We start from the raw sequence: 72,089 nt of genomic DNA, 5'->3' as shown, positions 1-72,089 counted from the left end.
GGAGCTGGATAGATGAAGAATACTATTTGTCGATAGTTAAATCCATGCCTCAGAAAATTCAAGATGTTGTAAAAGCCAGAGGTGGTGCAGCAAAGTACTAGTGGTGTGCTGTGGTGGTTTTTTTCATGATTCCATAATATTTTCCTCATAATTGACTGATTCTAGATTTTTTTCCTCTGCTTAATCTGCAAAAACAGTTGCAACTGACTACACTTTGCTTTTTTTTTTAAGTTTTTCTTAAAGACAGAAGGTTGGAAAGTTAAATGAAAAGAGTTTTGAGACATGTCTGTGATTAGTCTTTTTTCTACAAAATTAAACAATTGAATGAACGTTTTCCAAGAGTGGTGATTCCATACCTTTTGCCAGGGGTTGTATATACCATTTTTGTGTGTTTTTTTAGTACTGCTTTAACTACTGTTTAAAATGTTCAAACATATAATAAGATCTGTGTTTTTTTACATACACAGATAAGATGTCCCATTAAACCAAAGATGTACTAAATATACTGTATGTACCTGGATTTGTATACATGTATCTCTTCTAAATCACATATTTATTTCTTGCACATATAATTGTTCATTCAGTTAATTTACTGGAACAATGTCCACCTGATAGGAATATCTTATGAATCAAAAGCAGATTGCATTATGAAATAATAAACACAGTAAATATAAATATGTAACTTTAGAAACACTATTGCATGTACATTGTATAATATGCACCTCAACTTAGAGACTAATGCTAATGCCACATACTGTATATATTGAACCCTTGCACATTTCATAAAATCATGCACAAGTTATTTCATGAAAGAAATCTTTTGAAATTGTCATTTTGGGAAAATGCAGGAAATAAAAGTTATTTATTTTTAAAGTTTTCAATAAGATATTTCAAACGCACAGCATATATACAGTTAGAATTACACCCAAAACACATTCTGCTACTCTTCCTGAATATGGTAATACTTCATGTGTGAGACTTTTTCACAGTCTAGTCATACAGAGAGGCACAAAATCGAAGGAGCGCCTTCATAAGTTCCAATGGCATAAATTATTATTTACTATATATACTTTGCTGACTACAGCTCACATTTTTGGAGGCCTTGGAGCACCAGGACAGTGGAAACACCCACACAATTACCACATTTTGGAAATAATACATCCCAAGGTATATTTTAATCACTTCAATACTGGACACTTTTACCCCCTTCCTGCCCAGGCCAATTTTCAGCTTCCAGTGCTGTCACAGTTTCAATGACACATGCAACACTTTACCCAAATATATTTTTATAATAAAGTTTTCACAAATAGAAGTTTGTTTTTGATGAAATTTGACCATCACTGAGTTTTTTCTTTATTTCTTGCTAAATAGACAAAAAAAAGACTGAAAAGTTTAAAAAAAAACACCTTTTCTTGGTTTCTGTTATAAACTTTTGCAAATAGATAATCTTTCTTCATAAATTTAGGCCAAAATGAATGTTGCTACATTTCTTTGGTAAAAATAACCTAAATCAGTGTATATTATTTAGTCTGTAGGAAAGTTAAAGTCTACAACTTATGGTGTATATATTTGAAAAATCGATCAATCCTGATATATGAATGGTCTCATTTCTTGAGGCCCAAAAATAAATAACCCCCCAAGACTCCTTTTTGGAAATTAGGCAGTCCAAAATATTTAAAAAGAGGCATGGCAAGTTTTTTGAAATTTTAATTTTTTGGCAAATTTTTAGAAAATGAAGAAATTAATTTTTTTTTTACATACTTTCACTAGTGCAGTACCATGTTATCATATAACTGGTGTGTCGGTTATCAGGGACACTGACTGGTGACAGTAATATTTTTTTTTTTTTTTTTAAAACATGTATTTTATTACATTGATAATCACTGTTATAAGCAATCATTTGTTGTGACTGAATCTATTCAGTGTATATTGTTGTGATTATCTAAAACCATACATTTAACACACTCTCTTTAGTGTTCACAAACATCATACACTGATAATGTCCCCTTAAATCTGCAATCACCAGGGGCAATTTATGCTTGAAATAAATTCCCCAAAAAATCCTTTTCATATTCAAAATAATAAAGTGATAAAAAGTCACAAAAGTGCTTGTGAAAATAAAAGATCCAAAAGATAAAGAAGATGGCACTATTGGCATCAGTAACCAATGCGCATACGCTTAAACATAATGGCGTCACATACTGTGCCCCACCCACCTGATGCAGCATTTCATTACAAATAACATCCTCAGGGACTTTATTTCAATCATAAATTGCATGTGGTGTATTGTAGGTTTAAAGGGTCATTACCTATGTTTGATATTTGTGAAGGAGAGGAGAAAGGACTGAGGATAGCGCTTTACCTGTATAGTTTTATGTTATTATTAATATCTGTATGTGGCTATTTATGTTGGCAGCTTTCCATTTACATTGTATTTAATGCTGAGTTATGATTTATAACACATTTTCACACAATTTTGGTATGTTTGTGTTTATTAGTGCAGAGTTTTTTTTTTTGGTTTTTAATATTGTTGTGAATAGCTGTGATTGGTCACAACTAATCACGTGGTACAGGTGGGCTGTGATTGGCCCTGTCTTTACCATGTGACAACTGTGACAAATCATAGCAAGCAACACAATAGTACACAGTGAATGTCTATGAATGGATGCCATTTGTTGTGTACAATTGCCATGCTATCTGCTGTGATTGGTCTCAGCGATCACATTATACCGTCAATGGCCGGTACACTGATCTGTCATCCGCTATATCTGGTGGACACAGCAGGTGACAGATTGTGCTGCAGCGTGGTCCATGGGGAGGATGTCATATGGCATCCACCCAGAATGGGAGAGCTCCTGCCCAGCTTATTGCAATATGAGAAGCAGATAAGAGGCATGGTGACTCTTTTGAGGGCTTAATTTTTTATCACAAGTTTTTGATAAAGGCAGAATGAAAATGAAATATATATATTTTTTTAACACAAATTTGTAAATTTTATTGGTCCTGTACAATATGATCACTGGGACCAATCACAGCGGTCACAGTAATAAGTAAAACAGAGTGCAGCGCTAAAAAATATATAAAGTGTAAAAGAAGATAGTTCGTGGTTAATAAATTGATTCATATAATAATCCAGGAAATAATGGAAAGAATGCGCACTCACTGGACGCGCATGGAAAATGCACATATAATGAATATCCACTGGAATCTTTATAGTAGATGAAGAGGGTAAACTTCAATCTGTAGGTCAATCAGCCTGGGAAAATATATGGGAAGTCCGGAGGTCCCCTTAAGGATGGTATGGTGCTCAGCCAGAATCCAAAGCTCTGTTCCTCTGGTGGTAGTAGGTTAAAACTACAGGGATCCTGCAAGTTGATTTAGCTCCCAATAGGAGCCAAAAAGACAGGTGCCCATAGTGTAGTATTTTAAACAAATTTATTAGACCAAATATAGTGGTGAGTACAGGGTAGTAATGGCTGTGTGAAGTATATGATATACAGCAGAGTATGCAGCGATGATACTGACCCTAAGTTAAAATGGCCGCTATCTCGTGGCTCCGGGTGGGAAATGACAACATGCTCTGTCGGTTCCTCCTAAGGCCTTTCGTGCCAAAGTACATCATCAGAGGGGAAAGCCATGTATACCATTACTGAGTGTAGTTGCTGTGATTAGCAACAATTATCACATGCTATAAGGCCAATGACATTGGCCAGAGGAGTGAAGAACTGATGAAACTGCTTCACAACCCTTTACTGTATATACATTGGCTGGGGGGAGGGAGGAAGCAGTTAAAATGCAGTACAGTGAAAGGGCTTAAATGCTGTGTACAGTCAGCTCATTTTTATAGGTTTATTTGGTGAAACAAACACACCATAATGTTTATTTTTTGTTCAAAATTTGGCCTAATGCAAGTGCTTAGATACTGTGTCACTAAAATATTTGGGGGCTTTTTCTGTGACATACATCAACTCTACATGTAATGTATATCTAAGGCACACGTTCATGTCAATGGCGATTGTGCCACACATATGCGTTATTGCCATGACTGTTTGAGTAAAAGCAATAAGTTCAGGGCCATAATTCACAGTTAACTCTCAAATGATAACCTGTAAAGATTTTTAAAGTGTCACTTATGGACAATGAATAATCATAAAAATTTTAATATAATAATAAATTTAATTCAATAATATAATCAAACCAAAACACTGAAATTTGAAATATAGCACCAAGTTCGCACATCACTGAGCAAAGTCGCAAAATCGTTTTCAGTGTCTGATGATGAATTTCCCCACAAATCATTATCCTCCAATTCTGCAAGTAGTTCTAAATTACTATCGCTGTTCTCTAGCTGGTCTAAAACCACTTTTGACATAAAGAAATGCTTTTTGGACACCATGTTCCAGGCAGAAAGAACAGTAAAAATGTAGGCGGGGCACAGGACAAAGCACTAGGGACAAATGTACGTGAAAAGGTTTGATACAGTAATGTTTTACTATGTTATTTTAGTGAATTTAGCGAACTTTTTGTAATTTTCAAATTTCCCGCCGTTCCGTCTCCGTATGTCCCGACATCGCAGGGGACGGAACCCAGAAGACAGATTCCGGCATCCGCCGGAGGACATTACAGGGGACACTGCAGGAGGGACATCGCAGGAGCGCAGGACAAGGTAAGAGAAGAACATATCCTGGAGCAGCACCGCATGGTAAGCCCGAGTGTAGCTCGGGGTTACCGCTTGTGGTACTGAAACTTTACCCCGAGCTACACTCAGGAATACCACCAGGGAGGCTACACCCTTTGCTGCACCAATCAGATGATATAATAAACTGTTTTTATATTGTTTTACCGACAGCTCTGTTCTTTTTTTTTTTTCCATAAAGTTTATTAATAAACTCAGAGCATACAATAAGTACAGGTAATACAAGGCATCAGTCGGAAATACACTAGGAGGTAATGCACATACGGCGAACAAAAAGATACATAGCAATACATAGACAAAGAATCAGAAGTAAGTCATCCCAGGGGAAAGAAAACAGGAAAAATGAGAACATGTGAGCGCAGGAACATTAAAGGCATATCTGGTCTCAAGCCCTTATTCAGCATATTGGAATCACAGCACTGGCAGGGTCAATGATATATAACCTCAGTTACCGAGCAGCAGCAAAGAGCAGGGCCAGTGAGTCAAAGGTATGTGTTGGAAATGAATACAGTAGGTGTGGAGGGGGGGTGCAAGGGCTTGTGGGATATGGCTTTGTACTTTTGATGAAACTGATGTAACCCACTACAGGTTGGTAAAGTGTTCGGGAAATGAGATATGTAAAAGTAAAACATATGAGCAGCTGGATTGCAGATAGGGTGTAGGGCTCCTATGAGTAGAGAAGTGTATCAAAATAGAAAGGGGAGAATGAAAGCTAAACTCTGAGTAAGAAAGCAGGGAAATGGGGATTAAGAATAAGCATGAAAAAGAAGGGAAGAGAGGAGAAGAAGAAAAAAAAAAGGGGGGGAGGAGATGGGGGTTTGGGGAAGGGTCGGATGGGGAGGAGGTGTGGAGGAGTAGGAGGGTAGGTAAGTCACCTTTACTCTAGACTCCCAGGGCATGAGAGATTCGCGCAACCCTGGCAGAGAAGCAAGCTGAAGACAGTTGCAGGCGTATCAGGGTGCCAAGCGTAGCTTGCTCCAAGCAGTACAGGACATCAAGACAAAGGACCTCAATCACAACCTTGAAAAAACAGAGAGCTGATATATCACCAGAAACACTACGGAGTATCAGAGAGATTCAGAATCAATCAGCAAGGCCCATGAAAGAACTATATTCAGGGGTCGTTTGGAAGTGAATCCAACAGGACCACATACGAGAAAATTTAGTAGGGTTATCCAGAGAAGAAGCAATCAGCTCTTCCATTTCAGCAATTCTCTTCAAGCGTATGAACCAATCTCACACTGTAGGGGGGTGAACAGACCCCCAGAGAACCGGTAAGCAGAGTTTGGCCGCGTTAAGCATATGCATAGCCAGAGATTTCAAATATAGACGTTTGGTAATCGGAGTGTGGTGGAGGAGGAGTTGGGCCGGAGAGAACTCAATATCAAGAGTAGACACCAAAGAAGTAATTCGATGTACCTCCTGCCAAAAGGGCTGAATCATAGGGCAGTCCCACCAGATATGAAGACAAGATCCAACAGGAGCCCCACATCTCCAACAAATACAGGGTCTGGATGGATTAAAATGATGGGTTCTAGAAGGTGTATTGTACCAACGTGTCACCAACTTGTATCCGTTTTCTTGTGCCAAAACATTCAAGGAGCACTTATGAGAAAAGGTAAAGATTTGGTCCCAATCAGAGGAAGAAAAGTCAATGTTTACCGTATTTTTCGCTCCATAAGACGCACCTGACCATAAGACGCACCTAGGTTTTAGAGGCAGAGAACAGGAAAAAAAAAATTCTGAACTAATGGACTGCAGACATAGTACAGGAGATGACCAGAGACTGCGGACATAGTACAGGAGATGACCAGAGACTGCGGACATAGTACAGGGGATGACCAGAGACTGCGGACACAGTACAGGGATGACCAGAGACTGCGGACACAGTACAGGAGATGACCAGAGACTGCGGACACAGCACAGGAGATGACCAGAGACTGCGGACATAGTACAGGAGATGACCAGAGACTGCGGACACAGTACAGGGATGACCAGAGACTGCGGACAGTACAGGAGATGACCAGAGACTGCGGACATATTACAGGAGATGACCAGAGACTGCGGACAGCACAGAGATGACCAGAGACTGCGGACAGCACAGGGATGACCAGAGACTGCGGACAGCACAGGGATGACCAGAGACTGCGGACAGCACAGGGATGACCAGAGACTGCGGACAGTACAGGAGATGACCAGAGACTGCGGACAGCACAGGGATGACCAGAGACTGCGGACAGTACAGGGATGACCAGAGACTGTGGATAGTACAGGGGATGACTGCTGACCTTTGGGGGGGGGGAGTGGGTACCTGAATTTGACAGGTACCCGCTCCCACTTCCGTGGAGTTGTTCTTTCATCTTGCCTGTAATGGCGCTCGGCATTACAGCCGGGTGCCCAGTGCGCATGAGCGAGAAGCACTTGCGCTTTGTGATTGGTCCGGCGGCTTCTGGGATCTGTCATGTGTCCCAGGTGCCGCCTTACCATTCACAAAAAGCACCGCTTCTTGCGCATGCGCACTTGGCACCCGGCTTTCATGCCCACACTACAGAAGCCGGGAAGACCGCGCCGCTGGATAGAGGACCAGGTAAGATGAAAGAACAACTCCACGGAAGTGAAGTGGGAGCGGGTACCTGTCAAATTCAGGTACCCGCTCCCCCTCCCTCCCCAAAGGTCAGCAGTCATCACTATAAGGTCCCACTGTAGAGCTGAGCGGCCGGCCCGGTATTCTGACACGGCGGCAGTGGAAATACCGGACCGGCCACTCCATATTCGCTCCATAAGACGCACTGACATTTTCCCCCCTTTTTTGGGGGGAAAAAAGTGCGTCTTATGGAGCGAAAAATACGGTAAGTCTCTTTTCCAAGCTTTGCAGGCGGGAAGTGAATCAGAGGTTCTGTCACCAAGAAGCAGATAGGTAAATGATAATAAATGCCTCCGTGGTTCAGCCTTTGAACAGAGTGACTAAAAGAAGGTGAGAGGGCAGACCCATTTATGGCGATATGCAGGAGAGAGAAGAAAATGTCTGATTTGAAGATAGGCCCAAAAGGGAAAGGTGAGATCACCCATAGTACTTGCCAGGGAAGAACAAGACTTCAGCTGACCTTTGTGAAAAAAATGGTTTGCTAAAACTTGACTGTGTGGCCAATGTGCTGATGGAAAGGACTTATGCATACCGGGAGGGAAGTCCGGATTGAGGCGAAGAGAAGTTAGTGGGTTGGGGGCATCCGAAATCGAGGCCAATTTACAGGCTAAGCGAAATGTTTTAAGGGAAGGACCAATTATTGGATGTAGGAGGAGGTCTTGAGGAATGTGTTTGGTCAGAAGCCACGGGATCGATGCCAAGAGGGAAGTGGAAAAAGAGTGTTCCAGCTGGACCCACGCTTTGGTGGTAAAGTGAATATTCCAATCGATTATCCTAGTAAGATGGCAGACCCGATGGTAGAGTTGCAGGTCAGGTAGTCCAATCCCCCCTTTGGATTTGGGGAGCACAAGTTGGGAGAAGGAAATACGTGGCCGTTTATGATTCCAGAGAAAAAGAGAGCACATTCTTCTGCATGAAACAAAAAAGGCGGGTGGTAAATGGATAGGTAAGGTTTGAAATAGATAGAGGAGGCGCGGGAGGATATTCATTTTTAGTATAGCAGCCCTACCAAACCAGGAGAAGCATGGGCGATGCCACCTAGTTAAGTCTGCTCGGATGGCACCAAGGGTTGGCAGAAAGTTTTTGACATAAAGATCAGACAGGTTACCCGTAAGCTGTATTCCCAAATAGGTAAGGGAGTCCCTTTCCCATTGAAATGGGAACTGTGACTGACAAAAGGAAACCAGGTCTGGAGGAAGAGTAATGTTTAAGGCATAGGATTTGGAATGATTAATTTTGAGGTTCGAGATATATTGAAAAAAGGAAAAATTCTTAAGTAGGTTGGCCAAGGTGAGCCGGGGCTCTGTCAAAAACAAAAAATGTCGTCTGCAGCAAGTTTGTATTCCTTGTTCGCCACGGAAATACCCCTGATATCTGGGCTTAAGCGGAGTTTGCGTAACAATGGTTCTAGTGATATCACAAAAAGAAGCGGGGATAGGGGGCAACCTTGACGCGTACTATTCCCAAGAGGGAATGGATGAGATAGATGCCCATTCACACGGACCTGAGCCATTGGACCAGAATACAGTGCCATAATGATATTGAGCATGGTGTCCCTTAAACCAATCGCCTGTAGGGATGCCTTTAAGTAATCCCAGGACACCCTATCAAAAGCCTTCTCGGCATCTAAGGAAAAAATAAATCCTGGACTGCGAGAATCTCTGGAGCGAAGTGCTCTGTGTGCATGTTCCAGATCAATGGGTGCAGCAGGTGGACAGTCCAGCAGATCATTGAAGATCGCAATTACTGTTTTGGGGATGTCGCTCGGCTCCACAGATTCAGGCAAACCACGCAATCTGATATTATGTCTGCGACCTCTATTATCCAGATCTTCAATCTGTCTATAAAAATCACGGATATGAGATGTGTGCGATACTGACAACTGCTGGATCTCCACTATGGCATCAGCATTAGATCTGCTTGTGAATTCCACCTCCTCTATTCTTGTACTTAACAAATGAAGGTCTTCCCTTCGGTCACTGAGGGCTGTGGTAAAAGTAGGTTTAATGTCAGCTGCAACTGCCTGCAGATCTCTTAAAGATCATGTATGAGTGTCTGAAGAGAGATCATGCTGTGGGACAGATTCCATGCCAGCCCCAGTGTCTGTGCTCTGAGCACATGTTGTTGTAGTGGAGGGAGGAGGGGAGGGAGAGGGGGATGCTGCATGTGGCCTGTCCCTTTGCTGAGAGCTGAACAGCTCCTGAATATGTCTGGATTGCTGGGGTTTATGTGCCTGCGGAGAGCGGGAACGGGAGCCGATGACCTTCCGGTCCACTTTCCCCATCATGTAATGGCTCTGTCTCACCCACTCCTCTGCTAATATTGATGCAAGGTCTCTGGCTGGCAGGAGCTCCTGTATCACACGACTATCTTGGATCTCGGAAGACCACGCCCCCCCAGCTCTGTTCTATAGAAAAGACATACCCATGGATTCTTCTGGATAGATGTCCTCTAAATCTCCTGTATATGATAAATTATCTCCTGCCAATATAACTGAATTTTTGGGCATTCCTACCATATATGAGCCATTGTTCCTATTGCCCCACGTCCTTTCCAACATACAGATGATACTTCTTCTCTCTGTTTATGTGCCACACTCGGTGTACAATACCATCTAGACAAACATTTATAATTCATCTCAACTATATTCGTGTTCATCACCCCGTGCATTAACTTAAACATTTTTCTCCTCTGGTGATCATTCATATTTATACCCAATTCTCTTTCCCAACCCTCCAAGAATGATGGTGACCCAGCTCCCTCCAATTCAACTAGGATCTTATAAATCCTAGATGTTATATGTCCACAACTTGTCTTGGAGCTCAGCAGTCTTTCGAATGGGAGCATGTCCCCGTTATCCTCAGAGGCTGAGGAAGTGTTGAGACAATGTCCCAATTGGTAATATCTCAGTTTATCTAAAACAAAAAACAAATTCCTTTTATTCTTCAATTCTTGAAAAGTGTATAACTGCCTGTTGTCTAATATATCTCTCAAACGTGCATTTCTATCTTGAAACCATTTTCCCGAAACATTTCCCTTCCCGGAGGAAAAAATTCAGTGTCCACCAATGGTATCAGTAATGAATTATACTGTATTTCCAACCCATAACCTTGTGTAAACCATCCCAAACTCTCAATACATCCCATGTCAGTGTACTACTATTTTCATCTAATGCCCGAAATTCTTGTGGAATCCATATGATCCAACTGGGTTTTACTTAATATGACTTCAATTTTAATCCAACTTTTTTCTTGTGAATTATATGTCCAATCCACCACCCTTGATAATAACACCAATAAATAATATTTCCTCATATTTGGCAAGTTTAGTCCTCCGTTCTCTTTCTGATAACATAAGAAACCAAGAATTAAGCATGAAACCTTATTAGCCCAAACAAACCTCGATATCATCTTTTTTATTATCCTAAAAAAGGATCCTGGTAGTTTTATAAGGAGCATATGAAACCTATACAGGATTTTTGGGACTATTACCATCTTAACCAAATTTATCCGCCCAATCCATGAAGCCCACCCTCCTGAGAGTCTTCTTAATTCCTCTTTAATTTAATTTATTAATGGGATATAATTAGCCTGATATAGGTCCTTTACTGAAGGAGTTAAATCTCTGTCCTTCCACGTAAATGGGAACTGTTCTTGCAAGTTTTTTCCTTTCTACCTTCGACACATTTATATTCAAGAGCTCATATTTTGTAAGATTTATTTTTAAATTAGATAATTCTCATTACTGTTTCAACAGTGTCATTAGATTAGGCAACACCACTCTGGGGTTTACTATATAAAACAGCATGTCATCTGCATAAGCAGCTACCTTATGTTCTACTCCTCCTATCTTAATTCCTGTAATAGCAATGTTCTTTCTTACCACCACCAAAAGAGGTTCCAAGGACAACACAAACAATAATGGGGATAATTGGCATCCTTGTCTGGTTCCATTATGCATTCCAAATGTCCCAGACAAGGTCCCGTTAACCTTCACTGCTGCTGAAGGATCATTATAAAACCCTTTTATCCACTTCAACATCTTTTCCCCTATTCCCAGGGCCTCCAATGTCTTAAATATAACCCGCCAATCTACCCTGTCAAAGGCTTTTTCTGCATCTATTAACAAAATTATTGTTGACTGACTACCTCTCTTTGCTTTCTGTAGAAGGAGTAACAGCCTCAAGCCGTTGTCTTCTCCTTCCCTTCTTGGAACAAAACCTATCTGATCTAAATGTACCCATTCCGGCATTAACTCCTTCAACCTCATAGCCAATACTTTTGCAAACAATTTGGTATCTGTATTTAATAATGAAATGAGTCTATAGCTATACATTGTACAAATATACAAATATTTCCATGTAACACTATCAATAGCTTTATGGATATCCAGTAACAAAACTTTGAGAAGAGATTAGCATAACATGGATAACATGTGTGACAAGAAAATTTTGTCTGCAATTTGTATGGAATAAAGCCATACTGGATATGGCGAGTTTAGAGTAGGAATACTAGAGGCCAATCTGTCTGCCAAAAATTGACTTACATTTTTTTAATTGTTAATATCTTACAAAGGTCTAAAATTCTGAGGTGAGGAGAAATCTTTGTTAGGTTTAGGGAGCAGCAACATATTTGCCAATAACATCCCTTTAGAGAAATTGTGACCTAAAAGAATATAATTTTATAGTAGTACTAATCGGGGGTCAACAGAGAGGCAAGCTTTTTATAGCTAATGGATTAATATCCATCTGGCCCAGCACTGAGGCTTTTTTAAATGATTTAATAGTGGCCAGGACTTCAGTGTCAATAAAGCAAGCATTAAGCATTTCATGTTGAGTTGGCAAGAGGGTAGGGATTGGAATATCCGCAAACCATAAAGTGGCTTTAGATGGTATAAGCGTTTGAGGTGAAGAAAGTAAGTAAGAATAAACATTTTCAAAGATCTGAAGAATTTATTTTAGGTGAGTGGTAGAGTCTCTCGTAGAGGTGCTTAGTTTGTATATGTGAGGTAGTTTAATTTCCGAGCAAACATACAGGAGGAGATGTTACAGTGTAATAAAAATCTACCCTCAACCAACGCAGAGGTGTTTCAACCTTCCAGGACAGTGAGTCCAATTCCAACCTTTTTGCTCAATCAATTGAGTTATAGAAGGAAAGAGTGTATTTGCATCGATTTTGTAAGTTGAACTAATTCTTTAGTATGAGAAAGATGTTTCTTTTGGTTCTCCTTATTTCAATTAGCTGCTATGCTAATAAGTCTACCTCACACAACCACCTTATGGGCAGTCCATATAATAGTGAAAAAAGTGTACGGAGTTGAGTTAAAGGAAAAGTAATCTTCTATCAACTGTGTTTGTTCTCCCTCAATAATAAGGACAGTAAAAAGTGATTCCTACATCTCCAAGAGTTGAGTGTACTAGACAGACCTATAAATGTGGTGGCAAACAAGGTTATCTAGTATACAGACTACAGACAGCGGTGAGGTTGTGTTTTTCTTTGTTTTCCTTATAGGCTTCAGGACTGGCCATCACACAGAGGGTGTACCTGTGACATAATGTAAATATAGCACTTTTCAGCAATTGCCAGCAATTCAGAATGGTCCAGCACACAATGGGGTTTATTTACTAAAGCAGGAGAGTGTAAAATCAGGTGCACTTCTACATAAAAACCAATCAGCTTCCAGATTTTATTGCATAAAGTATAGAATACTTTGGTAGAATAAGTAAAGGGTACATAGTACTCCTTGTTACTCATTTATAAACAACAAGGTACATAGTAAATAAAAACACCCACGCTGTTTATTAGAAAAAAATTAAAAAAACAAACAATGCCATCCAATGCAAATCCAAAATCAATCATGTTCCCAGAGATGTAGACAACAGCAATCTTGATGATAATTACCCAACAAAGTTTACTTACTGCCACAGCAATGCTGGCCCATAGCCATTTCCATTACAAATAACTGCTCCCTGGCACTGCTGGAATGTAAACACAATCCCAGGTGATGTCACTGACCAAATATAATGACCATATTTGACCAATGACATCACCTAGGATTTTATTACAAACAAGCCAAATGGGACATGTCATTTAGAGGTGGTAGTGCTACTATCTCTAAATGACAGATCAGTGGGAAGGAATAAGGCATCACAAAGCACATTATAATTGTAAACCCTTACATATATCCAGCAAAGTGACTAGTCTCAGGAGATCCACATAGGTGAAACAGATCCTCCTACACACAATGTACCTGGTTATGTGCAGCCAGATCATTCTAAAAACATACAAATCAAAGATTTTTTTCTTATTTCTAGCAAGGGGCTGGGATCTGACATCTCACACACTGCAGAACATAAAGCACAGAGTTCCCTGATATCTGTAACAATAGGTAATATATTGGCGCTGGAGAGATGGGGTTAAATATTACAGTCCATTAGGTAGTAGGGAGGTATTCAGTTATTTGGATAGCACAGTTATAAGGCAGCACCCAAATGAGTTAAGCTGGACTCTGTAGTGGAAGATAAAAGGAAAGAGAGGGGCATCAGACTAAGTGCAGTATTTGACAATCATGTATTGCACATAATGGTATGTAACTCACAAGAGGTAATTAGTTAGCAGGCATGGAAACATAGGGACGTCACCCAGATGGGGTTCCAGAGGCAGAGAAGAGAGGGTGGATGGACATCTGGGTGCTATTGCTTTGGTGGAAGCCAGATCTCCTGACTCACATCGAGTCCTCTGCAGTGTGTACAGGCAGAGGTCTGACGAAGAAGCAACAGCTTTGAAACACGTTACCGCCCCTTCCTGCGGCATTATGTTCCCGTAGTGACGACACTTCTGCCCGGTGGCCATCTTGCATTCCAGCCTGGTTCCACATGAGACACAGCCTGTACATGCTGCAGAGGACTCGATGTGAGTCAGGAGACCTGGCTTCCACCACAGCCGTGGCCCCCAGATGTCCATCTACCCTCTCTTCTCTGCCTCTGGAACCCCATCTGGATGACGTCCTTCTGTATCCATGCCTGCTAACAACTTACCTCTTGTGAGTTACATACCATTGTGTGCAATAAATGATTGTCAAATACTGCGCTTAGTCTGGCGCACCTCTCTCCTCCTTTTATCTTCCCTGATATCTGACAGCTTAAACCTTCATCTACACATATATCACAGTAAATAGGTGCAGCGCTAAAATTATTAATATATACGGCATATACTGTATGATACAATATCAGCAAGTGCAGGAGAATATCACCTAATGGTGATTATTATTAGTGACTAGATAGTTCAAAGTGATAACAACGTGTGGATCCTGAGGGATCACAATTCCAGATGTGCGGGTGTCCTGATCCAGGAGTGATAGATGATGTGATTCAAAAATGAATGAAATACGCACTCACCAGAAGTGCGTTTAAAATACGCAATATGAAATCCTGCGTCATCAAGCAATAAGTAGGTCATCTGTTTCCAGGTCAGATCACACCATAAATCACCGTCCAGGCTCGTCAGCGTGCAGGATTCCCTGGTCGCGTTAGCATGTATCACCACCTGGGGTCATCATTTTGCTGTATGGGCACTGCGAATGATGGCACTCACACGGAGAGCCCAATGAGAGACCACATAGTGTGATACTGTATAAGGTACCTTTATTCCAGATAGTGGGTACAATCAATGATATAACAATAAAAAGGTACTGACCATGTGTTCAGGATGGCCACCAGCGGTGGTCAGATGTCCAGTTGCTGTAGCCCTCTGACGCATTTTGTGCAAAGCACATAGTCATAGGGAGAAAGGGCTTAAGCCCTTGAACTATCTAGTCACTAATAATAATCACCATTAGGTGATATTCTCCTGCACTTGCTGATATTGTATCATACAGTATATGCCGTATATATTAATAATTTTAGCGCTGCACCTATTTACTGTGATATATATTGTATTGGAGGTTTTCTTATGGTTACCTTTTTGGTGTTTCAGCAGCTTAATCTTTACTTTTTAACGCTAAGGGTAGCGCTCGCTTAGCATCCTTTTATTGTACTCCATCTACACATGCTTATGGGTTCATAAATACACAGAGCTAAGGCTATGACTCACCTGTAGAGATGGAGGGCCATCTTCCCCTCAGGCTGCTGTGTAAAATCTGTCAGAAGTGACTCATGCGGATAGCAGAGAGAAGAGAAATCACAGAGGAACCTCGTTCAGTGCTTTGGATCCAGGCTAGTGTACACTATAGCGGGGTTTGCTTTTTCAATTTTTCATGTCTGAGGGCTACAACCCCTAAAAGTATTTATTAATTATATTTAATATTCCCCTTTAATCTGCATCAAACACACCACTCCATACTGAACCTATGCTCTTTTTTAAAGCTAAATCAAAGAAATATGACATAATTTAATATTTTATATTATTGAGATATGTTCTCAAAGCAGGAATATTGGAAGGGAATACAGAATTCAAGTATTAGCAATAAGTGGCACACTAGTCCCCTTTTTTACTGTATTCTACACTTTACACTCAAACTATTTCATTGTGCTCTTTTCCTATCTGAAAGGTTATCTTCAGAAAAATAATATTATTCCGATCCCATATAATAATAAGGTTCTTAATCTAAATCAGTTATTGAATATAATGGGACAGCAGATATACTCTGACAGCCTGCATGGATTTTTTTCCTTTAACCTGAGAATTTATGGTGGCTTTATGTGAATGATTATAGTAGATTGACATTACAGTCTGTGCAGCTGTTTATACTATATTTGTATTTCATCCAAAATAAATAAATATTACCGGATTGTTATTTTTATCTATCCTGATGAAATAAAGCAGAAGTGTTGAAGGTAACAATCTCATTTGCAATGGCTGTTGAGGAAAAGTCATTTTCAGTTCATGCAGAATATTTAGAATTGAATTGTAATAAAAAAAATAATCACTTTACTGAATGGACCAGCTGTAGACTGTCCATTTTGTTGAATTGGGATCACAAAGGCTGAAAGGTAAAAAAAAAAGCTATTTTATTGGCATTTAACATTTTGTAAATTGCAAGTTTATATTTTGCTATACTATATACAGTATATATATATAGAGAGAGAGAGAGAGAGAGAAAGAGAGAGGGAGAGAGGGAGATAGATTTAGATATATAAGCCATGTGATGTTAAAATCTGAAATTGCTTCTTTTATTACATGCAACGTATTTCTTTGTGTCTGCAATATAAAATAAAGAATCATTTTAGAATTGTCCGAAAAATATTGCAGGCATATTCAAGGAGACTCTTGTGGAAATTTCATGGTCTGGGCTGCTCCAGTGTTCCCTATCCTCATTTTTTTTTTACTTATGTTATTTTATTTTTATTATGTTCTTTTTATTATATTTTCAGATGCATTAATTTTTTTTTGGTAATTTTGGTATTGATGCAGTGGTTGGGCTGCATTCAGTACAGGCAGGACATGCCTGCAATTTCTCTGATTTGCCAGCATAATATTTCTCCTTCCAGGAGCTCAGAAGCCAGTTTTATTTTTTAAGTATTTATTTCATTATAATCAGTGAACTGTAGACCTAGCTACAAGGAAGAATGTATAATAAAAAATAAAGTAGGTGTTGTACTCACAAACGACAATAAAGTCAAGGCACATCATAAAGAACAGCTGGATCAACACTGCGCTGAGTAACAGTCCGCAATAGGGAGTTTAGACATCAGAGTGGCTCTGAGGAAGAGGCAAGTCCTCGAAACGCGGCAGGCTTTTGGATGTCTAAACTCCCTATTGCGGACTGTTACTCAGCGCAGTGTTGATCCAGCTGTTCTTTATGATGTGCCTTGACTTTATTGTCGTTTGTGAGTACAACACCTACTTTATTTTTTATTAAACATTTTTTATGGTAATGCACCAGGCCTGTGCGCCCTCTCTTTGTTCTTTCCCCATTCAGTATATTTGGATTCCCCCGGTCCATTTGAGGGCAGCAAGGTGTGCATGTTCCAGGACATTCTTAATGTGGTTGTAGCCTGCATTTGTGTTTGAAGGAAGAATGTATGTCCACAGGCTGCCCACCCTTCTACAAAGCGTGGGGAATGGAAGGCAGCAACAACTGGGTGGAAAATTCTATGGCCAAGCCAAGGGCAGGCAGCAGAAATTATACATAGAATTCTACAACCATAATCTGCCAGCCCTTCCCAGATCAGGACTGTCTACAGAACAAATGACACACAAACATAAAACTGTTACTACATGGAAGCAGTAGAAGGTAAATCACGCTAATGTGACTGCTTCCTCCACCCCCTCATCCCTCCTGGCATTAGTAACAGCTAATGAGAGATAGATTTTTTTTGTACAAAACAGTGTCTCATTGCACAAGAGTTAGTAAAGTGGCTGACAACGCCAATTTCTTCTCACTCCTATCAGGCATAGTGTAACCAACAGCCAGTTGTCTGAAAGCCCTGCTAACATCCTAATCCTGCCAAAGCCCCCCAAACTGGTTATGAGGAGTCAGAATTACAGTCTAACAATTTACACAGGGCTGGTCCACAGAGCTCTGCAGAAACTAATTATGGCAAAAAGGAAGTCTTAGTTTTCAACACCACCTTGTCCCTATGCAAAACTAGAACGATGTGCAAGATAAGACCACAACCTCAGATGCTTGTATCACAGAGGTGATGATGACATGGAATACCACCTTCTGGTTGAGAGTGAAGTAAGGAATATCTAACTGTATCAATCTGAACCACAAATGGGACTTTGGATATGCCTCTGAGAGCTACACCAACACAGTATTGTATTACAAAAAAAAGCTTTATTACAAATAATTGTCTCTAAAAAGTCCAACATAAGATTTAAAAAACAAAACATATGGGAAGACCTATGTGAGTCATAATGATATGGGCCAAATCACATATTCTTAGATAGGCTGTAGGTTTACAAATTTTGGAGGACCCCCCACTTCATCAGGACAGTTGGATATTTTATAAGATTTATAGATGAAAACGAATTTAATGAAGCAAATAATAAAGAAACAATAAAAAGGACATAAATCACACACCAACAATCCACAAAGAGTGGTATTGGTGAAGGCAACATGCAATGAAAAAAAGGAATACTTTTTAGTATGTTAATAAAAATAGTATATCTAATAACTGTCTAAAAAAAACAGAGAATTACAAGCAGACATCACGGGTGTGTGTTTAAGTATGTGCCCAAAGGCCCGTGGAAAATATTTGAATCTGTAAAGCCTCAAAGTTGATAGTATAATAAATATATAGGGGTGTAAACATTTAATGTATATAGCCAAAATAAAGGCAGTAAAGCTCAGCAGTAAAGGGGTTAATCTTACACCCTTCCAGTTGTTTAACAGTAAAAGGTAAGAATGCTCTGTGTGGTTCAAGTAAAAAAGGAGGTAGCATCTAAATGAAAAATACTCAAGATGATAAACAGTTCCCATATAGGTTCCTAAAATTGGGCCATATAAGAGGAAAAAAGAGGAAGGGGCCAGCTGTCAATATAAAATTTTAAGATCTATTGAAAAAAAAGGTTAGAGTGTCTCCCTCACGATCCGGCCCCACTTATCTCTGGGGCTTAAATATGGTGACTGGGCATTCTGAGGGTGATCCACACGCCAAGGGCGGGTCCAAAAATGGGGTGCATGCTCCCTGGTAGGCCTCTGTTAGTATAGTCTTTCTATACTGTCGCTGTACTCTTATTTCAGAGAGCTGGACTTTCTGTTATATTTTTAGTGTGGTTAGCATGTTATCTATAAAAAAAAATCATATTTCCATAGAAAAATAGAAAAGGAACAGTAGAAAAAAAGACCAAGTGGTCCATTGAGTCTGCCCCATATTTTTCTGATTTATACATATACGTTTTTTTTTTTTTAGCTTTTTTTTTTTACTTTTTTTATCTGAGCATAGATCCATGTTTGTCACAAACATGTTTATGTCGAAGGACTCACTATCTCTGCTAGAAGTCTATTCCAAATCTATTCAACAACAGATTGAGGACATTGATCTCTAAATATACAAGCTGACCTCTTTAGTTATACAAGCAACACATCCCTTCATAAAATCCTGGCTGATCTTTTAACGTCATGGTTAGGTTTTGCCTCCTGCTTTTGGGTCACATCCCCACCAGGTTCTTTTCTTTTCTTGTTGATCTACTCTTTACTTTTTTCCTTATGTTGCCCTCTCAACATATTCTTTGATGACTCTCAATATTTCTGTCTAGCTTTAGGTTGGATGTGTCTGTCTAGACATAGGTTTAAGAGCTCTTTCATGCCAGCAGCTGCACTGAATGCATGGCCACTCATGTGCACTGGGAGGGAACAGTGCTGATTCACTGATCCTAGTGCAATTCAGTGTTTCCTTTTCTCTTTTTTTTGTTAAAGCTTTATTGAAATGTCAAAAGTGAAATATCATTAAGTTCTTTTGGCTGCAGTGCAGTGAGATGAATTGCAACACACCATGTTGTGCTGAAAAAAAGTACTACATTTTTCAGCACACACTACTGTAGCATGATGGTGTGAACTTGCCTCATAGGAACCATGGTTTGTTGCCTTGTCTTGGACTGCACGTGACCCAGAGCATAACAGTGCAGTCCCAATGTACCAAGTGTGGAAGAGCCCTTAAAGCTGACCATGTTGGAGCTCTTTTACTGAAAAAAACATTTATATTTCTGCTCCTCAAGTCTTGAGACTTGAACATCTATATTACATTTCCCTGCTGTTAGGCAATAAATGTAGTTCATCTTTCTGACTCCAGGCTGTTTGGGCAGCAGACTGATACTGCTGACTGCTCTTTTCCCTGTTATTCCTTGTTAGCAGATGTGTAGATAACACTCCTAATTGGTTCCTAGTACTGGTCCTACCTCTCCCAGTCTAAATTCTGTTGTACAATGGAATACAAAAAGCTGATACCTGGTTAAATACTTACATTGGTTGTGTTTAAAAATGCATATCATTATTTATTTTAATAAATACATAACTGCATTCACTGATGTATTTTAAATCATATGTGCCTGAAGTTCAACCTTAAACTGCTATCCCAAGCACATGAGCAGGTGGTAGACCAGCTTTTAATTCACCAGTAAAATGTTCCCAAAGAATTTCAATCATGCATGAGTATCCTTTTATATTATATCTTGCTAATATACAATTTGAATGTTTTCATATGAAACATTTATAGCATACATATTTAAACATGTTTCATAATTTAAGTGAATAGAAGACAGCAGGACAACCTGTGGCTGGTGTGCAGCAACTGCAAAGATATATGCTGGAGCATGACCCTTGGGCAGTACATCTGTCAAACTCATACAGAGCATAGCTATGAGTATTGCGTTTGGTAGAGGAACATTTCAAATTGGGAAAAGAAGAAATCACATTGCATACTTTAGAGATGCATTAATCTATCTTATTAGCAGCAGGCATGGATAGCAACATCTGTTAAAACTCTGCTGTTATAAGTTTGAGAATTTTAGCTCTAAGCAAATAATTACCAAAATCAATACTGTAAAGGGTAAAAAAGATCCTTTGATAGCAAGAATCGCAATATGTTTAAACATGTTTGATGTTGATACAGACACAATCACTACAATATATATAAATTAGGTTATGTTTAACCCTTTATTTATTTAGACCATAAAAAAATAAACTTTCATAAAATAAAAAAGTTTGGGCAATTGTCCGAATGCCAGACTTTTTGTCATATATAGTAGTGGTATTCCTTCTGATACTGTATATGACAGATTCCTTCCTGTCAATGACTGTTAAGGACTCAGCATGTACAGGCACCCACCACATCCTTAGAGACCAGTGACTTCACCCGGTCCTTTTGACTGTGCAAGAATCCCCAGCCATGTAAAAAAGGGGTAGGGAAAGCACTGAAATCACTGACCAAATATGGCCATATTGCCATATTTCGGCAATCAAAATGACTAAATATGGCCATTTACCTCCCACCCACCATATAAGGAAATGACGGGCAGGCGGTGGCTCTCTCATTCTGGGAGGACGTTATATGACGTTCTCCCACTCTAATTGCGCATGTGTGCCCCGGAGGCTTTCACCGTGGTTATTGGTGGTGCGCTGTAAAGAAGAGGACCTGTTATTGCTTACTGCTATCACAGTGGATGCTTACATTTCTTGTAGCAATAAAAATGGTAAAAAAATTTAAAGTGACAATATAAAACATTTTAAGTACGATAGTTTGCGCCTTTCCACAAGCACAATTTTTAATCATGACATGTTAGGTATCTATTTACCCGGCATAACATCATCTTTTATATTTTACAAGAAACATTAGTATAATATTGTGTTTTTGTGTATTAAAATTAATTAAAGTGTATTTTTTTTAAATTGCATTTAAAAAACCGCTGCACAAATACCAAATATAAAAAAAATTGCAAAAACCCACCATTTTAATTTATAGGGCCTCTGCTTAAAAAATATACTGTTTGCGGGTTCTAAGTAATTTCCTAGCAAAAACATACTGATTTTTACATGTAAACAAAAAGTGTCAGAATAGGCCTGGTCTTCAACTTACTTAAAGGATAAGTTCACCTTTTGGTAAAAAATAATACATTTTTTTGCAGGTAAAAAATGTGCATTCATTATATTTTGCTGTAGGAGCCCATAAAGTATTGCACCAGTGATCAGTAGATGGCTGGTGCCATGTAGGTCTCCTGCAGATTTGACAGTATATCTGCTTGCCCTCATGGGATGTACAAGCAAGCAGATATACTGGCAGGAAGATTCAATGAACTACCACGGCGCTGTTCATTGAGAACTACAAGTCAACAGCCCCTAAGGTTGTTGGGACTTGTAGTTTCTCATTCACATAGGAGTGACGGGGCACTGCATGGCCACGTTTTTTTTTTTTCAATTTGACAGCTAGTGGGGGGGGGGGGGGGGTAAGATCCCAAACTAGCTGTCAAAGAGGGAGATTGGTGGGGAGCGGAGGTCGTGCTTTCCAAACATGTTACATGTTATACCCTAACTATCTGTGTAACATGTAATATGTTATGTAAAGTGAAGTTATCCTTTAATGGCATTACCCAGAAGATCCCACATTTTTGTTTACTTTTAGCAGATGGGATCAGGGTATCATTGACCAAGTGTCATATGGCATAAATGAGTACAGTGCCTGAGCCCCACACTCTCCACTCACTCTGTGGGCAGATTCTCTCCCTAGTCAGACATGAATGCTGTGGAACACGACTGGGACCTCAAAGAGTATATCAGTGCCCTTTTCACTAGGGCTGATATACAGCAACTGATAGCTACAGCTGAAGCTTCCTTTAAATAAATGATTGAGAGGATTTGTGAGGACACAGTGACACTGGAAAATGTCATGAAGTGCCATTTGTAAACTGCACAAATATTTGATGAGAGCAGCCCATGGCAAACAGCAAATTAACTTTGATGGCTCTAAGATTTCCCTCTTTCAGATCTGTCATGGAGAACTCTCATGCAGAGATGCACAGTTCACCCCCTGCTGGATGCCCTACTTTTGGTGAATGTATCCAGTCATTGAGAGCTCCCCTTTCGTCTAATGACCACAAGCACTGCACAAGCATTGCAGTCTTGTGTACTAAAGATGGCCTGCCTCATTGCCTTAAGACCTTGGATTTTCCACCAATCTGATTTCAGGGATTGGAGATTACACAGGAATGTCTCACTACCGCAGTGCCAGGAACGTTGGTGATAAGCTTCTTCTAAACCATGAAGGAAGAACTGTACAGGCTGAAGAATTTATTTAAAAAATATATTTTTTTAAAATATATATTTCAGGTTTTTTTAACATATAAAAAAGTAATTTAACATATATTTTTAGATATATTTTCAAATGCATTCCAAAAATGTAGATTTGTATTTTTAAAGACATACAGTATATTTGAAATGTATTTTTAAAAATATTTTTCATATATTTTGTAATAAAAACACATTTCAACATGCAGTATATATATGTATATATATATATATATATATATATATATATACACATATACACACAGTTGTGGTCAAAATAATAGTAGTGTGTTGAAAAAAGTGAATAAAGCTCAAAATTTTTCTAATAGCTTTTATTTCCATACATACAAATACACTGGGAGCACTACACATTCTATTCCAAATCAAAACATGAAGAAAAATATATCAAATTTGTGTTGTTCCTCTAAAAAAATTGAAGAAAAGTGAATATTAGACTGTTCAAAAAAATAGCAGTGTTTGTATTCTTTACAAACTCAAACATTCACTATATAAACTGAACAATGTTTGAAGATTTTGCTTTCCTTTGAATCACTTAATTAATATTTAGTTGTATAAGCACTGTTTCTGAGAGCTGCTGTACATCTGTGTTGCATGGAGTCAACCAACTTCTGGCACCTGTGAACAAGTATTCAAGCCCAGGATGATTAGACTACATTCCACAGTTCTTCTCTATTTCTTGGTTTTGCCTCAGAAACTGCATTTTTTATGTCACCCCACAAGTTTTCTATTGGATTAAGATCCAGGGATTGGGCTGGCCACTCCATAACGTCAATCTTGTTGGTCTGGAACCAAGATATTGCACGTTTACTGGTGTGTTTGGGGTCGTTGTCTTGTTGGAACACCCATTTCAAGGGCATTTCTTCTTCAGCATAAGGCAGCATGACCTCTTCAAGTATTCTGATGTATTCAAACTGATCCATGATCCCTGGTATGCGATAAATAGGCCCAACACCGTAGTATGAGAAACATCCCCATATCATGATGCTTGCGCAACCATGCTTCACTGTCTTCACAGTGTACTGTGTCTTGAATTCAGTGTTTGGGGGTCGTCTGACAAACTGTCTCCAGCCACTAGACCCAAAAAGAACAATCTTACTTTCATCAGTCCACAAAATGTTGTGCCATTTCTCTTTAGGCCAGTCAATGTGCTCTTTGGCAAATTCTAACCTCTTCAGCACGTCTTTTTTTCAACAGTGGGGCTTCTTGCAGATAGCTTGGCTTCACATAGGTGTCTTCTAATTGTAACAGTACTCACAGGTAACTTTAGACCTTCTTTGATCTTCCTGGAGCTGATTGTTGGCTGAGTCCTTGCCATTTTGGCTATTCTTCTATCCATTCGAATGGTAGTTTTTCGCTTTCTTCCACGTCTTTCAGGTTTTGGTTGCCATTTTAAAGCATTTGCGATCATTTTAGCTGAGCAGCCTATCATTTTCTGCACTTCTTTATATGTTTTCCCCTCTCCAAATAACTTTTTAATCAAGGTACGCTGTTCTTCTGAACAATGTCTGGAACAACCCATTTTCCACAGAATTTCAGAGAGAAAAGCACTGTGACCAGCATGTACAACATTTGCTGCCTTCCTTCCTTAAATAAGGGCAATAATTGCCACCTGTTTTTCAAAGAATGAATGACCTCACTAATAGAACTCCACACTGCTATTATTTTGAACATGCCCCTTTCAATGAGTGATTCAATTACACAGAATCAGCAGCATGCATGTCATGACTGTTGAGTCTGTTGGATTTCTATTACTCTACTACACCTGCTAGTAAATTATTTGCCATGTAGAAATATAATTTCTACCAAAAACAGTGATTGATCAGGTTAGTGATGTCTGACTGCTATTATTTTCAACACAACTATATATATATATATTGAATATGGCCAAAAAATTGTAGTATTTCAAATATATGGCAATATATTTGGGAAGAATATTTTTTAAATATATTTCAAATATAGTTTTCTCCCATGTGGGGATTCATGGCCACAAATACGTTTGAAATTATATATACCCCAAACTCTCATACTGTTAATTTTCTTTCTATTACTCTCAAACAATTAATGGATTTCAGGGAAGGCTTGGTTGTATTGGGGGAAAACTTTAAAATTATCCTTGATCCTAGTTTGGATACCTCCTCATGGAAAACACCTCTCTCTTTTCAAACCCTTCATCATGTTAAATTGCTCCTAAGTGACTTGCATTTGGTGAACAGTTGGATGGCGTTGCATGCTCGAGTCAAAGATTGTAGTTATTATTCAAACACGTTTGATACTTGTTTATGTCTAGACCTTATTTTTGTAGATCAATTTTACCTGAGCAATGTTGTTTCCTCTTCTATAGAATCCATAACAATACCTGATCACTCCCCAGTGACGATATCTATTTGCCCCTCCACTGCCCACCAAACAGAGAGGGTATGAAGACTCAATTAATTCTTTTGGATGACCCCACTATTCTAGAGGCTGTGTCTAGTTCCTTACAATTCTATTTTAAAACCAACTTATCTGGGGATGTGTCCAGGCAAGTGATCTTGGAGGGTCATAAAGCTGGGGGAATTGATTGCTTATGGCTCCAGAGTTAAACAAGAGAAGCAGAAAGAGATTGTGGACTTTCTAGACCACTCCCTTGAACTTAAATATAAGACCCATTTTGCTCCTGTTGACACTCACCTCTTTATCCCAGTGACTGGACTGTAGAACTAGGGACAAACTCAGATTCTATGCCCACCATTTCTATGAGCATGGGAACAAGTGTGGCCACCTCCTGGCCAGGCAAATAAAGAAGCAGCAGACCTTAGAGGATAGTGGCAGGGTGGGCAGTTAGTGGACACATTATCCATTGCAAGAGAATTTCAGCAATTTTGTACCTCCCTTTACAATCTCCCATCTGCCTCTTCTACTGCTAAGATGCAGGCCTATCTGAGTGATTCGTTTTTTTCCTAACCTCTCCTCTCAGATTCCTGAAGAATTGGAACGCCCCATTACCACTGAAGAATAAGGCACTATTGTTCCTGATCTCCCATTGGTCTAGAGTTCAGGACAGGATAGAGTACAGTTTCTCTAATATTATAAGAAATTTTCCCCCATCCTAGCTGAACCACCTTGCCACTATATTAACTCTATCACTAATAATCCCCTGCCTCTGGAAGCACTTTTAACCCACGTTACAGTATTACCAAAAACGGGTAAAGACCCTTGTCCATTCAGAACAGACAGGCTTTATGGTGGACTGCAAAGCCAGCGACAACACTAAACGCTTATTATTCTACAGTGGGCCCAAAGTGGTCCTGCACGAATGCATTGTGTAGTCTTGTTGATGGATACCTAAAAGGCCTTAGACAGGGTGAATTGGATTTCCATGATGGAATTACTTTGAAGGCTAGGTCTTGGTGAGTGAATGTTAGGTTGGACTTTGGCCCTGTACTGGAAGTCTAAGGCCTGAGTGAAGATGAATGGTATTTTGTCCGACTACTTCAGTATTGGCAATGGGACTAGACAGGGTTGTCCTTTATCCCTTTACTATTTGCCCTTGTCTTGCAACCCTTCTTACAACTGGTTTGTAGTAATAGGGATATTACAGGGATCATTAATGGCTATACAGAGCACAATTGATAGACTTATGCCAATGACCTCCTTTTTTATCTCTCCAACCCCAATATTTCTCTTTTGGTTCTCATGAAAGAACTTTGCAGGCTTGGCCTATTCAAATTTATAATTAAAATAAATCTGAGCTTTTGCCAATCCATGTTATTTCCACCATAGCAGACTATCTACACTAAATCTCCATTCCTTCACTTTTGTATGGCTGAAGGGATCATTACTGTACTTGAGTATTCATATCTCATCTGACCCGAAACACTTTTATTACCTTAATTATGGGGCGCTGTTGGTTAGTGATGGGAGATTTGAAGCTTTGGCAGGTCCATCCTTTGATATGGTTTGGGAGGGTTAGTGTTTTCTGAAAATGATGATCCTCCTGAGGACTGTATATCTATTATATGTGGTGCCTATTTCCCTGCCACAGCCATTCTTCAATCACTTGTCAGGCTTTCCTGACTTTTGTTTGGCATGGGAAGAGATTGAGACTCTCTTATGACATACTGCGTAGACATACATTGGATGGTGGGGTTGACTTACCGGACATAGCTCTATATTACAAGGCTATGACTCTAGTACAAATTCTAAACTGGCGTCATGATGCCTCAGCTAAGCTTTGATGGCAGGCAGAGACCTAGAGTGGGGGCACCTTGGCTCCCAACTGTTTCTAGATGACTTTCTGACTAGATGTCACCTTTGACTCAGAACATGTTGGCGGTCTTGAATAGACTGAATGCGACTGGCCCTTATGCTCCTAAAATGTTCTCTTTGGCACCTTTAGGGAGATTTCTATTGTTCCAAGATCATGGGCTCATTCATTCTTGGGGAGATGGTGGGGACACATCCTGTGCAAAATGTGCCCCCCCCCCGAGGCAAATTGTTACCCTTAGCCATTCTTCAATCCTATTAAAGGCATTTTCCATGTGCGGAATGGAGATACCACCAACTACCAGACTTTTTTGTCAAATTAGTACCCAAGTTATGACCATGGGATGATCTCTCCCCATTTGAGTCCATGTGTATGAAACTTCCAGACTCGAGGCACCTGCTTTCTCATATGTAAAATTTAGCTCTTGGTGCTCATTCTGTGTCCATTCCATATTATATACAGGAATGGATTGGAATTTATCCTCACAAGTTCAGAGAATTATTAAATTGACCCATTAGTACTCCTATCCAAGAGCCATTCTATAAATTCCTAACTAGGTGGTATAAAACACTCTCCAGTCTGGCCCAGATGTCTCCTACTGCTGATATGCATTTTTGGAGGGCTTGTGGACAACGAGGCACCTTTCTCCGTATTTGGTGGTTCTGCCTTAAGATTAAGGCTTTTCAGGAATAAGTTGTCCTCAGGATTAAGAAGACAACCCTCAAACCCATAGTCAGCTCTTCTCAGGGGAGGACTGACCATTCGGAAACTCAGGCACCGAGGGCCCGGTAATCTAGGATTAGCCCAGACAATAATAATAATTTTTTTTTTTTTCTCATTGCCCCATACTATAAGGACACTTATGGTCTCTTTAGTAGTTTTTTTTTTTTTTTTTTTTTTTTTTTTTTTTATATATGGTGGTTAGTAGTCTGGTGTGAACTAATAAGCCCCCAAGACCTTTAGCATACTGCCAATCCAGGTTTGATGGATCTCAGCCAGAGCGGTCTGACCACCTCATTTTGATTGGTTTGAAGGTACACACAACAGGAAGCCGGCCAGAGGGGATTTCCCAGACAGGTCTTTTTCTTTAAGGAGAGCCTCGTCAGAGGTTGGGGGCGGGATAACATGTCGGGTATCTGACCCAGTAGAGCGGGGTTAGCACACGCGTACAAAGTGGCCGTCAAATGCGCGTGAAGGGGGCCCACGTGATCGCGCAGACGGACCTTCCTTCTCATACTGCGCATGCGCATGTTGGTTCACGCATGCGCAGTTGTGAGCATGGAGCAATAGCGTGCGTTCCACACACAGGGTAAACCAGCAAGCAAATGAGGGAAGTCTATGTCCTCCCTCTGCAGCTGACTACAAAGCATCATGGATCCAAGAACATTTGATCTAATCCCCTTCATCAACGGATCGTGAAACGCATGCAGCTGCCTGGTGATATATATATAAAAAATACACAGCATCGGGTTGAAGGTCGGAGTGGGGATGTATATGGGTTTGTAAATATATATATATATATGTGGATTCAAGAGTTCTGATCTAATCCTCTTCATTATCGGATCATAAAACGCATGCAGCTGCCTGGTGGTATTAAATACATAAAATACATAAAATACAAAAAACACACAGCTCCGGGTTGAAGGTCTGAGTGTGGGTGGATATGTCTAGATGTTTGTACATATATATACATGTGGCTGTGTCACTATGGACACTTAACCATTAAGATATCCGGCGATTAACAATCTGTATTGGGAATTTATGACTATTGTCACATTGATCGCTATGTTTCCATCCAGCGTTATGACAAGTCCTCTGGATGAAGTCCATGGGACACATTGTTCACTAATGTAACACGGAACATGACAATTATTTATAATTGTTGATGATTATCATCTCCTTTGGTGTCACCGTCAAAATGAGGGATTAGATGCACACTAAGTGGTGTATGCAAAATGTGGGTTCTTCATAGATAGATTTTATTAATTATATATATATTATATATATTTTTTATATATGTTTTTTATGCATTTTATATATTTTATAATTTATATGTTATCTCTCTCTAATGGCATTGCAAATATTGATGGTCAGTTTATGAGATTCTGGCCCCTCCTACTATCCTGAGACTGCCCAACCCGGATGGGAGGGCTTAGTTTTAGTCCAGAGGTATGAGTATATATAGGAGGGAGCACTTATGGTTCAGTTAGCTCTGAGGAAGAAGGGATTCCCTTCGAAACGCGTCAGCTGTACTGAACACCCATTTCTCTGATGGGACTCATGTTATCTTCAAGTCCCTGAGAGGACTTACATGCCTGATTTTATTCGCTGTTTGTGAGTATGTTTTTTTACAAGCAATAAATTTTGGTTATTGAGGTAATGCGCAAGGCTGGTGCGCTTCTTGTTTTCCATTTCATTTTGCAGTGCTGATTGGGCTTCCCCAGCCTTGGTTTGGAGCTGCACAGCCCTTTATGCAGTGGTGGTCGTTCTCCCCAGGCCCGGTTCCTTCTTGTGCCACCTGTCTGAGTCCTGGAGCGCAGGAGAATTCTTTTTCGATTTACCGAGGGCCCGGGGTCAGTGAGGGGCCCCATGAAATGCCCTTGGTACCTTTTCATAGGCTTTTTTGAGTGTGGTTTGAGTGTGGGCGAGGACACAGGGGCCCCATGATCCCCCATTGCCCAGTGGTCCCATGAGTTGTCAGTCTGCCCCTGGCTCTCCTTTACATTTTCTATTTCATGGAGTACCTTCCTCCCTAAAATCTTTTAGAAGTGCGTCACCCCTCATTTGCTGAATGCAGAAAAATCTTTAATTCACAGATTTTGGAAACAGACTACCTGCCCTTCATCAGCAGATTGGAAACATGAAGTATATAAGATTATGGAGGATGGAACGCTGGGTACGTACGGCTAAAAACCAACAGAAGAAGTCTGGGGATGTACGAGGGGTTGGATGTATTACTCTGACCAGATACCAGATACCAGATGCCTAAATACCTTTCTTGCAGATTAGGTAGTAACACCACTGGCTACTTCAACTTGGAATAACACCTGTAGTATGTTCTATTGCTGAACCTACCCCCCGCCCCCCCAGGTCTTAAAGATATTAATTTGTTTTTGATAGGACTTTTTATTTTTCTAATATAGTCACCTTCATTGGACTGTCTATTGTATTGTACAAGCCTTATTTGGCATTTCCTTGTACATTAGTTGACCATCCAACTTTGGCCCCTATTTTTTTGTTTACCTGAATACATGCTTGACTTAAGTATTGTAAGTGTCCCAGTATATGTTGGGTTCAACCCCCTCTTGTATATCCACCTCTTCTTGGATTTTGTATACCCGTGTTTACCAGTATACCAGTTACCCGAACTACCCTCCAATCTGATCCACCTAAACAGAAGAGGATGGATCCCCTTTCATTTCTTTTAGTGGACCTGATCAGACCCAATCCGTTTATATCCACCTATACATAGGAATGCCTGGACCTTTTGTGATCAAGTCCCCCTGAAAAACAGACAGGTGGACCTGATTGGATCACCCTTGTGAAAGGGGCCTTAGACATTTACTTGCATCTAAAACTAACAACAATATGGGATGCTTTTAAGGTATGGAGTTTGCAGATTACTCATTACTCAATCACTACTGGAATCAGATGACTCTACTGAAGCATCTAAATTACATGTGTGTATCACATTGATTACTTTTGCAAATGAGACCTGGCATATAAAATTATTACATTTATTAATCTTCATTATTATCACAGTTTTACCAACCCCCCTCCATACCTTTGTGTCTCCTCATGTTTGTATGTCAGTATACACCACATTAATTATTATTTGTAATGCTAAAAAACATTCTGACATCACATCAGGTATGTATACAACTGCCCTACAAGTGTGGAACTACAAAATTAATTGACAGCCTATATATATATATATATATAGAAGGCATTAATTTAGTTAGAAATGCATTAGTAATTGTGAAGAGGGCAGGTACTATTAAATGTCAACTTGCAGCATTATGCTGGTATTTGCTGGACACAACATCTCAATTAATTGTGCTACTGTGTAATAATAGCTTTGAGTTCCAAGAACGAAGGGTGAGCAAGGTCTTACACTACGCAGCTGTGGCAGAATACCAATATGAATAGATTTTTCTCATTGTAGGCAGCACAGGAGTGATAAAATATTACCTATGCATTTTCTCCCAATGCATAGGGGATGATATGTAACACTCATTATGATAAAAAAAAGTATTTTTATATCCTCAAGCTATAATCAATTGCACTTCATTAATACAAAGGAAAATCTTTACTAATTAGCTTTTTATGATCAAATAGATATCACTATGAATGTTTCATAGCAACCAAGATTAAATTGTTTATTGCTCTACAGACAAACATTAAAACAGTCCAAACTATATTAATAGGTGATAGAAACATAATACGAAAATGATTATGCAAAAATAAATTTGAAATCCAGGCTGTTTTACAGCACCAATCTAACGCTAGAGCAGGTATGATTATACAATGTATAGTTTTTTTTTCATTCAATTCCACTAATACTTTAGGTTTTTAAAAAGTTAAAATGTGTAGATGTATAATAGACAACATGTGGCGAAAATATGCAGACAGGTCCTGGAGGATGAAGGAATTGACACCATGGAATGGCCCCCACCCCCACATGACCTAAATCCAATAGAACCACCTCTGGGATACCATGTTTCAGTCCATCCAATGCGCCAGATTGCACCTCAGACTGTCCAGGAGCTTAATGATGCCCTGATCCAGATCTGGGAGGAAATACCCCAGGACACCATCCGTTGTCTCATTAGGAGCATGCCATTCTCAGGCCTGCATAGAAGCACATGGGGGCCATACAAACTACTGAGTATAATTTTAAGTTGTTGCAATGAAATTTCAGCAAAATGGACTAATCTGCTGCATAATTTTTTCACTTTGGGTGTCTTTGAATTCAGTCCTCTGCAGGTTGATCATTTTCATTTCCATCCAACGATGGAGCATCCTTACGTTCCTAACACATTTTTTTACTGCAGTGAAGCAAACCATTGCAAATGCCTGGAAAAAAACCTGCTATCCCTTTTAAGAACTTAAAACCACCAATAATCTTTGCATGACATATGAGAAGATGGCAGTCACGTTAGATGACAAGATGCCCAAATTCTTAAAAAAATGAAAACCTTGGATCTCTAATTACATGCCAGCAGACATTGAATGTACAATTTTAACTAATTCAAACGTTGATATATGACCTTAGGATTTAGGATCCTTCTTACCTCCCCCTCTCTCCTTCCCTATCCCCTGCCCCCTTTTTTCGCTATTTGTCCATGAACCACCCACCATTGAGAAGGCCATGTGCAATTCTATCTGCACACTATACTTTTGTCCTCATGATACATTCCTTTTAGAATGTCCCCTCCCCCTCTCTTTTAAAATACAGTATGTTTACTGGTGATTTTACATCTACACTAGACTATCACTTCCCTAACCCTTAATATTTTTTTTTCATTTATTATTTTATCTTAGTTTAGTTTATTATTTTGAATGTTTTTTACTGTTGTTGCTCCTGAACCCTTTGTACGCTTTGCGATGAACTAAACATGCTTTGATTTCATGTTGTTTTTGTAAAACTTTAATAAACATATTGAAAAGAATCTCAACTGCTTTCATGCCAATCTTATAGAGGTTTCCAACTATATATACTTTTTTTTACACATCCTCTAGCTACCTGCACTCATCACTGAGTAGCCAGACAGTTCTGGGACTGCTCTTCTTCTGGACCCTATATCAGCTGCTTTGTTCTCATCATCACTTATGGTATGATATGACGAACATTATTTTGTCATGTGAATTTACCAATGAAAGGTATTGGCTACATTTAAGATGGCACAAGACATTTCTGGTAATAATTAAAGCTAAAGCCCAAAAGTACTTGGCTTGTGATTTTTACTCATAGTGACTTCCTCCTTAAGTCTCCCAACACTCTCATTATGACTCATATAAAAAGATGTGTGACCGTGTGAAGTTCCACACTGTACTTTCCAGCATACATTCTTATCAATGTGTCTTCAGTGAAGTCTGGTGACAAGCTGGGTACTTCTTCATCCTCAGAATTAGGCTTTCCTCATTACTACAGATTTCATGTAGTGACCACTGGTGTCACTGTGGTCCTGCAGAGTGCAGTCCCAGTGTTCACCAGGGTGTCTTCCAGCCATCAGCATGTCACAGGAATTAGTGGTCACCTGATTCTGGCTGATGGGAGGATATTTAGCTCAATCTCAGCTGATTCTCAGCTACTCAGCATGTTACCTATATGCCTATGCTACTCTGGTGTTTTTTTATGTTTTTTGAATCCTGTGATCCTGAGTCTGCCACTTATACATGTTTCTGATTGTATATTGCCACCTGTACCTGCTCCCCATGAAACTGACAGCCATTCATGGCCCCGTGCCTGATCTTTTTTACCCACTACTCCTTATACTCCTTGTATGAGACTGCTTTACCAGATTTCCTCTCATCCCATATTTGTATATAGTTTTGTGTATTTTTTTTTTTTTAAAACATAAGTTTTGTGTATAGTTAGATAAGTTGTCTCCTTACACGAGTGTTCATTGGTGATATAGAGGTTGTTGTGTTTATGTCGTGTGTTCAATAAACGTCAATGCTTTTTTGCATTTATTTCTGAGTCTAATATCCTCTTTAAAGCTCACATATCTGGTCACACCTGGTCTACAGTATACCAGTATGTGGTATCCTAATGTATCCCTGATTAAAATAGTCCTGCTGCTAACATTGTTGTATCCTCCTGCATGATCTTATTTTTGTTTTTTGTTTTTAATGTATAAACTTCTAATGCAATTACTAAAATATAAATAAAAATAGTTGGTAATGCTAAAAAAAAATAGTTGATATGACAGAATAAGAGGCAAAAGAATATAACTATTTATAAAGTATTCAGAAAACGTTACATTATTCATTAGCAGCCCAAACACACTTAGGCCTCACACAATGGGCTGCATTAACATACAATATATTTTTTGCTCTTTTCTTTTCCACAACAAATAAGTGATTCTGTCACAAGTATTGAACTGTTTAAACAAAGCATTATCAGCAAACCTTTCATCTTTTCAGGCAAGTGGGTTCCTTCAAAAATCAGAAAATATTTATAAGCTGTGATCTGCTTGGACACCATGCAATCACCACAACAAAGAAAGCTCAATAGAAGACCCTTTGCTTTGGCACCCACTTCATTCTATTTAGACCTGGAGTTCCATTTGGTTTGAGTGGATCATCCTTGTTGGAGATGCACAGCAGTAGCAAGTCAGCTAGAGCCTTAGCAAGATTATTCTATTAGTATGCACATCTGTGGGAGCAGTAAAAGGTGGTTCTGTCTTTAATTAAGGAGATATGAATCGCTTGTAAGCATTTTTCTTACAGTCATATCATCCCTGCCTGCTATCTTTACTTAAACAGAGCAGGAATGGCTTTACTTGGAAAAAGAAAAAGAAAAGTGATAAATGAAAAAAGATTAAAAATATGAATCTAATGATAGTGTACAAAATTAAACATAAAAAAAAATAGTAAAGGATTGAAAAATGGCTGGGACTGGACCAGTGCTTGTCACTCAAAGTATGGGTTTCTACACTTTCTATCTTGTTTAAAACACCTTTAGCCTCTCACTACTTTTAATATGACCTAATCTGTGCCGCAGATCAGCAGTAAAGCACATCTGATATTTGTGGTTATACTAGGATTTGATCTCTCCTCCCTTAGAACACCATAACTTGTTCCAGGACTCAGAAGTATGGGCATCTCCGAAACTCACTGCTCACTACCAGCATCCTAACTTTCCTCCTAAACACCAGCCCACCATGTAGTACTGCAAAAAAACCTTCAAAAACTATACTAGAAATTTGTTTTACCACTGGTTAATTTGTATGACATTAAGAGATGTATCTTTATTTTGTGGTAGCTTTTAGATCTGTTGTGGCTGCTACTACCACCAGTCAGTTCTACATCATTAGCATTGTATTAAAAAAAATTAGGTGCCCCGGCCAAAACTACCTTAAAAAAAAGTTACACAAAATATGTCAAAATATGGTGTCACTGAAGCAGCAGCTATCCATGAGAATTACATTATTCTGCTGTAACACCACTTACAGCTTAAGGACATCTCAAAATAATATTGAAAGAATTTAAGTTTTTGTACCATGTTATCATGGGAGTTGCATTCAAAAGAGAACCCTCACCCCACCGTATTTATTTATTTCATTGGCATATGGTAGTGCCCAGTGTGACGATCGCAGCGTCCGACCCCAACCCTTCTCACCAAACTCATGACCGAAGGACTAGCCAATCTAAAACCACGCTGTCACATGCGTAACAATGCCACGCCCAGCTGCACCCTGCACAAATACCACAATCTGTGTACCTGCAGCCTGGGAGCGATTGTTACTGGGTCAGGTTAATTACGCAATTAACCCTTCACACTGCCACCACCTCCTTTTTGTACAGAGAAAGAGGAAACTCAGCAATATTAGCAATAACACTGTGATGTTTGAAGAGCTTTAGAAACAGTTCAACACTTTCAGAAAGTAAGATTTATTACTAAAAGGTCGAAAGGGTGCAATAAAAATATTTGCAGAAAAAGATGTAGCCAATATACATATATATATATATATAAATATACAGAGAGCAATCACACAGCAACGAGATAACAGAAAGAAGTTTAGAGAGAGTACTTGCCAAAAGTCCTGGGTTAAGCAGATCAAGTTTCCTGAGCAAAAGGGTGCCGTATCTCCCAAAGTTGGTTCCGATGTTAAAAAGGGAGGATTCTTCAACTTCAACACAACCTACTCAATTTATCTTAACTCTCTGCTCCAAGCATAACAGCCTGTCTAGGAACTCAGCAGGGTGTCTCCTTGAAGCACAGAACCAATTGCCTCATTTGGGGAGGGTGTTGCAGGCGGAGACCCAAGCTAGAACCAAAATCCCTCCCAGTTTATATCATGATCCATAACTTACCCTCAGTGCATGTAGCAGCCTTGCCATTAGTAGATTAATATGCAGAAGCATCTGCTGAACGTCTAGATATTAAATATGACATACCTGCTTGGGATGGTTAAGGAGATATTATTTTCTGCTCTCCTTTAGATTTCAGCTAGGGGGTGTAACATATTAGCCGACTTGTATTAAAGTGACCGATCTGAATATATGCCTGGTTTCCTTGTAAGTTTTCCATATTTCCAGATATAAAATTATATGGAAAAGGGGATTTTTAAATGTGAGTCTGTTTTACAGCTAGGTGGAATGTATTTGAAGCTCAGTGACTGGTTTATGGTTTTAAGATATCTCAGATTGAGAAGCTAACAGACACCCGGGCACCAGCTAGTGTGTGATTTATAACCATGCAGCTCTCCCACTGTGCCTGTGATCTCTGGCATCATACAGACCACATTCCTGAGGGAGGGGGGAAATTGGAGGGAAGCTGATTTGGGAGTAGAAATGATACAAGATGGAGGATCCTTAGCAAGATGGATGACCGCGTCCATCTTTGTATGCACAGTTGCTACACCCAATTCCTCACATTTTTTGTTTTTGAAAATGTGAAGAATTGATTTTCAAGATGGTGTTCAATCTACCATGATAGTAAAGGCTTGAAAAAAAATAAAAATAAATAACAAACATTTATTTATTTATTTATTTATCGAGTTTATATAGCGCCAAAGGGTTTGCTCAGCGCTGTACAATAGAGGGGGGACAATACATGAAACAGAACAGTAACATCAAACAGTACACAAGGGGTAAGAGGGCCCTACTCTTTCGAGCTTACAATCTAGGAGGGAGGGGGTAGAGGCACAGGAGGAAACGGCTGTGGGGGATGGAGTGGTAGGAGGAGGGAAGGGCAGCGGCTGTTAGGTGAGGGTGGGGTAGGCTTCCCTGAAGAGGTTGGTTTTCAGGGAGCGCCTGAAGGTGAGGAGGGAAGGTGACAGTCTGATGAATTGGGGTAGTGAGTTCCAGAGGATGGGGGAGGACCTGGAGAAGTCTTGCAGTCGTGCGTGGGAGGAGGAGACCAGGGAGCAAGATAGAAGGAGGTCCTGTGAAGAGCGAAGGGTACGGGTAGGGTGGTACCTGGGAATCAGGTCGGTGAGGTAGTTAGGGGCAGTGTTGTGAATGGCCTTATAGGTCAGGGTGAGCAATTTGAATTTAATGCGTTGGGCAATGGGGAGCCAGTGGAGGGAGAGGCAGAGGGGGGTGGCAGAGGTGGAGCGGCTGGTGAGGTGGATGAGTCTGGCCGCTGAGTTCAGGATGGTCTGAAGCGGGGAAAGCCTGCACTGGGGTAGGCCGGTGAGGAGGGAGTTGCAGTAGTCCAGGCGTGAGATAATCAGGGAGTGTACTAGTAGTTTAGTGGTGTCTGGGGTAAGGAAGGAGCGTATCTTGGAGATGTTCCGGAGGTGGAGCCTGCATGTGTTTGTGAGAGATTTGATATGAGGTTGAAAGGAAAGGTTTGAGTCTAGAATGACACCAAGGACCTTGGCTTGCTGGGCGGGATTGATGGTGGTGTTGTTGGTAGTGATGGAAAGGATGGGGGGGGGGCGCGGGCTGGGGGGAAGATGAGAAGCTCGGTTTTGGAGAGGTTGAGTTTGAGGAAATGGAGCGACATCCAGTCAGAGATGTCGTTTAGGAGGTGAGTGATGCGGGCGGAGAATGTGGGGGTGAGGTGAGGGGTGGATAGGTAGATTTGAGTATCATCAGCATAGAGGTGGTAATTGAAGCCGTGGGAGTGTATGAGTTTGCCAAGGGAGGAGGTGTAGATGGAGAAGAGAAGGGGTCCAAGGACAGAGCCCTGGGGGACCCCAACAGAGAGGGGGAGTGAGGAGGAGGTGGCACCGTTGTAGGAAACGCTGAAGGAGCGTTGGGATATATAGGACGAGAACCAGGAGAGAGCGGTGTCTCTGATGCCAAGAGAGAGTAGTTTATTAAGGAGGAGGGGGTGGTCGACTGTGTCAAAGGCCGCGGAGAGGTCTAGGAGGAGGAGGACAGAGTAGTCGCCTTTGGCTTTGGCGGTTAGTAGATCATTGGTGATTTTGAGGAGGGCAGTTTCGGTGGAGTGAAGGGGACGGAAGCCGGACTGTAGTGGGTCAAGGAGGTTGCTGTCAGTCAGGTGGGTGCTTAGGCGATTGAAGACCAAGCGCTCAAGGAGCTTGGAAGTGAGTGGCAGCAGGGAAATTGGTCTGAGGTTGTTGAGGTCAGTGGGGTCCAGGGAGGGCTTTTTGAGTACGGGGGTGATGTGCGCATGTTTTAGGGGGGAGGGGAAGACGCCGGTAGAGAGGGAGAGATTAAAGATGTGGGTAAGGGAGCGGATGAGGGAAGAGGGGGGTGACCGGAGGAGTTGAGAGGGGATAGGGTCCAGGGGGCAGGTAGTGAGGCGGGCTTCTGAGAAGACTCTGCTGACTTCCTCAGTGGTAGTAGGGCTGAAGGAGTGCAGTGATGGGGGGGTTACGGTAGGCAGGGCCTTGGGTGTGGTGGGGGGCAGTGCCGTTGCGAGGTCAGAGGAGGGGAGAGATGAGGGGGTGATGGAAGGGGGGAGGCTAGATGGGGAGGTAGATTGCAAGTTGACTATGTCCTTGCGGATTGCGTCAATCTTGTTGTGGAGATGAGTGGCAATCTCGTGGGCGGTAAGTGACGTACTGAGTGGAGGAGGGGGGGGAGAGAGCAGGAAGTTGAAGGTGGAGAAGAGTCGGCGAGGGCAGGTGGAGAGGGTGTTAATCAGGTTAACAAAGTAGGCCTGCTTGGTGGCGTGGAGGGAGGAGGTGTAGGTGAGGAAGGCAGATTTGTAGAGGGAGAATGCATGAGGGGACCTGGTTTTGCGCCATAGTCTCTCCAGCGCACGACTGCGACGTTTGAGGCATTTAGTGTGGTCGTTCTGCCATGGTTGGAGCGGTCTGGGTTTGATGTTGCGTGTGGTTAGGGGTGCCAGAGAGTCTAGGGTAGCTGATAGTGAGTCGTTGTACGTGGAGGTGGCTAGGTCAGGACATGACAGTGGAAGGATGCTGTCGTGTAAGCGGTCGGCAGCCGAGTGGAGGGGGGCCGGGTGCAGGTTGCGGAGGTTGCGGCTGGTGATGGTTTGGCGCACTGGGGGGGGGAGTTAGGGGAAGGGGAGGTGGAGAACGTGAGGAGGTGGTGGTCGGAGAGAGGGAAGGGGGTGTTAGTGAAGTGGTTGAGGGTACAGAGGTGGGAGAAGACGAGGTCCAGGGTGTTCCCATTGATGTGGGTGGAGGATTGAGTGTATTGTGTGAGTGTGAAGGAGGAGGTTAGGTGGAGGAGTTGGGAGGTAGCTGGGGTGTTGTCATTGATGGGGATGTTGAAGTCCCCGAGGATGATGGTCGGTAGCTCAGAGGAGAGGAAGAAGGGAAGCCAGGCGGCGAAGTCATCCAGGAAGCGGGCTATGGATCCGGGGGGCCTGTAGATCACTGCGATCCTTAGGGGGGTGGGTGAGAAGAGCCGGATGCAGTGAGCCTCGAAGGAGGAGAAGGTTAGGGAGGGGGGGTTAGGGAGGACCTGGAAGGTGCTCAGCGGTGATAGGAGCAGGCCGACACCACCACCTTTGTGACCGCTCAGTCTTGGTGAATGGGACCAGACGAGACCTCCATGGGAGAGTGCCGCAGGGGAGGTAGTGTCAGTGGCCTGTACCCAGGTTTTGGTGATGGCTAGGAGGTTGAGGGAGCGGGAGATAAAGAGGTCATGGATGGCAGTTAGTTTGTTGCAAACCGAACGGGCGTTCAGAAGTGCAACCGAGAGAGGGGGGATGGATGCGGGGAGGAGGTGCACAGGTATGAGGTTGAGGGGGTTGCGGCGGCTGGTGGGGGCAGGGGGGTCCCTGGAGAGGGGGAGAGGTGGTGAGGGGCCAGGGTTCGGGGAGATGTCCCCAGCGGATAGGAGAAGGAGAAGGGTGAGGAGGGTGGCATGGGAATGGGAGGTGTAGGAGCGTGTGGGTCTGGTAGTGGTGGCACGTGGGTCGACCGGGGAGTGGAGTACCAGGAGGAGGTGGTGAGTGCCGTAGTGGGGAGAGGGCAGAAGTGAAGGGGCAATGTAGAGCTGTTTTGGGGGGGTGGGCGGGTAGAGGGAGGCGATTTTTGGGATGGAGGAGAGGAAGACGAGGAGGAGAAGTGCAGGTGGCATGCTGGGGTGAGTGCAGTGCTGTTCGGGTCGGGGGAGGTGAAGGGATACGGGTCAGGGCGAGGTGATGTGGAGAGTCTGTATCACCGTGGAGGAGTCCACTAGAGTCCTTCTATACCTGCAATCTGTGAGTGCAGTATGCTGGCGTCCGAGGGGTCTTCAGTGGGTCCGGTGGATCTGCGAGTGGAGGGGTCGTAGGGTGCGATGTCTGGGGGTGTTGGTAGGCACAGCGTCTGGTGATGTTGGCGGCTCGGTGGCTGGAGATTCGCTGGGTGGTCCGGGAGATTCGCTGGGCGACGTCTTGATTTGCTGGGTGGTCCGGGTGTTGGGTGTCCAGAGGTGGTAGCTGGGTGCCCGGTAGCTGGGTGCTGGGTGTCCAGGGGTGGTAGCTGGGTGCCCGGTAGCTGGGTGCTGGGTGTCCAGGGGTGGTAGCTGGGTGCCCGGTAGCTGGGTGTCCAGGGGTGGTAGCTGGGTGCCCGGTAGCTGGGTGGTAGCTGGGTGCCCGGTAGCTGGGTGGTGGGTGTCCAGGGGCGGTAGCTGGGTGCAGGGTGACCAGGGGTGGGCCCAGAACCGATGTATGGGTTGGGCAGCGGAGCAGCGATCAGTGGGCCTGAGCTGATTCCTGGTGGTCAGGGATGGACACAGGGCTAGTGGGGAGGGCCCTGCGAAGGCTGGCAGGTCTGTGGGGATCGGTGGTGGCAGCTTACCCGTTCTGGTGGTGCTGCCGTGCAGGTATCCTGGGGTGGTCCTGGGCTGCTGTCAGCTTGGTGGTCCTTGCTTGCTGTTCCTGGTGGTCCAGGGTAGTCAATGAGGACCCAGGGCTGATGGGGAGGGCCCTGGGCAGGCAGGCAGGTCGGTGGTACCCGGTGATCAGAGCGGAGACGGTCCGGGCAGATGTCCGGCGATGCGGTCCGGTCGCGGCAAAAATTGAGGCCCTGGCTTCAGGTGCGCGGGTAGGCCGCGATTCCCGGAGCTCCGGGAAAAGGTCCAGAAGCTTACCCTGGTGGTCGGGCTGGGCCGGGAGTGTCTTAGGGGCCCCGCTGGGGTCCACTGCGGGCCGGATGGCAAACATGTTATACTTACCTACTATGTTAAATGGATTTGCACATAGCAGCTCCAATCCTTCTCTGTTTGGGTCACCCGCCTGCGCTCCTGGCTCCTTCCCTCTGATCAATGCTCTCCATAACAAGTCGTTTGCTATGAGGGCTCTCGAGCACACTCACTCCCGAGCCCTGCTCTAAACACCCATAAGACACGCAGAGCTGTGGCTTGGCTCCACCCTCCACTCTTTCCACACTGGCTGTGAGTGACAGCAGTGGAAGTCAATGAAGAAAGAGAGACCCAGAAGAGCTGATGCTCCAATGCACATTTCTCGATCGAGAGGGGGCTCGGGGGGGGCAGTGGAGGAAGCAACACACAGAAGGCCTTTTATCTTCATGCATTATATGTAGGAAAGTAAAAAACCTTCAGTCTTTAGAACCACTTTTAAGTTTGCAATTTACAAATTTCACAACAGGATTAAAGAATGCTTAGCAAACCAACCCAGACATTTATGCTTATCCATAATTTTAGGATGAATTAAGCAATATGTAAATACACCTAATATCTGATTATACTTAATGGGTATGTCAACAACATCAATTAACTTATGTTATGTGCTTCCCTTTCATCCGTTAAATACACCACTGAAACCGTTTTGTTATACCTATTTGATAGGTGCAAAAAATTCACTGATAGGTGCAGAAGTCCAATGAGTTCCAGTGGATTATTCCTGTGCCACTGTGAAATCTCAAGCAGTATTATCAGCTTTGTGCAGGCCAACTAAGTGAACTACAGAGCAACCCCTCCTAAGTTATGTAGATAAGGATAGGGAAGGTGTTTTGTATTCTAAATCAAGAGCAAGCAGCCTAGGATGACAACATTGTTTCTCCTTAGATACAGTAGAGTGAATGAGCATTGCCACTATAGGATAGGAAGAGTGTTACTGACTGGATTACTATGTGAAAATTAGGAAAACAAAGCCTAATGAATCCATTGCATCTAACAATTGGTAAGCTTCCATATGTTACATTTTTGTTCATACTTGCAAGCATCATGATGAATTTCCACCACACTTCCAAAGATCAGGCAATGCTGCTTTCTAACGTTTTAGCTGGAAAAGGATATCTACGAATAAATGAGTGATACAGTTTCTAAAATACCATAGATATTATTTAAATTAGATTGTAGCTCTATTTATTGCAGGCAATTAACCTAGCACTTTAGTTTTTCATTGCAGTCCTTGCTCTCAAGATCATACAATCTGATGTCCATATCTCACATGTTTATGTTCACACTAGGGCCAATTTAGATAAGACAGCATGTCCTTGAAGTGTGGTTAAAAAAAAAGTGCACAGAAGAAGCCCACACAAACACAAGGATAACATGTTGCAGTACTGTTTAATTCCACCCAGGACTGACACTTTCTGCATGAGGTTTGCATGTTGTTCTTGTGTTTGTGCTATCTGAAACACCAGAATTAGATATATAGAACATCCGGCAGCTCAGTGGTTAGCAAAAAAGTGCTAACCACTGTGCTGCCTGATGTTCTATATATCTAATTCTGTTATTTCAGATTTCTAAGTTTATATAGAAGATTCTAAGTTCATTTGTTTTTATACCTTTCTTGACACTCCAACTTCTATAACTAGAAAGGTCATTCAGTACTCCAATAGCAAGTTGGCATTTCACCATTTTTGTTCTGTAATATGTGCTTTCTTAACACAATACAGCATGATATTGGAGAACTATATAACTGTGAGTGGAATGGTAAGACAAGGCCATCACTCAAAATTGAAACAAATATAACCATTCATTTCTAGAAATATATTAACTTATACATTTGGCCAATATGAGCTTTGATATACATTGGATTGAATCAGACAAATCTCACACATAGTTTATCAATTTAATAAACTATATATTTTTTGCATTAAAAATGTATAGGAAATCACATAAAAAGGTCTGCCTTACTCCGTTATATTGATGTTAGAGTATTGCATTATTATAGCAATCACAATGCTGGTAGTGTCAACAATGGTAGTAATAATCCTTATCCTTATAACTAGAGATGAGCGAATCGAAGTATCCGAAGTGGAATTCGAGTCGAATATCGGAAAAATTTCGATTCGTGCCGAATCCGAAAAACAGCCTAATTCGGACGCGCGAATCGAAATTTTTCCGAAAATGGCGGCTGACATGTGCGGCGACGGAGCGGGGATGTCGGGGAAGGCGCGCAGACAAGGCGCGCTGCCCCATAATGCATTCCTCAACGACATGTGATCGCATCAGCCAATCAGCAGCCAGCCAGCCAGCACTGTGTAATGGTCGAGGTATATATAGCGGCCATTTTGGAAATCTTCATTTGCCTGCAGTCATTGAACAGAGGCAGACCGCTCTGTACTAGGGACAGGGACAGAGTTAGGGCCACAGAAACGAGAATTGGGGACAGAGAGAAGTTACTTAGGGACAGAGAACCATTACTCAGGGACACAGACTTGTTAATGAGGGCCACAGAATCGTTATTTAGGGACAAAGAAACGCTAGTTAGGGCCACAGAATTCATACTCAGGGACAGACAGAATTGTTACTCAGTGCCAGAGAATTGTTACTTAGGGCCACAGAAACGTTATTAGGGCCACAGAATTTTTACTCAGGGACAGACAGAATTGTTACTGAGTGCCAGAGAATTGTTACTCAGGGACAGACAGAATTGTTACTGAGTGCCAGAGAATTCTTACTCAGGGCCACAGAATTCATTCTCAGGGACAGACAGAATTGTTACTCAGGGACAGACAGAATTGTTACTGAGTGCCAGAGAATTGTTACTCAGGGACAGACAGAATTGTTACTGAGTGCCAGAGAATTGTTACTCAGGGACAGACAGAATTGTTACTGAGTGCCAGAGAATTGTTACTCAGGGACAGACAGAATTGTTACTGAGTGCCAGAGAATTGTTACTCAGGGACAGACAGAATTGTTACTGAGTGCCAGAGAATTGTTACTCAGGGACAGACAGAATTGTTACTGAGTGCCAGAGAATTGTTACTCGCACAGACACAAAATTGTTACTTGCACAGACACAGAATTGTTACTCGCACAGACACAGAATTGTTACTCAGGGCCACAGAATTCATACTCAGGGACAGACAGAATTGTTACTGAGCGCCAGAGAATTGTTACTCAGGGACAGACAGAATTGTTACTGAGTGCCAGAGAATTGTTACTCAGGGACAGACAGAATTGTTACTGAGTGCCAGAGAATTGTTACTCAGGGACAGACAGAATTGTTACTGAGTGCCAGAGAATTGTTACTCAGGGACAGACAGAATTGTTACTGAGTGCCAGAGAATTGTTACTCGCACAGACACAAAATTGTTACTTGCACAGACACAGAATTGTTACTCGCACAGACACAGAATTGTTACTCAGGGCCACAGAATTCATACTCAGGGACAGACAGAATTGTTACTGAGTGCCAGAGAATTGTTACTCAGGGACAGACAGAATTGTTACTGAGTGCCAGAGAATTGTTACTCAGGGACAGACAGAATTGTTACTGAGTGCCAGAGAATTGTTACTCAGGGACAGACAGAATTGTTACTGAGTGCCAGAGAATTGTTACTCGCACAGACACAAAATTGTTACTTGCACAGACACAGAATTGTTACTCGCACAGACACAGAATTGTTACTCAGGGCCACAGAATTCATACTCAGGGACAGACAGAATTGTTACTGAGTGCCAGAGAATTGTTACTCAGGGACAGACAGAATTGTTACTGAGTGCCAGAGAATTGTTACTCAGGGACAGACAGAATTGTTACTGAGTGCCAGAGAATTGTTACTCAGGGACAGACAGAATTGTTACTGAGTGCCAGAGAATTGTTACTCAGGGACAGACAGAATTGTTACTGAGTGCCAGAGAATTGTTACTCGCACAGACACAAAATTGTTACTTGCACAGACACAGAATTGTTACTCGCACAGACACAGAATTGTTACTCAGGGCCACAGAATTCATACTCAGGGACAGACAGAATTGTTACTGAGTGCCAGAGAATTGTTACTCAGGGACAGACAGAATTGTTACTGAGTGCCAGAGAATTGTTACTCAGGGACAGACAGAATTGTTACTGAGTGCCAGAGAATTGTTACTCGCACAGACACAAAATTGTTACTTGCACAGACACAGAATTGTTACTCGCACAGACACAGAATTGTTACTCAGGGCCACAGAATTCATACTCAGGGACAGACAGAATTGTTACTGAGTGCCAGAGAATTGTTACTCAGGGACAGACAGAATTGTTACTGAGTGCCAGAGAATTGTTACTCAGGGACAGACAGAATTGTTACTGAGTGCCAGAGAATTGTTACTCGCACAGACACAAAATTGTTACTTGCACAGACACAGAATTGTTACTCGCACAGACACAGAATTGTTACTCAGGGCCACAGAATTCATACTCAGGGACAGACAGAATTGTTACTGAGTGCCAGAGAATTGTTACTCAGGGACAGACAGAATTGTTACTGAGTGCCAGAGAATTGTTACTCAGGGACAGACAGAATTGTTACTGAGTGCCAGAGAATTGTTACTCGCACAGACACAAAATTGTTACTTGCACAGACACAGAATTGTTACTCGCACAGACACAGAATTGTTACTCGCACAGACACAGAATTGTTACTCAGGGCCACAGAATTCATACTCAGGGACAGACAGAATTGTTACTGAGTGCCAGAGAATTGTTACTCAGGGACACCTAATCGTTGAATTAAATAGTATGTCAGACAACATGCAGAGGAGTGGCAGAGGAGGCAATGTTTTAGGAGCGAGCAGACGTGGCAGCAGAGGAAGGGGTCGAGGCAGCAGTATTCGCAGCCAGAGGCCAGTGCTCCCGGTGTCATCCAGCGGTCGTGTCTCCACCGACAACCCTGCCGTCATTGATTGGTTGGCTCGGTCGTCTTCCTCTTCCCAGGTCACCTCTGACACCTACAGCCAACGGTCGGTGGGTACGTCAGACACAACCGTTAGTTGGCATGGCCCGGGACCAAGCCCACTGAAATCACGTGTCCTCTACCTGCCCCTGTCCTTTGCTGTTCCCTCACCAAGCGAAGTATCGCATGCTGTGGGCTCAGCCCCACTGTACAGTGAGGAAGAGCTAACAGAGGGCGGTCAGGAACGGGGGGAGACATCGGCCTTTTCAGCAGCCAAGCGAACAAGTACTGGCGAGGAGAGTGGCTCGGTAGCCGGTCTAGAGACAGGTCTGTCTCCTGACCCAGACGCAGCCGAGGGGGCTAGTAGTGAGGCGGAGACCCTACTTGATGATGAGGAGGTTGATCGCACTTGGCAGCCTCGTCGTCATCAGGCAATTTCTTCCGCATCATCAGGAGAAGAGGGTGGCAGCTTGGCAGCGAGCAAAACAGTCGGTGGGTTGCCCAGGAGACAGCAGCAGGGTCGCATCAGTGTCAGTGGAGCCAAACGTCCACGGAGTAGAGCACCAGCTCCACTGCAGCCTACCACCACGGCCAGTAGTGGTGCCGGTGCGCACGGAGGAAGTAGCAGTCAGCCAGTGAAGAGTAGCGGGGGCAAAGTTTCCTACTCGGTGGTGTGGCAATTTTTCCTCAAGCCGCCCGAGGAAGTAAACGTAGCCGTATGTCGACTATGTGGCCAGAAATGCAAGCGTGGCCAGGGGGCCCATGTTGGGACTACAGCGTTGCGTCAGCATATGCAGCGTCACCATTCGGTGGCCTGGGAAAACCGTGATAAACATACGGCGGTTCTGCCTGCCCCAGCCCCCGCTCCATCACCCGCTCCGTTACTTGCTCCGTCACCCGACGTCGTCAATCGCCCTCTATCAGCCAGTCAAGGCTCCAACACCTCTGCTGAGGGGAGTTGTCGCTCATTGGCATCTTCCGCTCGTTCAGATGCTCCTTCTCCTGCTACTCCTCTTCTCGGATTCCGTCAACAGTCTTTCTTGGAATCCGTATCCAAGAGACAACAGTTTGCGAGCACGCACCCGACGGTGCAAAAGCTGAACGTCCTCCTGTCCAAGTTGCTGGTGCTGCAGTCCCTCCCTTTCCAACTGGTGGACTCAGCACCTTTCCGAGAAATGATGGCTTGTGCCGCGCCGCGGTGGAGAGTGCCAAGCCGTCATTTCTTTGCCCAAAAGGCAGTGCCAGCCCTGCATTCACATGTAGAAGAGATGGTGGGCCAGTCTTTGAGCATGTCGGTCTCTGCCAAAGTGCACGGCAGCGCCGACGTGTGGAGCTGTAACTACGGTCAGGGACAGTACATGTCATTTACGGCCCACTGGGTGAACGTGGTGCCGGCACAGCCGCACCAGCAACTTGGACAGGTCACGACGCTTTTGCCTCCACGTTTGCACGTCCTTGGTCCAGCAAGCATGTCCGCCTCTACCACCTCTTTTTCCGCCGTGTCCTCAGCCGCCACCCCCGTGCCAAGTCCCATTACCCGACCGGCATATCACATGTGCAGGGCGCAACGGTGTCACGCTGTGCTGCACCTGGTATGCCTTGGCGAACGTAGTCACACAGGGGAGGAACTGCTGAGTGTAATGAACAGAGAAATCGACAGATGGCTGTCTCCGCGCAAACTAAAAATCGGAACCATGTTGACTGACAACGGAAAGAACATGGTGTCTGCTCTGCGTCAAGGAAGGTTGTGCCATGCGCCATGCATGGCTCACGTGTTCAATCTGGTTGTCAAGCGGTTCCTAAAATCCACCATCCCACTGCAAGACATCCTTAAAATGTCACGTAAACTGTGCATGCATTTCAGCCATTCCTACACCGCAAAGAACACCCTCATTGAGCTGCAGCGGCAGAACGGAATTCCACAGCATCGCCTGATCTGCGACGTTGCAACAAGGTGGAATTCAACCCTACACATGTTAGACCGCCTTTACGAGCAGCGAAAGGCCATCACCGATTTCCTGATGTTACAAGCGGATAAAGGTACTCCCCTGTGTAACTTAGATGTCAGCCATTGGCAGCTCATGCGTGACACCTGCCGCTTGCTCAGGCCCTTTGAGGAGGCCACGCTATTCGTGAGTCGGCAGGACTATGGGATGAACGACGTCATTCCTCTGTTGCACGTCCTGGAACAAATGCTGTTAACAATGGCTGGTCAGGGTGCGGTAGACGTGGCGCACAGATCTCAACGCCACATGACCCCTGTGGGGGCAGGACAGGAAGAAGAGGAGGAGGTAGAGGAGGACATTTGTGCTCAGGAATTATTGAGTGAAATGGGTGGTTTTTCCACTCAGCGGACAGGAGTGGAGGAGCAGGAGCATCTGGTAGAGGAGGAGGAGGAGGAGACAGAGGACCCAGACGCACCGTGGCAGTATGCTGTGGAGATGGAGGCAGGGAGTCCCTCGCATTCCTTGGCACAAATGGCCCATAGCATGCTCGGTTGCTTGCGTAGCGACAGCCGAATAATAACCATCAGACAGAGGGATGACTTTTGGCTGTCCACCTTGTTGGACCCTCGCTACCGGTCCAAAATGGTGGCCTTTTTCACACCTGCTGAGAGGGAGGCCAAAATTACGTACTATAAAAACCACCTATGTAGTCAGTTGGTCTCTGCCTTTGTGCGCCAACGTCCATCCTCAGACACTGTGGGCCCTGTGCGCTCGCGTTCCGCTGGCATGGCAGCAGGGGAGGGGTGGGGTGGTAGGAGCAGTGGCAGCTCCACCAGCAGCGGCTGCCTCAGTCTGCAGTCGATGATGAGTAGCTTTCTTCACCAGCGCAGTGAGGAAACTACTAACCAGCCGCAGCAGCAGCAGCAGCAGCAGCATCAGGTGGACCTGGAGCAGGAGCTCAAACAACAGGCTTGGGCCTACTTGGACAGCACCCTGCCAACCGAGGTAGACAATCCCCTTGACTACTGGGCAACGAAACTTGACCTTTGGCCCCAACTAGCTGAATTTGCCCTTGAAAGGCTGTCATGCCCGGCCAGTAGCGTGGCATCGGAGCGCGTGTTTAGTGCGGCAGGAGGTATTGTAACTCCGCGGAGGACACGACTGTCCACCCAAAGTGTGGAGAGACTCACGTTTGTGAAAATGAATCAGGCGTGGATTAGTCTGGATTTCAAACCACCAGTTCCTGACACAACTGACTAAATCCGCCATGAATCATGCCTCAAACATGTGCCACTTTCAGGTCTCCTCACACTGCTGGTGTGTTAAATTTTTTGACATAGGGTGCAGGCAGATTACGGGCCTCCTATAGCTGCTGCCAGGCCCCTAATCTGCCATGGGCCCCTATATACCGCCTCCTCATGCTGCTGCCAAGTCCAGAGTCTGTCATGGGTCCCTGTACGGCCTCCCATTGCTGCTGTCTCCATCGCCACACTCTGCTGCCATGTGCCACTTTCAGGTCTCTTCACACTGCTGGTGTGTTAAATTTTTTGACATAGGGTGCAGGCAGATTACGGGCCTCACATAGCTGCTGCCAGGCCCCTAATCTGCCATGGGCCCCTATATACCGCCTCCTCATGCTGCTGCCAAGTCTAGAGTCTCTCATGGGTCCCTGTACGGCCTCCCATTGCTGCTGTCTCCATCGCCACACTCTGCTGCCATGTGCCACTTTCAGGTCTCTTCACACTGCTGGTGTGTTAAATTTTTTGACATAGGGTGCAGGCAGATTACGGGCCTCACATAGCTGCTGGCAGGCCCCTAATCTGCCATGGGCCCCTATATACCGCCTCCTCATGCTGCTGCCAAGTCCAGAGTCTGTCATGGTCCCTGTACGGCCTCCCATTGCTGCTGTCTCCATCGCCACACTCTGCTGCCATGTGCCACTTTCAGGTCTCTTCACACTGCTGGTGTGTTTAATTTTTTGACATAGGGTGCAGGCAGATTACGGGCCTCACATAGCTGCTGCCAGGCCCCTAATCTGCCATGGGCCCCTATATACCGCCTCCTCATGCTGCTGCCAAGTCCAGAGTCTCTCATGGGTCCCTGTACGGCCTCCCATTGCTGCTGTCTCCATCGCCACACTCTGCTGCCATGTGCCACTTTCAGGTCTCTTCACACTGCTGGTGTGTTAAATTTTTTGACATAGGGTGCAGGCAGATTACGGGCCTCACATAGCTGCTGCCAGGCCCCTAATCTGCCATGGGCCCCTATATACCGCCTCCTCATGCTGCTGCCAAGTCCAGAGTCTGTCATGGTCCCTGTACGGCCTCCCATTGCTGCTGTCTCCATCGCCACACTCTGCCATGTGCCACTTTCAGGTCTCCTCACACACTGCTGGTGTGTTAAATTTTTTGACATAGGGTGCAGGCAGATTACGGGCCTCACATAGCTGCTGCCAGGCCCCTAATCTGCCATGGGCCCCTATATACCGCCTCCTCATGCTGCTGCCAAGTCCAGAGTCTGTCATGGTCCCTGTACGGCCTCCCATTGCTGCTGTCTCCATCGCCACACTCTGCCATGTGCCACTTTCAGGTCTCTTCACACTGCTGGTGTGTTAAATTTTTTGACATAGGGTGCAGGCAGATTACGGGCCTCCCATAGCTGCTGCCAGGCCCCTAATCTGCCATGGGCCCCTATATACCGCCTCCTCATGCTGCTGCCAAGTCCAGAGTCTGTCATGGGTCCCTGTACGGCCTCCCATTGCTGCTGTCTCCATCGCCACACTCTGCCATGTGCCACTTTCAGGTCTCCTCACACACTGCTGGTGTGTAGAATTTTTTGACATAGGGTGCTGGCAGATTACGGGCCTCCCATAGCTGCTGCCAGGCCCCTAATCTGCCATGGGCCCCTATATACCGCCTCCTCATGCTGCTGCCAAGTTCAGAGTCTGTCATGGGTCCCTGTACGGCCTCCCATTGCTGCTGTCTCCATCGCCACACTCTGCCATGTGCCACTTTCAGGTCTCCTCACACTGCTGGTGTGTTGAATTTTTTGACATAGGGTGCAGGCAGATTACGGGCCTCACATAGCTGCTGCCAGGCCCCTAATCTGCCATGGGCCCCTATATACCGCCTCCTCATGCTGCTGCCAAGTCTAGAGTCTCTCATGGGTCCCTGTACGGCCTCCCATTGCTGCTGTCTCCATCGCCACACTCTGCTGCCATGTGCCACTTTCAGGTCTCTTCACACTGCTGGTGTGTTAAATTTTTTGACATAGGGTGCAGGCAGATTACGGGCCTCACATAGCTGCTGGCAGGCCCCTAATCTGCCATGGGCCCCTATATACCGCCTCCTCATGCTGCTGCCAAGTCCAGAGTCTGTCATGGTCCCTGTACGGCCTCCCATTGCTGCTGTCTCCATCGCCACACTCTGCTGCCATGTGCCACTTTCAGGTCTCTTCACACTGCTGGTGTGTTTAATTTTTTGACATAGGGTGCAGGCAGATTACGGGCCTCACATAGCTGCTGCCAGGCCCCTAATCTGCCATGGGCCCCTATATACCGCCTCCTCATGCTGCTGCCAAGTCCAGAGTCTCTCATGGGTCCCTGTACGGCCTCCCATTGCTGCTGTCTCCATCGCCACACTCTGCTGCCATGTGCCACTTTCAGGTCTCTTCACACTGCTGGTGTGTTAAATTTTTTGACATAGGGTGCAGGCAGATTACGGGCCTCACATAGCTGCTGCCAGGCCCCTAATCTGCCATGGGCCCCTATATACCGCCTCCTCATGCTGCTGCCAAGTCCAGAGTCTGTCATGGTCCCTGTACGGCCTCCCATTGCTGCTGTCTCCATCGCCACACTCTGCTGCCATGTGCCACTTTCAGGTCTCTTCACACTGCTGGTGTGTTAAATTTTTTGACATAGGGTGCAGGCAGATTACGGGCCTCACATAGCTGCTGCCAGGCCCCTAATCTGCCATGGGCCCCTATATACCGCCTCCTCATGCTGCTGCCAAGTCTAGAGTCTCTCATGGGTCCCTGTACGGCCTCCCATTGCTGCTGTCTCCATCGCCACACTCTGCTGCCATGTGCCACTTTCAGGTCTCTTCACACTGCTGGTGTGTTAAATTTTTTGACATAGGGTGCAGGCAGATTACGGGCCTCACATAGCTGCTGCCAGGCCCCTAATCTGCCATGGGCCCCTATATACCGCCTCCTCATGCTGCTGCCAAGTCCAGAGTCTGTCATGGTCCCTGTACGGCCTCCCATTGCTGCTGTCTCCATCGCCACACTCTGCCATGTGCCACTTTCAGGTCTCTTCACACTGCTGGTGTGTTAAATTTTTTGACATAGGGTGCAGGCAGATTACGGGCCTCCCATAGCTGCTGCCAGGCCCCTAATCTGCCATGGGCCCCTATATACCGCCTCCTCATGCTGCTGCCAAGTCCAGAGTCTGTCATGGGTCCCTGTACGGCCTCCCATTGCTGCTGTCTCCATCGCCACACTCTGCCATGTGCCACTTTCAGGTCTCCTCACACACTGCTGGTGTGTAGAATTTTTTGACATAGGGTGCTGGCAGATTACGGGCCTCCCATAGCTGCTGCCAGGCCCCTAATCTGCCATGGGCCCCTATATACCGCCTCCTCATGCTGCTGCCAAGTTCAGAGTCTGTCATGGGTCCCTGTACGGCCTCCCATTGCTGCTGTCTCCATCGCCACACTCTGCCATGTGCCACTTTCAGGTCTCCTCACACTGCTGGTGTGTTGAATTTTTTGACATAGGGTGCTGGCAGATTACGGGCCTCCTATAGCTGCTGCCAGGCCCCTAATCTGCCATGGGCCCCTATATACCGCCTCCTCATGCTGCTGCCAAGTCCAGAGTCTGTCATGGGTCCCTGTACGGCCTCCCATTGCTGCTGTCTCCATCGCCACACTCTGCCATGTGCCACTTTCATTTCTCCTCACACACTGCTGGTGTGTTGAATTTTTTGACATAGGGTGCTGGCAGATTACGGGCCTCCTATAGCTGCTGCCAGGCCCCTAATCTGCCATGGGCCCCTATATACCGCCTCCTCATGCTGCTGCCAAGTCCAGAGTCTGTCATGGGTCCCTGTACGGCCTCCCATTGCTGCTGTCTCCATCGCCACACTCTGCCATGTGCCACTTTCATTTCTCCTCACACACTGCTGGTGTGTTGAATTTTTTGACATAGGGTGCTGGCAGATTACGGGCCTCCTATCGCTGCTGCCAGGCCCCTAATCTGCCATGGGCCCCTATATACCGCCTCCTCATGCTGCTGCCAAGTTCAGAGTCTGTCATGGGTCCCTGTACGGCCTCCCATTGCTGCTGTCTCCATCGCCACACTCTGCTGCCATGTGCCACTTTCATTTCTCCTCACACACTGCTGGTGTGTTGAATTTTTTGACATAGGGTGCTGGCAGATTACGGGCCTCCTATAGCTGCTGCCAGGCCCCTAATCTGCCATGGGCCCCTATATACCGCCTCCTCATGCTGCTGCCAAGTTCAGAGTCTGTCATGGGTCCCTGTACGGCCTCCCATTGCTGCTGTCTCCATCGCCACACTCTGCTGCCATGTGCCACTTTCAGGTCTCCTCACACTGCTGGTGTGTTGAATTTTTTGACATAGGGTGCTGGCAGATTACGGGCCTCCTATAGCTGCTGCCAGGCCCCTAATCTGCCATAAGCCCCTATATACCGCCTCCTCATGCTGCTGCCAAGTCCAGAGTCTGTCATGGGTCCCTGTACGGCCTCCCATTGCTGCTGTCTCCATCGCCACACTCTGCCATGTGCCACTTTCAGGTCTCCTCACACACTGCTGGTGTGTTGAATTTTTTGACATAGGGTGCTGGCAGATTACGGGCCTCCTATAGCTGCTGCCAGGCCCCTAATCTGCCGTAGGCCCCTATATACCGCCTCCTCATGCTGCTGCCAGGTCCAGAGTGTGTCATGGGTCCCTGTACGGCCTCCCATTGCTGCTGTCTCCATCGCCACACTCTGCCATGTGCCACTTTCAGGTCTCCTCACACTGCTGGTGTGTTCCATTTTTTGTCATAGGGTGCTGGCAGATTATGGGCCTCCCATAACTGCTGCCAGGCCCCTAATCTGCCATGGGCCCCTATACCGACTCCTCATGCTGTGACGTTGCAACAAGGTGGAATTCAACCCTACATATGTTAGACCGCCTTTACGAACAGCAAAAGGCCATCACAGATTTCCTGATGTTAAAAGCAGATAAAGGTACTCCCTGTGTAACTTAGATGTCAGCCATTGGCAGCTCATGCGTGACACCTGCGCTTGCTCAGGCCCTTTGAGGAGGCCACGCTATTCGTGAGTCGGCAGGACTATGGGATGAACGACGTCATTCCTCTGTTGCACGTCCTGGAACAAATGCTGTTAACAATGGCTGGTCAGGGTGCGGTAGACGTGGCGCACAGATCTCAACGCCACATGGCCCCTGTGGGGGCAGGACTGGAAGAAGAGGAGGAGGTAGAGGAGGACATTGGTGCTCAGGAATTATTGAGTGAAATGGGTGGTTTTTCCACTCAGCGGACAGGAGTGGAGGAGCAGGAGCATCTGGTAGAGGAGGAGGAAGAGGAGACAGAGGACCTAGACGCACCGTGGCAGTATGCTGTGGAGATGGAGGCAGGGAGTCCCTCGCATTCCTTGGCACAAATGGCCCATAGCATGCTCGGTTGCTTGCGTAGCGACAGCCGAATAATAACCATCAGACAGAGGGATGACTTTTGGCTGTCCACCTTGTTGGACCCTCGCTACCGTTCAAAAATGGTGGCCTTTTTCACACCTGCTGAGAGGGAGGCCAAAATAACGTACTATAAAAAACACCTATGTAGTCAGCTGGTCTCTGCCTGTCTGCGCCAACGTCCATCCTCAGACACTGTGGGCCCTGTGCGCTCGTGTTCCGCTGCCATGGCAGCAGGGGAGGGGTGGGGTGGTAGGAGCAGTGGCAGCTCCACCAGCAGCGGCTGCCTCAGTCTGCAGTCGATGATGAGTAGCTTTCTTCACCAGCGCAGTGAGGAAACTACTAACCAGCCGCAGCAGCAGCAGCAGCATCAGGTGGACCTGGAGCAGGACCTCAAACAACAGGCTTAGGCCTACTTGGACAGCACCCTGCCAACCGAGGTAGACAATCCCCTTGACTACTGGGCAACGAAACTTGACCTTTGGCCCCAACTAGCTGAATTTGCCCTTGAAAGGCTGTCATGCCCGGCCAGTAGCGTGGCATCGGAGCGCGTGTTTAGTGCGGCAGGAGGTATTGCAACTCCGCGGAGGACACGACTGTCCACCCAAAGTGTGGAGAGACTCACGTTTGTGAAAATGAATCAGGCGTGGATTAGTCTGGATTTCAAACCACCAGTTCCTGACACAACTGACTAAATCCGCCATGAATCATGCCCCAAACATGTGCCACTTTCAGGTCTCCTCACACTGCTGGTGTGTTCCATTTTTTGTCATAGGGTGCTGGCAGATTACGGGCCTCCCATAGCTGCTGCCAGGCCCCTAATCTGCCATGGGCCCCTATACCGCCTCCTCATGCTGCTGCCAAGTCCAGAGTCTCTCATGGGTCCCTGTACGGCCTCCCATTGCTGCTGCCTCCATCGCCACACTCTGCCATGTGCCACTTTCAGGTCTCCTCACACTGCTGGTGTGTTCCATTTTTTGTCATAGGGTGCTGGCAGATTACGGGCCTCCCATAGCTGCTGCCAGGCCCCTAATCTGCCATGGGCCCCTATACCGCCTCCTCATGCTGCTGCCAGGTCCAGAGTCTCTCATGGGTCCCTGTACGGCCTCCCATTGCTGCTGTCTCCATCGCCACACTCTGCCATGTGCCACTTTCAGGTCTCCTCACACTGCTGGTGGGTTCCATTTTTTGTCATAGGGTGCTGGCAGATTACGGGCCTCCCATAGCTGCTGCCAGGCCCGTAATCTGCCATGGGCCCCCGTACCGACTCCTCATGCTGCTGCCAGGCCCGTAATCTGTCATGGGCCCCTGTTGTCGCTTGTTGGCATATTCCGCTCGTTCAGATGCTCCTTCTCCTGCTACTCATCTTCACGGATTCCGTCAGCAGTCTTTCTTGGAATCCGTTTCCAAGAGACAACAGTTTGCGAGCACGCACCCGACGGTGCAGAAGCTGAACGTCCTCCTGTCCAAGTTGCTGCTGCCAGGCTCGTAATCTGTCATGCGCCCCTGTACCGCCTCCTCATGCTGCTGCCAGGTCCAGAGTGTGTCATGGGCCCCCGTACCGACTCCTCATGCTGCTGCCAGGCCCGTAATCTGTCATGGGCCCCTGTACCGCCTCCCCATGCTGCTGCCAGGTCCAGAGTGTGTCATGGGTCCCTGTACGGCCTCCCATTGCTGCTGCCAGGCCCGTAATCTGCCATGGGCCCCTGTACCGACTCCTCATGCTGCTGCCAGGCCCGTAATCTGTCATGGGCCCCTGTACCGCCTCCTCATGCTGCTGCCAGGTCCAGAGTGTGTCATGGGTCCCTGTACGGCCTCCCATTGCTGCTGTCTCTATCGCCACACTCTGCCATGTGCCACTTTCAGGTCTCCTCACACTGCTGGTGGTTTCCATTTTTGTCATAGGGTGCTGTATGGCCTCCCATTGCTGCTGCCTCCACCGCCACACTGTGGCTCCACACTCTGGTTTTGGCCCCGTGACTGCCCAAATGAGTGAAGTGTGCGGTGATTCTAAGATCGACGGCACTCATCTGCATGTCATACTGACTGACAGTATTATTTCTCTTCCCCAGCAGACTCCAAGGGCATTTAAATTAAAGGTACAGTGTTCTGCACTAATATTAAGTCTCTCTGAAGCCTAGAAACACCCTTTTTTAAGTTAAATTCACAGCGAATTTATTCGACTCGAATCGAATATTGTCCACGAATTCGCCGAATCAGTCGAATCGAATTTTTCATTTCTTCGCTCATCTCTACTTATAACTCATCTTGGTGCAGATACTTTCCATGGTGTTAGTTTGTTTAGTAGAATGCTATGAAGTGGAATTGAAATGCAGGCAGGCTATGATTAAAGCATAAGTAGTATTTCAGTAATATGACTGGGAGAAGGGAAGCTAAATAATTGGTATGAGAAAAATTGTCCAATTTAATTTTGCCAAAATTACGCAAAATTTTAAATATAGGTGAATTGCACTGGAGTCAGTGAGGAAAGCAAAATTGTGGTGGTTTAAAGCAGTTTTAGGTGGTTTTACAAGGCTACAAGGGCTTTACAGTTACCATTTACTATTTGTGTTCTAAGTTTTCAACTTTTATTGTGTAATTGTGTAATCACAGTGTAATTACTGTAGTTGTTTGCATTTTTTAGAAAACAAGAAAACAAAAGTAGCAGTTTGAAATAAAGACTGCTCCAGTTTTTATTTGCTTCCTTTGTGTATTTTGTTGCTATTTGTTGTTTTGTACTATATAACAATAACATATAACAAAATTATAAAATAATTTTATTGTCTCTGCATTTTTCAAGTTGCTAATAAGATTTTGTTTTTCCTGTTATACAAAAAAAACACCACCAAAAATTAGAAAAATGCAAAGAAAGGGTCCTGAAACATTTACCAAAACCTATTTATTGTATTACATGTAAAATGACAGCTCTGACAATGGTGATAAACAGTCAATTGTTTTAGAAACTGGAATGTGGCAGGCCAAAATGCTAAATAATTCTTTGAGAAAGTGCTGTGCCTTGTGCAATATGCTGTGCCTTGCGGATATTTTATCTTGATGTGTGGAATTTTGCTGATGCTATTCATGCTATTGATGCTTCCGTGGAGACAAGCTGAGCCAGCTCCTGAGATGAGATTGTGGGGTGCAGAGTTTGATCTCGCCTGGAGTAACATGTGAAATATTTGACAATTGTGATAAACAGGTACAAATGACAAAACATGTTTATTAATTGATTTCTTCATAAATGAGCTGTAAACATGCTCTGAGAAGTTTACTTTTTTAGGTCCAGTACAAAAAGCAATCTGTTTGTTTTTGCAAAGTTCCTTTTTTATTACAGGCAGTTTTTCATTTCACCTTACATCTCTATTTATTTTAAGACGGCAATTTTAGAAAACATTTGTCAAGCTCGTAACCATTAATATGCACCTTTCCCTACAAGAGAGAGCATTTTTAGATAGGGATATCAAATTGTTCAGGTGATCCTGGTAGTTTAATTGGCTCCTTTCTAAATTGGCCCTGGTATGTATATGTATGAATGTAAGTTAGGGACTTTAGCTTGTTTGCCCCTTGAGGGTTAGGAACTGATGTACATGTACAATATATATATAAAGTGATGCGTAAATTGATGGCGCTATATAGGTACCTGAAATAAATATATAAAAATAAAATCCTATACATTACATGATTGTCATTCACTCCACGGATTTTCCACCAGATCTGATGATGATTCTAATGTCTATGGCAACCTTCAAACATACATAGCTGACAGTTCTCAGTAGAAACAGAGACTGACCATTTTGACCCATCACAACCCATGTTAGAGCTGTCTGATCCAGCATACATATCACAAATGCTATCAAAGCAAGCATGTGCAAGTTTGATAAAGAAACTATTTTCTGGTAGTCTACTCTCTAATGCCTTTGGATATTTAGGTCACAGTTATGTTTTTTTTTTGTAATGCAATTATTAACTTCTTAATGACTTCCATAGAGATTTTGTATATTTAAAACACAATATTCTTACCCTATAATTGCAATATTTATCAGAAATTTGATTAAAACATAACAAATGAAAGATTGATATGAATTTCAAATCCATGAAATTCTGACACCTTTTGAACACTAAATAACCTAAAAATATTTAAACTATTAGTATACAATAAATAATACATTTCTGATATGTGATATTTTATTCCTTATGGACAATGAAAATAGGCATACACAAAAATAATCAATAGTCTGCACCCTATTACTTGCACAGTCTTGTCATTATCATTAGAGATGAGCGAATCGAACCTGGCGAAGTGGATTTCGTTTCGAATATCGGGAAAAATTTGATTCGCATCGAATCCGAATTTTAGCAAACTTCGGGTGCACGAATCGAATTTTTCCCGATCAGCCGGCAAAAGTGTCACTGCAGAGAGCTCCGCTATTTCTGACAGTTCTGACAGTTCATTTACAGCGGTTGAAACATTGTATCTATTTGTTTCCATTTAGGATACAGATGTTTTTATTCAGAAATAAATAGATACAATGTTTCAACCGCTGTAAATGTGAAGGAACTGTCAGAGAACTGTCAGAAATAGCGGAGCTCTCTGCAGATACACTTTTTGCTGTACTGGAATACTTCTTCTTTTCATTCTTCTTCTTCTTTTCATTCTTCTTCTTCTTCTTCTTTTCATTCTTCTTTTCATTCTTCTTCCTCTTTTCATTCTTCTTCTTCTTCTTTTCATTCTTCTTTTCATTCTTCTTCTTCTTTTCATTCTTCTTCTTCTTTTCATTCTTCTTCTTCTTCTTTTCATTCTTATTTTTATTCTTCTTCTTTTCATTCTTCTTCTTCTTCTTTTCATTCTTCTTTTCATTCTTCTTCTTCTTCTTTTCATTCTTCTTCTTCTTCTTTTCATTCTTCTTTTCATTCTTCTTCTTCTTCTTTTCATTCCTCTTCTTCTTCTTTTCATTCTTCTTTTCATTCTTCTTCTTCTTCTTCTTCTTTTCATTCTTCTTCTTCTTCTTTTCATTCTTCTTCTTCTTCTTTTCATTCTTCTTTTCATTCTTCTTCTTCTTCTTCTTTTCATTCTTCTTCTTCTTCTTTTCATTCTTCTTTTCATTCTTCTTCTTCTTCTTTTCATTCTTCTTCTTCTTCTTTTCATTTTTCTTCTTCTTTTCATTCTTCTTCTTCTTCTTTTCATTCTTCTTTTCATTCTTCTTCTTCTTCTTTTCATTCTTCTTCTTCTTTTCATTCTTCTTCTTCTTTTCATTCTTCTTCTTCTTTTCATTCTTCTTTTCATTCTTCTTCTTCTTTTCATTCTTCTTCTTCTTCTTTTCATTCTTCTTTTCATTCTTCTTTTCATTCTTCTTCTTTTCATTCTTCTTCTTCTTCTTTTCATTCTTCTTTTCATTCTTCTTTTCATTCTTCTTCTTCTTTTCATTCTTCTCTTCTTCTTTTCATTCTTCTTTTCATTCTTCTTCTTCTTCTTCTTTTCATTCTTCTTCTTCTTCTTTTCATTCTTCTTCTTTTCATTCTTCTTTTCATTCTTCTTCTTCTTTTCATTCTTCTTCTTCTTCTTTTCATTCTTCTTCTTCTTCTTTTCATTCTTCTTTTCAATTCTTCTTCTTCTTCTTCTTTTCATTCTTCTTCTTCTTTTCATTCTTCTTTTCATTCTTCTTCTTCTTCTTCTTTTCATTCTTCTTCTTCTTCTTTTCATTCTTCTTTTCATTCTTCTTCTTCTTCTTTTCATTCTTCTTTTCATTCTTCTTCTTCTTTTCATTCTTCTTCTTCTTCTTTTCATTCTTCTTTTCATTCTTCTTCTTCTTCTTTTCATTCTTCTTCCTCTTCTTTTCATTCTTCTTTTCATTCTTCTTCTTCTTTTCATTCTTCTTCTTCTTCTTTTCATTCTTCTTCTCATTCTTCTTCTTCTTCTTTTCATTCTTCTTTTCATTCTTCTTCTTCTTCTTCTTCTTTTCATTCTTCTTCTTCTTCTTTTCATTCTTCTTCTTCTTTTCATTCTTCTTTTCATTCTTCTTCTTTTCATTCTTCTTCTTCTTCTTTTCATTCTTATTTTCATTCTTCTTCTTCTTTTCATTCTTCTTCTTCTTCTTTTCATTCTTCTTCTTCTTCTTTTCATTCTTCTTTTCATTCTTCTTCTTCTTTTCATTCTTCTTCTTCTTCTTTTCATTCTTCTTCTTCCTCTTTTCATTCTTCTTCTTCTTCTTTTCATTCTTCTTTTCATTCTTCTTCTTCTTCTTTTCATTCTTCTTTTCATTATTCTTCTTCTTCTTCTTTTCATTCTTCTTCTTCTTCTTTTCATTCTTCTTTTCATTCTTCTTCTTCTTCTTTTCATTCTTCTTCTTCTTCATTTCATTCTTCTTCTTCTTCTTTTCATTCTTCTTTTCATTCTTCTTCTTCTTCTTTTCATTCTTCTTCTTCTTCATTTCATTCTTCTTTTCATTCTTCTTCTTCTTCTTTTCATTCTTCTTTTCATTCTTCTTCTTCTTCTTTTCATTCTTCTTCTTCTTCTTCTTTTCATTCTTCTCATTCTTCTTTTCATTCTTCTTTTCATTCTTCTTCTCATTCTTCTTTTCATTCTTCTTCTTCTTCTTTTCATTCTTCTTTTCATTCTTCTCATTCTTCTTTTCATTCTTCTCATTCTTCTTTTCATTCTTCTCATTCTTCTTTTCATTCTTCTTCTTCTTCTTTTTCTTCTTTTCATTCTTCTTCTTCTTCTTTTCATTCTTCTTTTCATTCTTCTTTTCATTCTTCTTCTTCTTCTTTTCATTCTTCTTCTTCTTCTTTTCATTCTTCTTTTCATTCTTCTTCTTCTTCTTTTCATTCTTCTTCTTCTTCTTTTCATTCTTCTTTTCATTCTTCTTCTTCGTGACTGCCCAAATGAGTGAAGTGTGCGGTGATTCTAAGATCGACGGCACTCATCTGCATGTCATACTGACTGACAGTATTATTTCTCTTCCCCAGCAGACTCCAAGGGCATTTAAATTAAAGGTACAGTGTTCTGCACTAATATAAAGGCTCTCTGAAGCCTAGAAACCCTTTTAATAAGTTAAATTCGCGGCGAATAAATTTGCATCGAATCGAATTTCTCCCGCAAATTCGGCGAATCAGCCGAAATGAATTTTTGAATAATTCGCTCATCTCTAATTATCATTCCTGAACTTTAACCTACTCAAACATAATTATTAGCTTACATGAAAGCATAACAATGTTACTTTTACTTAATGTTATATTTTGTCTTTTACAGTGGACTTTGGTTTTGAACTTACAGAGAAATCTTGTATCACAAAGTTTTTAGGGTTATAATGCTCTAAAATAGCTTACTGACTGTAACAATCGTAGTTCATGCCTGTGCACATCAGTGGCACATCCCCTTGTAGATTTGTAGACTCAGTGAAGGGGCATATGACAGGGAGAGAAGACAGGATCACAACTGGGTGGCAGTTATCATGCTATAATAGGAAGTGCTTGAACATGGACCTCCATACCACAATTACCTGGTATTCTTTAATAAATTCGGAATATTTTATTATATTTAAAACAATATTTAAAATAACATCAACATGAGAACGCTCACATAAGATTGTATTGTTCGGGTTTAGATAGACCTTTATGTTATGTATTTTAGGATGAGCTTCAGGTTTTGGTCAACTACGGGTTTGCAGTGAACCCAACATGTTTGCACTTTATGGACCAGGCAAGCTATTTTGGCCATTTGCCATCATAGCAACCAGCTTAAAATAATGAGCTTCCCAACCTTTAAAATTAGGTCCAGTGGCTTAGTATGGCCAATAATGGAGGCATCGTTATGTTCCAACCCTTCACTATAACAAGGCTGGGTTCCCAGCAGCCTTTTTAACAATGTGCTTAGCTGGGATAGGAAAAGCATAAGGTGTGCTGCTGGTAAAGTTTATAAGGAATGTTTATTGTAGGACTTGTTGACACTGGATTCTGGATACATACACCCTACATACACATATGGAAAAATGCTGTCTATCTTGGAGAATTTAGTGGTGGTGAAGGAAAGAATTTTTGGATGGATGGGTGAGTTTGCTTTAAATATTAAAAATAAATTAAATAGTGCTTTTGGCTTGTGGTGCTCAGATACAGTTTAGTTCCACTTTAATTCAGAAGATAAGAAAACGTTTAAGCATTTCATTTACAGCCTAGTCTGCCTGCTCCTGTGCTTGCGTAACCACTTTCTCCTCCAGAAGATTTACCCCCCTTCCTGACCAGGCCATTTTTTGCGTTGTGGCACTGCGATAATTTAACTGACAATTGCGCTGTCATGCAACGCTGCACCCAAATGAAATTTAGACCGTTTTTTTCCCACGAATATAGCGTTCTTTTGGTGGAATTTGATCGCCTGTGTGTTTTTTTGCATTATAAATTTTTTTAATAGATTTTAAGAAAAAAACAATATTTTTACTTTTTGCTATTAAACATGTCCAATAAAAAAATTTAAAAAATCTAATTTAGTCATAAATTTAGGCTAAAATGTATTCTGCTAAATGTCTTTGCTAAAAAAAATCCCAATACGTGTAAATTAATTTGTTTACGTGAAAGTTGTAGTTTTTACAAATGGCGATATATAAACTGGGATTTTTTTTTATTTTTTATTTTTACTAGTAATGACGGCAATCAGCGACTTATAGCGGGACTGCGGCGTGCATTTTGACACTGGGGAACTGGCTTGTTGTCACTGACATCCCCAGTGACACCAATACAGTGATCAGTGCTAATAAAAAGCATGAAGGTGATAACATGTGAGGCGATCAAAGGGTTAACAGAGTGCTGTGTGCTGTTTTACTAGGAGCTGTGTCTGTGTGCTTCACTGTAAGCACAGTGCTTTGCAAAGCAGTGTACAGGAGCTGACAGGGGAGAGAACTGTTTTGTTTACAAACAGTTCTCCCCCCCCCCGTCAGAGATGCTCAGCAAATGGCGGCGGGAGTGGGGCGTGCACATGCCCCCTACCCAGAAATGCAAAATCATGTGTATATATACGTGATTATGCGCACCTGTGTCACCCTGTAGCAGTACTTCTGCTATAAGGTATCTGGGAAGCAGTTAAAGCAGAGCAAGAATGAACTTAAAAAAAAAAAAAGTAAAATCTATAAATTAAACAGAATTACCTGCTAGTCGCTAAATAGGTAAATAGTATAAAAAAAAGTAAAACATAAAATAGCAAAGAGGAAAGTAGGAAAATGGCTGGGTCTGTGCCAGTGTTTGGCACTCAGCACTAGAGATGAGCGAAGTATTCAAAAATTCGATTCGACTGATTCGGCGAATTCGTGGAAAAATTTTGATTCGAGTCGAATATATTCGCTGTGAATTTAACTTAAAAAAGGGTGTTTCTAGGCTTCAGAGAGACTTAATATTAGTGCTGAACACTGTACCTTTAATTTAAATGCCCTTGGAGTCTGCTGGGGAAGAGAAATAATACTGTCAGTCAGTATGACATGCAGATGAGTGCCGTCGATCTTAGAATCACCGCACACTTCACTCATTTGGGCAGTCACGGGGCCAAAACCAGAGTGTGGAGCCATAGTGTGGCGGTGGAGGCAGCAGCAATGGGAGGCCATACAGCACCCTATGACAAAAATGGAAACCACCAGCAGTGTGAGGAGACCTGAAAGTGGCACATGGCAGAGTGTGGCGATAGAGACAGCAGCAATGGGAGGCCGTACAGGGACCCATGACACACTCTGGACCTGGCAGCAGCATGAGGAGGCGGTACAGGGGCCCATGGCAGATTACGGGCCTGGCAGCAGCATGAGGAGTCGGTACGGGGGCCCATGGCAGATTACGGGCCTGGCAGCAGCAATGGGAGGCGGTACAGGGACCCATGACAAACTCTGGACCTGGCAGCAGCATGGGGAGGCGGTACAGGGGCCCATGACAGATTACGGGCCTGGCAGCAGCATGAGGAGTCGGTACGGGGGCCCATGACACACTCTGGACCTGGCAGCAGCATGAGGAGGCGGTACAGGGGCGCATGACAGATTACGAGCCTGGCAGCAGCAACTTGGACAGGAGGACGTTCAGCTTCTGCACCGTCTGGTGCGTGCTCGCAAACTGTTGTCTCTTGGAAACGGATTCCAAGAAAGACTGCTCATGGAATCCGTGAAGAGGAGTAGCAGGAGAAGGAGCATCTGAACGAGCGGAATATGCCAACAAGCGACAACAGGGGCCCATGACAGATTACGGGCCTGGCAGCAGCATGAGGAGTCGGTACGGGGGCCCATGGCAGATTAGGGGCCTGGCAGCAGCTATGGGAGGCCCGTAATCTGCCAGCACCCTATGACAAAAAATGGAACCCACCAGCAGTGTGAGGAGACCTGAAAGTGGCACATGGCAGAGTGTGGCGATGGAGACAGCAGCAATGGGAGGCCGTACAGGGACCCATGAGAGACTCTGGACCTGGCAGCAGCATGAGGAGGCGGTATAGGGGCCCATGGCAGATTAGGGGCCTGGCAGCAGCTATGGGAGGCCCGTAATCTGCCAGCACCCTATGACAAAAAATGGAATACACCAGCAGTGTGAGGAGACCTGAAAGTGGCACATGGAAGAGTGTGGCGATGGAGACAGCAGCAATGGGAGGCCGTACAGGGACCCATGAGAGACTCTGGACTTGGCAGCAGCATGAGGAGGCGGTATAGGGGCCCATGGCAGATTAGGGGCCTGGCAGCAGCTATGGGAGGCCCGTAATCTGCCAGCACCCTATGACAAAAAATGTAACACACCAGCAGTGTGTCAGGAGACCTGAAAGTGGCACATGTTTGGGGCATGATTCATTGTGGATTTAGTCAGTTGTGTCAGGAACTGGTGGTTTGAAATCCAGACTAATCCACGCCTGATTCATTTTCACAAACGTCAGTCTCTCCACACTTTGGGTGGACAGTCGTGTCCTCCGCGGAGTTGCAATACCTCCTGCCGCACTAAACACGCGCTCCGATGCCACGCTACTGGCCGGGCATGACAGCCTTTCAAGGGCAAATTCAGCTAGTTGGGGCCAAAGGTCAAGTTTCGTTGCCCAGTAGTCAAGGGGATTGTCTACCTCGGTTGGCAGGGTGCTGTCCAAGTAGGCCTAAGCCTGTTGTTTGAGGTCCTGCTCCAGGTCCACCTGATGCTGCTGCTGCTGCTGCTGCGGCTGGTTAGTAGTTTCCTCACTGCGCTGGTGAAGAAAGCTACTCATCATCGACTGCAGACTGAGGCAGCCGCTGCTGGTGGAGCTGCCACTGCTCCTACCACCCCACCCCTCCCCTGCTGCCATGGCAGCGGAACGCGAGCGCACAGGGCCCACAGTGTCTGAGGATGGACGTTGGCGCAGACAGGCAGAGACCAGCTGACTACATAGGTGGTTTTTATAGTACGTTATTTTGGCCTCCCTCTCAGCAGGTGTGAAAAAGGCCACCATTTTGGAACGGTAGCGAGGGTCCAACAAGGTGGACAGCCAAAAGTCATCCCTCTGTCTGATGGTTATTATTCGGCTGTCGCTACGCAAGCAACCGAGCATGCTATGGGCCATTTGTGCCAAGGAATGCGAGGGACTCCCTGCCTCCATCTCCACAGCATACTGCCACGGTGCGTCTGGGTCCTCTGTCTCCTCCTCCTCCTCCTCTACCAGATGCTCCTGCTCCTCCACTCCTGTCCGCTGAGTGGAAAAACCACCCATTTCACTCAATAATTCCTGAGCACCAATGTCCTCCTCTACCTCCTCCTCTTCTTCCTGTCCTGCCCCCACAGGGGTCATGTGGCGTTGAGATCTGTGCGCCACGTCTACCGCACCCTGACCAGCCATTGTTAACAGCATTTGTTCCAGGACGTGCAACAGAGGAATGACGTCGTTCATCCCATAGTCCTGCCGACTCACGAATAGCGTGGCCTCCTCAAAGGGCCTGAGCAAGCGCAGGTGTCACGCATGAGCTGCCAATGGCTGACATCTAAGTTACACAGGGAGTACCTTTATCCGCTTTTAACATCAGGAAATCTGTGATGGCCTTTTGCTGTTCGTAAAGGCGGTCTAAAATATGTAGGGTTGAATTCCACCTTGTTGCAACGTCACAGCATGAGGAGTCGGTATAGGGGCCCATGGCAGATTAGGGGCCTGGCAGCAGCTATGGGAGGCCCGTAATCTGCCAGCACCCTATGTCAAAAAATTCAACACACCAGCAGTGTGAGGAGACCTGAAAGTGGCACATGGCATGAGAGACTGTGGACCTGGCAGCAGCATGAGGAGGCGGTATAGGGGCCCATGACAGACTCAGGACTTGGCAGCAGCATGAGGAGGCGGTATATAGAGGCCTATGGCAGATTAGGGGCCTGGCAGCAGCTATAGGAGGCCCGTAATCTGCCAGCACCCTATGTCAAAAAATTCAACACACCAGCAGTGTGTGAGGAGACCTGAAAGTGGCACATGGCATGAGACACTGTGGACCTGGCAGCAGCATGAGGAGGCGGTATATAGGGGCCCATGGCAGATTAGGGGCCTGGCAGCAGCTATGGGAGGCCCGTAATCTGCCAGCACCCTATGTCAAAAAATTCTACAAACCAGCAGTGTGAGGAGACCTGAAAGTGGCACATGGCAGAGTGTGGCGATGGAGACAGCAGCAATGGGAGGCCGTACAGGGAACCATGAGAGACTCTGGACCTGGCAGCAGCATGAGGAGGCGGTATATAGGGGCCTATGGCAGATTAGGGGCCTGGCAGCAGCTATAGGAGGCCCGTAATCTGCCAGCACCCTATGTCAAAAAATTCTACACACCAGCAGTGTGAGGAGATCTGAAAGTGGCACATGGCATGAGACACTGTGGACCTGGCAGCAGCATGAGGAGGCGGTATATAGGGGCCCATGGCAGATTAGGGGCCTGGCAGCAGCTATGGGAGGCCCGTAATCTGCCAGCACCCTATGTCAAAAAATTCTACACACCAGCAGTGTGTGAGGAGACCTGAAAGTGGCACATGGCAGAGTGTGGCGATGGAGACAGCAGCAATGGGAGGCCGTACAGGGACCCATGAGAGACTCTGGACTTGGCAGCAGCATGAGGAGGCGGTATAGGGGCCCATGGCAGATTAGGGGCCTGGCAGCAGCAATGGGAGGCCCGTAATCTGCCAGCACCCTATGTCAAAAAATTCTACACACCAGCAGTGTGTGAGGAGACCTGAAAGTGGCACATGGCAGAGTGTGGCGATGGAGACAGCAGCAATGGGAGGCCGTACAGGGACCCATGAGAGACTCTGGACCTGGCAGCAGCATGAGGAGGCGGTATATAGGGGCCTATGGCAGATTAGGGGCCTGGCAGCAGCTATAGGAGGCCCGTAATCTGCCAGCACCCTATGTCAAAAAATTCTACACACCAGCAGTGTGAGGAGACCTGAAAGTGGCACATGGCAGAGTGTGGCGATGGAGACAGCAGCAATGGGAGGCCGTACAGGGAACCATGAGAGACTCTGGACCTGGCAGCAGCATGAGGAGGCGGTATATAGGGGCCTATGGCAGATTAGGGGCCTGGCAGCAGCTATAGGAGGCCCATAATCTGCCAGCACCCTATGTCAAAAAATTCAACACACCAGCAGTGTGAGGAGACCTGAAAGTGGCACATGGCATGAGACACTGTGGACCTGGCAGCAGCATGAGGAGGCGGTATATAGGGGCCCATGGCAGATTAGGGGCCTGGCAGCAGCTATGGGAGGCCCGTAATCTGCCAGCACCCTATGTCAAAAAATTCTACACACCAGCAGTGTGTGAGGAGACCTGAAAGTGGCACATGGCAGAGTGTGGCGATAGAGACAGCAGCAATGGGAGGCCGTACAGGGACCCATGAGAGACTCTGGACTTGGCAGCAGCATGAGGAGACGGTATAGGGGCCCATGGCAGATTAGGGGCCTGGCAGCAGCAATGGGAGGCCCGTAATCTGCCAGCACCCTATGTCAAAAAATTCTACACACCAGCAGTGTGTGAGGAGACCTGAAAGTGGCACATGGCAGAGTGTGGCGATGGAGACAGCAGCAATGGGAGGCCGTACAGGGACCCATGAGAGACTCTGGACTTGGCAGCAGCATGAGTAGGCGGTATAGGGGCCCATGGCAGATTAGGGGCCTGGCAGCAGCTATGGGAGGCCCGTAATCTGCCAGCACCCTATGTCAAAAAATTCTACACACCAGCAGTGTGTGAGGAGACCTGAAAGTGGCACATGGCAGAGTGTGGCGATGGAGACAGCAGCAATGGGAGGCCGTACAGGGACCCATGAGAGACTCTGGACCTGGCAGCAGCATGAGGAGGCGGTATATAGGGGCCTATGGCAGATTAGGGGCCTGGCAGCAGCTATAGGAGGCCCGTAATCTGCCAGCACCCTATGTCAAAAAATTCTACACACCAGCAGTGTGAGGAGACCTGAAAGTGGCACATGGCAGAATGTGGCGATGGAGACAGCAGCAATGGGAGGCCGTACAGGGAACCATGAGAGACTCTGGACCTGGCAGCAGCATGAGGAGGCGGTATATAGGGGCCTATGGCAGATTAGGGGCCTGGCAGCAGCTATAGGAGGCCCATAATCTGCCAGCACCCTATGTCAAAAAATTCAACACACCAGCAGTGTGAGGAGACCTGAAAGTGGCACATGGCATGAGACACTGTGGACCTGGCAGCAGCATGAGGAGGCGGTATATAGGGGCCCATGGCAGATTAGGGGCCTGGCAGCAGCTATGGGAGGCCCGTAATCTGCCAGCACCCTATGTCAAAAAATTCTACACACCAGCAGTGTGTGAGGAGACCTGAAAGTGGCACATGGCAGAGTGTGGCGATGGAGACAGCAGCAATGGGAGGCCGTACAGGGACCCATGAGAGACTCTGGACTTGGCAGCAGCATGAGGAGGCGGTATAGGGGCCCATGGCAGATTAGGGGCCTGGCAGCAGCAATGGGAGGTCCGTAATCTGCCAGCACCCTATGTCAAAAAATTCTACACACCAGCAGTGTGTGAGGAGACCTGAAAGTGGCACATGGCAGAGTGTGGCGATGGAGACAGCAGCAATGGGAGGCCGTACAGGGACCCATGAGAGACTCTGGACTTGGCAGCAGCATGAGGAGGCGGTATAGGGGCCCATGGCAGATTAGGGGCCTGGCAGCAGCAATGGGAGGCCCGTAATCTGCCAGCACCCTATGTTAAAAAATTCTACACACCAGCAGTGTGTGAGGAGACCTGAAAGTGGCACATGGCAGAGTGTGGCGATGGAGACAGCAGCAATGGGAGGCCGTACAGGGACCCATGAGAGACTCTGGACCTGGCAGCAGCATGAGGAGGCGGTATATAGGGGCCTATGGCAGATTAGGGGCCTGGCAGCAGCTATAGGAGGCCCGTAATCTGCCAGCACCCTATGTCAAAAAATTCTACACACCAGCAGTGTGAGGAGACCTGAAAGTGGCACATGGCAGAGTGTGGCGATGGAGACAGCAGCAATGGGAGGCCGTACAGGGAACCATGAGAGACTCTGGACCTGGCAGCAGCATGAGGAGGCGGTATATAGGGGCCTATGGCAGATTAGGGGCCTGGCAGCAGCTATAGGAGGCCCATAATCTGCCAGCACCCTATGTCAAAAAATTCAACACACCAGCAGTGTGAGGAGACCTGAAAGTGGCACATGGCAGAGTGTGGCGATGGAGACAGCAGCAATGGGAGGCCGTACAGGGACCCATGAGAGACTCTGGACTTGGCAGCAGCATGAGGAGGCGGTATAGGGGCCCATGGCAGATTAGGGGCCTGGCAGCAGCAATGGGAGGCCCGTAATCTGCCAGCACCCTATGTCAAAAAATTCTACACACCAGCAGTGTGTGAGGAGACCTGAAAGTGGCACATGGCAGAGTGTGGCGATGGAGACAGCAGCAATGGGAGGCCGTACAGGGACCCATGAGAGACTCTGGACTTGGCAGCAGCATGAGGAGGCGGTATAGGGGCCCATGGCAGATTAGGGGCCTGGCAGCAGCAATGGGAGGCCCGTAATCTGCCAGCACCCTATGTCAAAAAATTCTACACACCAGCAGTGTGTGAGGAGACCTGAAAGTGGCACATGGCAGAGTGTGGCGATGGAGACAGCAGCAATGGGAGGCCGTACAGGGACCCATGAGAGACTCTGGACCTGGCAGCAGCATGAGGAGGCGGCATATAGGGGCCTATGGCAGATTAGGGGCCTGGCAGCAGCTATAGGAGGCCCGTAATCTGCCAGCACCCTATGTCAAAAAATTCTACACACCAGCAGTGTGAGGAGACCTGAAAGTGGCACATGGCAGAGTGTGGCGATGGAGACAGCAGCAATGGGAGGCCGTACAGGGAACCATGAGAGACTCTGGACCTGGCAGCAGCATGAGGAGGCGGTATATAGGGGCCTATGGCAGATTAGGGGCCTGGCAGCAGCTATAGGAGGCCCATAATCTACCAGCACCCTATGTCAAAAAATTCAACACACCAGCAGTGTGAGGAGATCTGAAAGTGGCACATGGCATGAGACACTGTGGACCTGGCAGCAGCATGAGGAGGCGGTATATAGGGGCCCATGGCAGATTAGGGGCCTGGCAGCAGCTATGGGAGGCCCGTAATCTGCCAGCACCCTATGTCAAAAAATTCTACACACCAGCAGTGTGTGAGGAGACCTGAAAGTGGCACATGGCAGAGTGTGGCGATGGAGACAGCAGCAATGGGAGGCCGTACAGGGACCCATGAGAGACTCTGGACTTGGCAGCAGCATGAGGAGGCGGTATAGGGGCCCATGGCAGATTAGGGGCCTGGCAGCAGCAATGGGAGGCCCGTAATCTGCCAGCACCCTATGTCAAAAAATTCTACACACCAGCAGTGTGTGAGGAGACCTGAAAGTGGCACATGGCAGAGTGTGGCGATGGAGACAGCAGCAATGGGAGGCCGTACAGGGA

Source organism: Staurois parvus, unplaced genomic scaffold (assembly GCF_062004578.1).
Source record: "Staurois parvus isolate SC_StPar_1 unplaced genomic scaffold, SC_StPar_1.0 ptg000019l, whole genome shotgun sequence".
Classification (NCBI taxonomy): domain Eukaryota; kingdom Metazoa; phylum Chordata; class Amphibia; order Anura; family Ranidae; genus Staurois; species Staurois parvus.
Note: the sequence above shows the minus strand (reverse complement) of the source record.